The sequence below is a fragment of the Trachurus japonicus genome, chromosome 20, assembly GCF_045865225.1.
Source record: "Trachurus japonicus isolate A0001 chromosome 20, Traja_1.0".
Lineage (NCBI taxonomy): Eukaryota > Metazoa > Chordata > Actinopteri > Carangiformes > Carangidae > Trachurus > Trachurus japonicus.
Genome location: NC_140926.1, coordinates 16,002,153 through 16,072,444, shown reverse-complemented (window position 1 = coordinate 16,072,444; position 70,292 = coordinate 16,002,153). Strand labels below are relative to the sequence as shown.

General features: G+C 41.3%; 5 protein-coding genes and 1 long non-coding RNA gene across 9 annotated transcripts; 4 read left to right on the top strand and 2 right to left on the bottom strand.

Annotated features, from left to right (window-relative positions):
* The first annotated feature begins 35 nt into the window (after positions 1–35).
* LOC146966711 (uncharacterized) lies at positions 36–905 on the top strand. Its single transcript, XR_015034509.1, has 2 exons — positions 36–249; positions 407–905. It is a non-coding gene; the product is annotated as an uncharacterized LOC146966711 (long non-coding RNA).
* A 2,534-nt stretch (positions 906–3,439) lies between these two features.
* Positions 3,440–6,986, top strand: LOC146966710 (multiple C2 and transmembrane domain-containing protein 2-like). 3 transcript variants are annotated; one of them, XR_015034524.1, is made up of 2 exons: positions 3,440–3,659; positions 3,817–4,315. XR_015034524.1 is itself a non-coding variant. In XM_085763611.1 (2 exons), exons 1-2 carry the CDS (start codon positions 3,510–3,512, stop codon positions 6,620–6,622), a joined length of 432 nt encoding a protein of 143 aa, XP_085619737.1. In that variant the 5' UTR covers positions 3,467–3,509; the 3' UTR covers positions 6,623–6,986. The 3 variants fall into 3 exon arrangements, 2 of the variants coding, with proteins under 2 accessions (XP_085619737.1, XP_085619736.1); XM_085763611.1 differs by lacking the exon at positions 3,817–4,315 and adding an exon at positions 6,341–6,986 and having other exon boundaries at positions 3,467–3,659; XM_085763610.1 differs by lacking the exons at positions 3,440–3,659; positions 3,817–4,315 and adding exons at positions 6,008–6,208; positions 6,341–6,933.
* Positions 6,987–11,983: 4,997 nt separating this feature from the next.
* mnx1 (motor neuron and pancreas homeobox 1) lies at positions 11,984–14,573 on the top strand. The gene is made up of 3 exons (XM_085763453.1): positions 11,984–12,569; positions 13,344–13,504; positions 14,134–14,573. Exons 1-3 carry the CDS (start codon positions 12,068–12,070, stop codon positions 14,419–14,421), a joined length of 951 nt encoding a protein of 316 aa, XP_085619579.1. The 5' UTR covers positions 11,984–12,067; the 3' UTR covers positions 14,422–14,573.
* Positions 14,574–16,655: 2,082 nt separating this feature from the next.
* nom1 (nucleolar protein with MIF4G domain 1) lies at positions 16,656–23,771 on the bottom strand. Its single transcript, XM_085763614.1, has 11 exons — positions 22,580–23,771; positions 22,373–22,485; positions 21,748–21,943; positions 20,807–21,130; positions 20,590–20,700; positions 20,132–20,302; positions 19,449–19,570; positions 19,160–19,292; positions 18,102–18,233; positions 17,881–17,990; positions 16,656–17,463 (listed from the first exon to the last, which is right to left on the bottom strand). The coding sequence occupies exons 1-11, from the start codon at positions 23,528–23,530 to the stop codon at positions 17,286–17,288; spliced, it is 2,541 nt and encodes an 846-aa protein (XP_085619740.1). The 5' UTR covers positions 23,531–23,771; the 3' UTR covers positions 16,656–17,285.
* Positions 23,772–23,795: 24 nt separating this feature from the next.
* On the top strand, positions 23,796–57,227 carry lmbr1 (limb development membrane protein 1). Of its 2 annotated transcripts, XM_085763615.1 has the most exons (17): positions 23,796–24,077; positions 27,300–27,372; positions 28,357–28,396; positions 29,592–29,731; positions 31,320–31,423; positions 38,196–38,322; positions 38,666–38,734; positions 38,857–38,921; positions 39,263–39,335; positions 43,589–43,678; positions 44,731–44,807; positions 45,287–45,364; positions 49,400–49,473; positions 49,745–49,835; positions 50,510–50,576; positions 53,725–53,886; positions 54,415–57,227. In XM_085763615.1, exons 1-17 carry the CDS (start codon positions 24,015–24,017, stop codon positions 54,498–54,500), a joined length of 1,479 nt encoding a protein of 492 aa, XP_085619741.1. In that variant the 5' UTR covers positions 23,796–24,014; the 3' UTR covers positions 54,501–57,227. The 2 variants fall into 2 exon arrangements, with proteins under 2 accessions (XP_085619741.1, XP_085619742.1); XM_085763616.1 differs by lacking the exon at positions 29,592–29,731 and having other exon boundaries at positions 23,977–24,077.
* A 717-nt stretch (positions 57,228–57,944) lies between these two features.
* On the bottom strand, positions 57,945–65,519 carry rnf32 (ring finger protein 32). Its single transcript, XM_085763617.1, has 7 exons — positions 65,438–65,519; positions 64,633–64,873; positions 64,408–64,550; positions 62,894–63,051; positions 62,572–62,680; positions 59,058–59,225; positions 57,945–58,181 (listed from the first exon to the last, which is right to left on the bottom strand). The coding sequence occupies exons 1-7, from the start codon at positions 65,450–65,452 to the stop codon at positions 57,951–57,953; spliced, it is 1,065 nt and encodes a 354-aa protein (XP_085619743.1). The 5' UTR covers positions 65,453–65,519; the 3' UTR covers positions 57,945–57,950.
* Between the last annotated feature and the right edge of the window lie 4,773 nt (positions 65,520–70,292).

Below are 70,292 nucleotides of genomic sequence, written 5' to 3'. Positions count from 1 at the left end.
GAACCCAAAGATACGCCCTTGACTGCAAACATATTAAAACGGACTGACATTTCAACTAGGAGCATCTTTGTCTCTCTCGGGGTGAAGAAAGGACCAAAGATGAAGCTCGCTGTGTTTGCTTCTCTGCTGGTGGTTCTGACAGCTCAGGCTGTATCTGCAGACTGTGTTGGTAAAACCGTGGAAGTGTTGGTGGCAAATGGCCATGATCTCACAGGGGATGGACTAGGGTACCCTGATCCCTATGTTAAGGTGAGTCATCGCCCCGGAGTGCTCCTTTTCTTATTTCTGTGTGTTGTAAAACTAGCTCCATTTGGTCAGTTGTATATGAACATTATAGTGAATTTTGCACAGGGATCAATGGTGTTTGTGAGGGCATCATTAACATTTCTTTCCTTTGATTTAACAGGTGTCCATTGGAGACAAGACCCACAGAACCAGCACCATTAATGACAACGCCAACCCAATCTGGAATGAGGCGTTCAAGGTCAGAAGTGTCAGCGATAACCTGCTAATAATCGACGTCTCTGAGGAAGATAGTTTTCTTTTTGGTGGTGATGACCACCTAGGAAGCTGTGAGGAAAGACTAGGTACGGAAGAGGGCTGTGGCAGCGACCGTTATTGCACTATAGACTGCAGTTTGGTGTATGGTGGCGTCAGGGTCTTGTATAAATGTCTTTGAATGTGAGGTGAAGAAAAGACACATGAGTGGTGGCTCCTCAGATGAAGAAGATGATGTTTTAATAATCATTTATGTGAATGAAAATTGTGAGTTTTTGCTCTGTATAATGTTCAAACTGGAACTCTTCAATTGTTTTTTCTACATTATCACATTAACTTCACTAAAGGATAAAACGAAATGTTAAATGAAATGGCTAAGTGATCAATAAAATTAAGAAAACAAATAATCTTTGTGAAGTTTTGTATTCATGTTTGTTTAACACATCTAAGAGAAATTAAAGGCTTTAGGGAAACAGGGAGGATATCAATATGGTTCATGTTTCCTGAGTTGAACAGTGGAGCAAGGCAAGATCAATTACCTGAATAAGCTGCACTATTTTTTTGTTGCGGCTTTAGCAATTATCAGCTGTAGGCTACTACAACATTATGTAATAGAAATTAGTTAGAAAGAATGATGATACGATAAGGCTGTGGTTACTCTAAAAGCAAAATGTGTGTCTTTTCCCCACCATATAGACTCTAACATCTCTGTACCATTTGACTTTTCTCAAAGGGGGCACATTGAGTTCCCCTTGAAACTCAATCTGGGATTGTCAGAGTTTTCTCAGTTGACCACTACTCAGAATCAGCATTCAGCAGCAGCCAGGGTCTATTGAGAAATACAACCAAATATCACAAAAGTCAACATCCAAAGTCCATCCTATTACAGCCTGATCAAACCAGGACACAGATAACACCATTTGGCAGCTGCAATATGTTTCCCGTAAACTCCAGTTTTTGGTTGTCAGTCACTCAAAATCCATGTGAGTTAACAAGAAGGTTCTGCAGGAACATACAGTATACCATGATGATACTGGGAATTATACTTCCTGATCAAGTCATCCGGGGTGATTGCCAAAAGATACTCCATCTGTGCATTGGTAAAACAGAATATCCAGAGCTTAAAGCTGTGCATCTAGTGGTCATCCAACCACTGAGTTCATGCCTGCATGTTATGTGGATTGTAAAAATGTATATACAGACAGAAAACCATCACACCTGCAAGAAAACATGGGAGTAACACGAAGAAGCATCTGAATTGTGAGTGATGTGAAGTGTAAGTGCAGTAACCAGTATTTCATAACAGACTAAATTGCTGTGAAGTCTCCAGCTACAGCCAGCAGCTGTTTAGCCAAAACTCTGATTAATCCACTCTGCTCTTCTTGTTCATATCAGCACCAAATGGTAGAGAAACAATGTGAAGAAAGGAAAGAAGAGAAACAATGTTAGAGACTTGCTGATGATGAGCCTTGTGAAGCATTGCCAGGCAACAGAGACACACTGATTTCTTTCAATCTAAAGCAACACAGCTCATCTCTCCTTCCATCTGACTAGATTTCTAAATGCTATTCTTAATGTGGCACTGCTGATAGTCACCAAAACTGCAAAATGTTATTGCAAATCATGATGGTGGGATATGTGACTGCTCACACCAAGACCCTTGCTGTGGTGTGTGTTTTGTGAATCTTGCTTCATGTGATAGCTAAACCCAGGTCCATTATCTGGGTCACATTAACTGAACTGTGGGTGTTCATTTAGTTGTTTAAACCAGCACTAAGTAACTTTTCAACCTTCATAAAATATTTTCATAACTTTTGTGATGATACATTGACTTACAACAAGTTGAATGACACCTCTGTCGTGGCCTGAGGGGGTCTGTATCTCTTTCTCTGGCACTAAGCAGCTTTGAGGAGCATGGTAGGAACCCGGCTCTCACTTTACTTTCACTTTCACTTTTGTGAGTCACAACAAGGAGGGAACAGGCAAAACGGCACTTTAGCAATGGATTATGTTTGTGTTTTCACTTTGAAATGATCCACTGGAAACAAAAACTTAGTTTTGATGTCTTCTGTTAATTTTAATGCAGGATATTTACAGTGCTTCACGCTAGTGTTCATGGGAAATGGAGTCTTCCTTCAGGCAAAACACTACCGCTTTGGTCCACAGGCGCCGCCAAACTCAACCAAAACTGAAAGTTCTTTAGTACTGCTTTAATTTTGTAGAAAAAGGGCAAATAAATATCTCTTTCATCCAGTCATCCACAGTCCATGATTGCTTTTCATTAGCCCACTGTAACCTTGTTTTTTTCTGTTTAGGTGTTAATGATGGCCTTCGTTTGTCTTTTCTGTATGTAAATCCCATTCCCTTTAGGCAGTTTCTTACTGTTCGGTCACAGACGTTGACTCCAGTTTCCACCCATTTGTTCCTCATTTGTTATCTTATGATTTTCTGTTTTCAAAACATATTGCTTTAAGTTTTCTATCTTGACGCTACCAGTGTGATTCCATAATATTTTCCTCAGAATTTAGTGATTCCATACTTTTTTCCTCTTAATCTAAAAAAAAAAATGTGACTGACTACAACAATTTCTTTCTTGCTTTTTTTTGTGTGTGTTTCCTAAAGCCAGAAGGTTGGCAATTTGAATGAAAATTGTTTTGTGGCATGTCTGTGATTTTCCATTTTTCTACAAAATTAAACAACTAAATGAACACCATCCAAGAGTGGTGATTCCATACTTTTTGCAAGGGGTTGTATAAAGAGTTAAATCAGCCTTGTCCTTTTATCAAAGTTAATGATTTTGCACCCATACCCTGCGCTAGGACACATGTGGCCTTGTTTTGCTTTAAACAATCCTTATATGGGCATTGCAAAGATCTTAACCCCCACCCCCCACCACCACCAACAACATTTTTGAACCCAAAGATACGCCCTTGACTGCAAACATATTAAAACGGACTGACATTTCAACTAGGAGCATCTTTGTCTCTCTCGGGGTGAAGAAAGGACCAAAGATGAAGCTCGCTGTGTTTGCTTCTCTGCTGGTGGTTCTGACAGCTCAGGCTGTATCTGCAGACTGTGTTGGTAAAACCGTGGAAGTGTTGGTGGCAAATGGCCATGATCTCACAGGGGATGGACTAGGGTACCCTGATCCCTATGTTAAGGTGAGTCATCGCCCCGGAGTGCTCCTTTTCTTATTTCTGTGTGTTGTAAAACTAGCTCCATTTGGTCAGTTGTATATGAACATTATAGTGAATTTTGCACAGGGATCAATGGTGTTTGTGAGGGCATCATTAACATTTCTTTAATTTGATTTAACAGGTGTCCATTGGAGATAAGACCCACAGAACCAGCACCATTAAAGACAACGCCAACCCAGTCTGGAATGAGACGTTCAAGGTCAGAAGTGTCAGCGATAACCTGCTAACAATTGACGTCTGGGAGAAAGACAGTTTTCTTTTTGGTGGTGATGACCACCTAGGAAGCTGTGAGGAAAGACTAGGTACGGAAGAGGGCTGTGGCAGCGACCGTTATTGCACTATAAACTGCAGTTTGGTGTATGGTGGCGTCAGGGTCTTGTACAAATGTCCTTGAATGTGAGGTGAAGAAAAGACACATGAGTGGTGGCTCCTCAGATGAAGAAGATGATGTTTTAATAATCATTTATGTGAATGAAAATTGTGAGTTTTTGCTCTGTATAATGTTCAAACTGGAACTCTTCAATTGTTTTTTCTACATTATCACATTAACTTCACTAAAGGATAAAACGAAATGTTAAATGAAATGGCTAAGTGATCAATAAAATTAAGAAAACAAATAATCTTTGTGAAGTTTTGTATTCATGTTTGTTTAACACATCTAAGAGAAATTAAAGGCTTTAGGGAAACAGGGAGGATATCAATATGGTTCATGTTTCCTGAGTTGAACAGTGGAGCAAGGCAAGATCAATTACCTGAATAAGCTGCACTATTTTTTTGTTGCGGCTTTAGCAATTATCAGCTGTAGGCTACTACAACATTATGTAGCCTAATAGAAATTAGTTAGAAAGAATGATGATACGATAAGGATGTGGTTACTCAAAGCAAAATGTGTGTCTTTTCCCCACCATATAGACTCTAACATCTCTGTACCATTTGACTTTTCTCAAAGGGGGCACATTGAGTTCCCCTTGAAACTCAATCTGGGATTGTCAGAGTTTTCTCAGTTGACCACTACTCAGAATCAGCATTCAGCAGCAGCCAGGGTCTATTGAGAAATACAACCAAATATCACAAAAGTCAACATCCAAAGTCCATCCTATTACAGCCTGATCAAATCAGGACACAGATAACACCATTTGGCAGCTGCAATATGTTTCCCGTAAACTCCAGTTTTTGGTTGTCAGTCACTCAAAATCCACATGAGTTAACAAGAAGGTTCTGCAGGAACATATAGCCTACCATGATGATACTTCCTGATCCAGTCATCCAGGGGTATAGGCAACATTGTGAATAAAAAATACTTGATCCGTGCATTGGTAAAACAGATTATCCTAAAGCTGTGCATCTAGTGGTCATCCAACCATTGAGTTCATGCCTGCATGTTATGTGGATTGCAAAAATGTGTAAAAATATACAAACAGAAAACCATCATACATGCAAGAAAACATGGGAGTAACATGAAGAAGCATCTGAATTGTGAGTGAAGTGAGGTTTAAGTGCAGTAACTAGTATTTCATTTTAACAATATACTGAATTGCTGTGTAATGTGAACAGTAGCACTTGTTGGGATGAACCCAGAGACAGTTGTGACCCAACTCTGCAGCCACACAGCGTTTTAGCTCTCACCTCATATTTACTCTTTCCAGCTACAGCCGGCAGCTGTTCGACCAAAGTTCTGATAAATCCACTCTGCTCTTCTCGTTCAGCACCAAATGGTAGAGAAACAATGTTAGAGACTTGCTGATGATGAGCCTTGTGAAGCATTGACAGGCAATAGAGACACACTGGTTTTCTTCCAAAGCAACACAGCTCCTCATCTCTCCTTCTATCTGACTAGATTTCTATTACTACTAATGATATTGTTAATGTGGCGCTGCTGATAGTCAGGCTTACTGTTACCCTTTTCATTGCCCAGCTGCCTGAATCATCAATGTGCATTGTAAGAAAAAGCTCCACGGTTGCAAGTGGTGATATGAGAAACAAAGTAATAGGCATTAGTCCTGTCAGAATAAACAGGTTAACTACCAAACTTGATTAACAACCAAATAAAATGCAATAAGAATACTGGTGGAAAATGACTGAAATACCTTTTAGTACTGTTACAAATATGGGGATGCCAAAATAAAGAGTTAAATTAGTGCTGCCCTTTTATCACAGTTAATGATTTTTGCACTCAGCCCCCGCACTAGGACACATGCAGACTTGTTTTGCTTAAAAAAATCCTTAAATGGGCAGAGATCTGTGCCTCCCCGCACCAATATTTAATCCAAAGCCACGCCCTTGACTCATGCAAACATTAAAACACTGTCTGACATTTCAACTAGGAGAATTTTGTCTCTCTTGGGGTGAAGAAAGGACCAAAGATGAAGCTCGCTGTGTTTGCTTCCCTGCTGGTGGTTCTGACAGCTCAGGCTGTATCTGCAGGTTGTGCTGGTACAACTGTGGAAGTGTTGGTGGCAAATGGCCAAGATCTCACAGGAGACGGATGGGAGCACCCTGATCCCTATGTTAAGGTGAGTTGTCGCCTCTCCTTTTCTTTATTCGTTGTAAAACAATTGTATAAGATTATTAAATGGTGAATCTTGCACAGAGATCAATGGTGTTTATGAGGGCATCAATAACATTTCTTTAATTTGATTCAACAGGTGTCAATTGGAGATCAGATCAACACAACCAGGACCATTAGTAAAGACGCCAACCCAGTCTGGTGGGAGAAGTTCCAGTTCAAAAGTGCCAGCAGTAACCTGCTAAGGATCGACGTCTGGGAGGCAGACAGTGGTATTCGTGGTGGCGATGACCACCTGGGAACCTGCGTGGAAAAACTAAGTCAGGAACACAGCTATGACGAGGACAATTATAGCTCTATAGATTGTGTTGTGGTGCACGGCGGTCGCGTCAAAGTCTTTTACAAGTGCCTTGGAATGTAAGGTGAAGAAAAGACACTTTGTCTTTGAAATGATTGGTGGCTCAGATGAAGAAGGTGTTTTTTACACATCCATCACCATCATTCAGGTGAAAAAAAAGTCTTCACTAAATCATAAAAAATAAACACATCTAACAGAAATGAAAGGATTCAGAAACACCATTTTCTTGTTGTTGCTGCAGTTTTAGCAATTGTCAGCTGTAGTCTACAACATTATTATAGTAATAGAAATTAGTTAGAAAGAATGATGATATGATAAGGTTGTGGTTACTCCAAAAGCAAAAGTGTCTTTTAACATCTCTGTATCCTTTGAGAGAAACAGTGTCCCTTTTCTTAAAGGGGGCTTGTTTGGTGAGTTCCCCTTGAAACTCAATCTGGGATCGTCAGAGTTTACTTAGAATCAGCATTCAGCAGCAGCCAGGGTCTATTGAGAAATACAACCAAACATCACAAAAGTCAAATTCCAAAGTCCATCCTATTACAGCCTGATCAAACCAGGACACAAATAACACCATTTGGCAGCTGTAATAAGTTTTCTGTGAACTCCAGTTTTTTGGTTGTCAGTCATTCAAAATCCACGTGAGTTCACAAGAAGGTTCTGCAGGAACATAAACCATGATGTGGAAATTATACGTCCTGGTTAAGTCATCGTGTAATGTGGCACTGATAGTCACCAAAACTGCAAAATGTTTTTGCAAATCATGATGGTGGGATTTGTGACAGCCACAGTGAAGACCCAGGTCTTTTATCTGGGTCACATGAACTGAACCAGTCCTGCAGGGAGTGCCCGCAGCTGGTCCTATGTTTGTCTGAGGAACTTGAACGTCACATAATGCAGCCATCACCCATGACCCATGATTTGCCTCTTAAGAAAGAAAAGATCTTTTTTCTTTCTAGTTTTTATTTTTGGCCAATCAACAGAGAAGTCCGTCAAGACCGAGCTAGGATTACAGATGTAGTTTAAAAGGTAAAAACCTTCAGAAAACACACACAAAGATAAATGTATGCGATGAGTTCAGAAAAACAACTTCATCAATTTGACAGTGACTTTGATGGAAAAAAACAAACAAACTCACAATACATGAAAATACACAAATGTGCTGCCTGAACATGTTAATCAATTTATGCAGTGGAAAACTAACAATAGGCCCACAAGTCAGCATTCGTGTTTTTACAATACAATTTATTTTTATCTAAAAATATTTTGTCTTACAGATATGTTACTGGATTTTTCTCTTTTTACTTAAAAATTATGTTGTCATTAATGTTCTTATATTGTGAAAAAAATTATTACCTCCCTTTTTTTGTTGTCATTTTACACCCTGAGGTATTGAAAATGGTACTGAGAATTTGTATCAAACTTGAACTGTTAGCCTACAATGTGGTACAATGGTGATGTGCATTAGCAGGTTTTCCAGTGTGAAAGACCTAGAGCCTAAAATGACTGCATGTTTGGAATAGGTCACACCAGTGCAAACAGGAAGATTAGACTATACAAATTTGGATGTATAGTACATATCTTTCAAGCTATATTAAAATAATCAAATTAGTAAAATATATTAATTTTGGAATTGTTGAAATGATTAATACATGAAACATTTAAAAGGGTCAGCCTTTTTTTTCAGTGACCATCAAACATTGTGTTTACAGTGCCCTCTTATTACATTATGATGATATTGCGTGATGGCCAATTATTTTATTATTTATTTTCACTGACCTACACCCATATGCATCTTTTCTGAAAAACAATGTATTTTAGTTTCAACAAATCATCTTTATCAGTTTTGATACATACACAAGCAATTAGGTCTATGTAGAATAATATTTAATCTGACTACATGGCTCTACAAGAAAGCATAATAACGTGTCAAATACAAAGCTGCTGCTATGAAACAATGCATCTCTGACAGAGTGAGCAAGAAATGACTGATATCAGCTTCACACTCCATCTCCCCACCTCTCAGTCTAACACAGCATCATAAGTGAGAGTTTGCTTGTTGTAATGAGCAGAGAGCAAAACAAAACCTCCCAAGTCTGATCACTTGTCAAGACTGCACACAAGCTTTGTAGTCATTTTTTAAATTTATGAATTGGCCTATAAATATGAGTGTTACTGACTTTTTCCACTTTGGAACCGCAGCTTCTGTAGAATCAGTTTAGTGCCAGCTCTGTGGCATTTACAGGGACTTAAAGAATGGGATTTTTGCTCCTGTTAAAATGTGAATATAATAGAAACCGAACATGGGGCTTCTACAGTTTGTGAGTAAACATAATATGGCAAAGATAAATCTGGAACCTTGTTTATCCTATTTTATCATACAATTGTTTACTTTCCTGTAGGCCTATTGCTAATAGCCTATTATTACTATTCCCTCAAACTGATATTATAATATTATCATTTCTTATTTAGATTGTGTGTCTAACGCATATATATTACAACAGGCATATTCTTCCTCTAATTATTATTAGGATATATATCTTTTTACATTTGGTCAACAAGCTGATGAGTTACTCCACCGGGCTTCTGATTGGCTGAACGGATAAAGCCTCTAAAAGCATGAGCAGGACGCTCAGGCAAATGGTTTCATCAATAAGACGTGATGGGCCTATATATAATCCTGTGTGGGCTCATTGAAGGGGACGCAGGTAGACTCTCCGTTCAAAGTGTATTGATAACACGTCTGAGACAAATTATCAAATGTTATTGAATTTCATACAGTTTGAGATCTCAGCTTCTATAATTGTCTCCGTGGTATTGACATTGATATCAATTATTATGACAGAAAACAGGCATTCTGGGTGGAAATCGGATCAGAAAAAAAATGATTAGAGCCTTAAATGTTTTTAAAAGCAGAAGCGAGCGTCGCCTGCTCGTTGGGTTGAAGAAGGAGACAGTGCAGGTCCCTTTAAATCGCCTTTTCATGATGAACACATTTACCGAACGTAATTAATATATAAACTATCCCGATTTGTCACTTTGATTTGTATTTTAGTTAATTGTGAAAGTAATTACGGAGCAAATTAACAGCTTTCAGGAAAGACCAAGGTTTTAGGGTCCGGTTCCATCTTGGGCGCCTTATTAATTTTCTCTTCCCTAGATGTGATGAAAAGGAGCGATAAATCTGGGTGATCGGTGAGGGCCAATACTAAATGGCTCCATATTTCACCGCTGCTTTAATAGAAATATTCATGCGGGCCCCCTTAATGAAATTAAACCCGAGGTGCATGGGACAAGCACCAGCTCGGGCGCGTGGCGATCAGAAGCCCGGCTGCTTTAATAATAATAATAAAAATAATAATAACACTCACGATATTATATGCCTCATGAAAGGCATTTAAATAGTACGAAAAATACAAAATAAGACTTCCGCTTTGGCTGTTCTCCTTAATTTCCACAGATAAGGACGTTCATTCATCCATTCACATTAGGATATCATAATAATTTTTAAAATAGCTGCCACACTCCTTCTCATACTCTCATTTGTGTCTAAAGTGTTTTTTTTTGTCCATAGCCTACAATTGAGAGCAAAGGTTAAAGAAATAATCATATGCTGCATTTGTGTTGAAAGGACAAAAGGACAGGAGATCCCATCATACATCATTGTATTTCCTACCCCCAAAATAAGTTTGTATCTGTCTGAAGCACATTAAGTGAATTGACTCCCTCTGTCTCCCCCTTCTTTCTTTCTCTTTCTCTTTTTTTTCTTTCATACAGGCCCATATCTCCCCCCTAAACATCAATCTCCCCGTTATCATTCTGTAATTGGTCATGATCATCAAGGTTCACAATTAAATGGCGATCCTTTACTTGAAAACTACCCGGTGACTTGTTGATTTCCCCCGAGCAAATAAACGTCCCAGGAGCGCGGTTGGCTGATGAATTGACAAAAACTAATCAGCTTTATTGGTAGACAGGTTAAGGGCAACGGGGTGTCAATAATTCTCATTTTGACCTCCTCTTCCATTAACTTTAAGTGGCTTATTAGACCGAAGTCACCAGGAGCCACGGGCCTATTACATCTCTCTCCTCATCACACATCAAGGGTTTCAATTACATTTTCTTTTTTATATTTGCTGCTCGTTACTCTGATTGTGTCCAAATTTGACTTCTTTCGACGGTAAAAACCCGTTGTGATTTTGTATTATTATTTTCATTTATCTAATATGAAAAAAATCAACAAAATTCTCACTGGAGCAAAAATCTTCAGGCTTTCTGGAGGAGAAAAATCTCTTAAATTGACAAAAAATCCATAGAAGAAAAAGTCTGAAAACAAAAGCAGGTTTGCTGATAACATCGTGTTGGAGGCAGCGAGGGTGTCACCTCATTCATTTGCTTCTATACAGCTCCATTATAACATGTCAGCTGTGCGCGCGTGTCACCAGAAGGAAGGCTTTTACTGAAATTTCCCTGTTGGCCTCTCAGGGTGCCTCGCTCCAGATGATCATTTTAGCCCACGGTGTCTTTCTGGTTTTTTCTCTCTCTCTCTCTTTTTTTTAACAGCTCATATATTTTTGTTCAATATGCCATTTAAATTCAACAAGTGAAGATAAGGTGTAACCTTATTCCCACCACCTTGCCACTGAAAATTTAGTTTCTGCGCTTGAAACTAAAATCTACCTCACATCCATCGTGTTTTTATATGAATATTATATGTATGTGAATGCTTTTTAGTTTTTAAAGTTTGAGAAAATAGCTAAACCCACCTCCTATCCTCAGATGAACCATGATGCACACAGAAACAAGACAGGTCAAAGCTGTGACAGCAAGAAAAATAATAATCTGGAGTAAATAATTATTGGATTTTCATTTAGAAAACATCAGATTAAAGATAAATAGATAGATCTACCATGACATCATTATATATCATGAATTATGTTGGATGTTTGTGTTCATAAAAATGCTAGACTGAGGAGAAGAAGGTGTTATGTGTATGCTATATACAGTAAGGCAGTCTCCAGAAATGAACGGCACTTACTCATATAAAAAAGAATGATCCATCCTTTATAATTGGCTTCTTTTGAAACTTTTACTTGTTAATGAACTGCATATTTTTGTAAACAGCAAAATGTAACACCCAGTCTATAGCTGATAAAAAAAAAAGAAATCTGACTTTTGTTTTATAACGTTTGCGTCATTTTCCTATAATAGTAATATTTTATGAAAGCAATAAGGCAACCAACACGATGCTTTACGGTGATTAGAGCAGAGAGGCGTTGTTGGGTCTGATACAAAGCTTGGGACAGCCCCCTGCCAGACCGCTGCACCAATCGCCTCCATCTGACAGGGATTAAGTGTGACACGGAGCTCCTCTCTCACACTCCGGACCACATCATAACTTTTGAGAGGTGGGAAAACGGCGCTGACTTCTCCTCCGTTTAAGCAGCAGAAGCAGCAGCAGCAGCAGCAGCAGCAGCAGCACAGGCGACAGGGACTTGCACCGGGGACCCGATGGAGAAGTCCAAAAACTTTCGCATTGACGCGCTTTTAGCAGTCGATACACCCAAGGTGCAGACATCCCCGCTCGCGCTTGTGACTTCTCTGTCCTCCTCCTCCTCCTCCACCTCCATCCCGTCGTCTGGGAGCGTGGCAGCCCTGGAGTTGACCACCAGCGCCGAGTCTTTACGCGCAGAGACGCCGTCCCCGCCGAGGATTTCCACCTGCGGTTTGATTCCTAAACCGGGTTTCCTCAACAGTCCGCACAGCATGGTGGGATTACATCCGCAGAGCACCGCAGGGATCCCCGCACAGGCTCTCTACGGCCATCCCATGTACACCTACTCCGCTGCTGCCCTCGCAGGCCAACACCCTGCCCTGTCCTACTCCTATCCACACGGCTCCCATCATCACCACACTGACCCCATCAAACTGACAGCCAGCACCTTCCAGCTGGACCACTGGCTCCGGGTCTCAACAGCCGGGATGATGCTGCCCAAAATGTCTGACTTCAATTGTGAGTAGCTCTTTCCTTATATAGCCTGACATCTTCTGTCCTTGTTTACTTTAATACGACTAAATATGTCTACACCGATCGATCGTTATTTGTAGACCGAGGATGATCTTAAATATTTTCTTTAAGCAAAAAGTCTACTTTATGTGTTGGGATTTTGCTGTTAAACAAAAACAAGAAATAGCCCTGGAAATAACCGAGGCCCAAATGATGCTGTGTAAACGCAGCTGCACGCGAATAGAGACTGACGTGGTATTGTTTTTATTCTCTTTAAAATAAAGCCAGTTTTGGAGATTTCGAATTAAGATACTCTCAGATATTTAGCTGGATGGAAAAGGCTGTGGCAGAGGGATGTTTTTTCTGAGAGGAACTAAAATTGACAGATAATGGACAGTGGGAAAGTAGCAGAGGAGTGTGAAACCCACAGTCGACATGCTGTTTGCTCACCAGATACTGCCTTTTTGTTTCTGCTCGTTTTAACAGATTTGTTCAAAATGGAGTGGCAAATAGCTTCTCTATGGACATATTCATATGTGGACGACCTTGTTGCTTAAACAGGGAGCTCAGAGATGTGTAAAGTTAGATTTTATAGCGCCAGAGAGATGGTATTTGTGTTCTGTGTTTGAAGATTGCCTCAGTTTCTCCTGCAACAGTAACGTTTCTGAATATTATTATTTTAATTAAAAATCCGTCATAAACTGTCTGCTGGCTGCGGATACTGGTTGTCTGCAGATGCAGTGAAAAGTGCATGAAATTGATGTTGTTTTCATCCTGCAGCTCAGGCGCAGTCCAACTTGCTTGGCAAGTGCAGAAGACCCAGAACTGCATTCACAAGTCAGCAGCTGCTGGAGCTGGAGCATCAGTTCAAACTGAATAAGTATCTGTCACGACCGAAGCGCTTTGAAGTGGCCACGTCCCTCATGCTGACAGAAACACAGGTAAATGACATCGACACACAGCGTTAACTGATTTACCCATTATTATAATCATATTTTATCATTTCGCTTTTTTCTTTTAAATTTTAGTTGTTATATGAAAATTGTTATTAAAAAGTATCTATATAATAATATGTCAGAAATTACTGTGAAATCCATCTTCTCATCACTTGTGTTTGAATTTTCCCACCACATAAGACGTTTCTAAATTGCAATGGAAAATGGCAGATGTTATTCCATTCATCATGTCATGTTTTTAATTAATTAAATGGATTTTTAAAAGCTCAGTACTAGAATATTTTATACATGTTTCAGTGTATAATTATAACAGCTTAGACTTCCATGCCAGGTGACCGGTGACCTTTACGCAATCTTTACGCACAGTTACGCACAGTTTTCCTTCTTTTTATGTTATCCTTTTTGTCATTTTGGGGGCATTTTATGTTTATTTCTAAAAGGTGAGAGGTAATGGAGACAGAGGTTGTGCAGTAGGCTATAATTGCTCCACCTGAGAAAAACCGGGGACGCTGTTGTCTCAGTAGCCATATTGGGTTCTCTCTTTCTCTCTCTCCTCCCTGACGGCGCCTGTATGCGCAAATCAATTCAACTAAATGTTTATTTTATTCCTCCAGGTCAAAATCTGGTTTCAGAACAGGCGGATGAAGTGGAAGAGAAGCAAGAAGGCCAAAGAGCAGGCCGCCCAGGAGGCCGAGAAGCAAAAAGGCTCCAAGAACGGCCAGGAGAAATCTGACGGACTCGAACAGTCGGATTATCACAGCAAGACAGACTCAAAAAATGGCAGAATAAGAGACTTCAGGGACAGTGACGACGACGAAGGCGACAATTTCCTGTACAATTCGTCAGATTGCTCCTCAGACGACGAGAGGAATCACACCAGTGATATAAGTCCGCAGCCCTGAGGCGGAGGGAGATCTCCATTTATAATGACTGTGGGGGATTTTCGCAATAAAATGCCGTTGCATGTAATCCAACCTCTAATCACCTACATGGAATAAATGAGCATTTTTTTTGTTGTGAAAAGAAGAAAAAATTAGGTCAAGAATAAATGACCTTCATGTCATAGTCTACTAAACACCACACACACTCTCACACACACACACACCACTGTAGGAACACCCTTCAGCACCCGGCTATAGTGACACTGTGACATTGCATGGTTTATATGCAAAACGCTGTAAACTGGCTCAGGACTTTGCAAACCTCTCCCTGCAGTGATGGTTAGTTTTCCTCAGTAATTAGTCTCTCAATAATATCCTACAACAACACACAGTCAATAATCTGCTGTCATTTGTCCTTACTTTGTTCTTTGTGGTATTATTCTTCCGTGGTGTGCCATATCACGCTGAAAAAAAATGTATGTTTATTTTTCTATACTGTATTTATAGTAATGGTCATACCAGTGCATGCTAAATTATCGTTTAGCGTCTCTCTCGGTGCAAACAATGTGAAATAAAAATGTTTTTATATAAAAACCCACTGTGTGTTTTTTCTTTTTCTTGAAATCTAGTAGCCCACGTTGATTTACGACGCAGCCAGGCGCAGAGTTTGAGGCTGGCCGCGGACAGAGCCTTGTGTTTTTCTCCTTGCTCTGACAGGTGGGGTCATGGGAATTACTGTTAATAGCGCTGTCGGATCTGTGCAAACGTGCAGTGAGAGCAAACAGCAAGCAGGCAGGCAGACGGAGGAAACATTTCACACCACACAGGCAATGGGCTCGTATTAATAAACCTTTTAAACGGCGTGTCAAGCGACAGCTGCAGGCACCATTTTCAAGGCTGGAAACGTTTCAAACTAACTTAACAACTCCAAATATACTGAATTATTATTTTACATTTATTTATTAATGTTACTTTAGCAAATGAGGAACTAAGCCATCTCTGTCAAAACATCAGCATAGACTGCTAGATTTTATTTTGAAGGGTATTTGAATGACCTTTATTGGGGGGACCGCTGAAATTGAACACAAGATGTCAGACCCTGTATGTGTAATTATAACTAATAAAGAGCTAATACATGAAATTAATTATTATAAAAAAATATAAGACATCTCTAAACTGCAATCATGATTTTGGGCTTGGCCCAGAGTAGACTTCCTAAAATGGAAACCAAACATGGCATCAGCATGACTTGGCTAATACACAAAAGGGCACCTTATCAGCTGCTATATTGATATCCAATATGATTTTGTTTCCAGCCTCGTCTTTTATTTTTACAATCTTGTGTCCACCAATGTGACTGAGCTACTGGGACAATTTAATATCTCACCTGTACCTGTGCTTACACTATGCATCGGTTATACTCTCCAGAAAACACAGTCCACAGAGCGGTCTCACTTGTTATCATTGTTCCTGCCGTCATCAGCGTTAAACTATAGCAGGGGTTGACTGATTATGGGCCATTTGTAACAGGATTACCGAGGGATCTGCTGGTTATCTTCAGCTGTTTGCTTTTGGCTTTAGCAGACGAAAATCAAAGTTCAGGCGAGGGTCAAGCCCAAACAGAGTGCAGCAGGTAAAGCTGGTGGCAACTCTGTGGCTCACGGCTGCAAGACAATGGCCAGTGTATGGGCTGCACAGTGAGCCTATTGATCCCACTATCTCCATTTTTTGACTGACTAATTCTCCCGGTGTTCTCCATTTCTCACTGAAAACCACTAACGCATGTGTGTCATTGTGTTGATGGAGGGGTGTGCTCTTTGTCATCAAAACACTGAATCATACCTGTAATTTAAACACCCCTCCCTTGAATTTGAACTTATTGTGCAGTTTGTGTATACGCGTTGAGGCCATTTCCTCTGGTTGACCTTGGTGGCCCATTCCTGACCTCAGCCATAGATTGATACAGTCCTCACCATTGGAGCTAATTAATAGGAGCAAGTATCAAATGTAACAGAATGACTCTGCTATGCTAACCATGCAGGGAGATACTGCTGTCAGCGTGCAAACAGAAAAGGCTACACTCTTGGCCCCGGGTCACTTCATCGGGGCGTGTAAACACTGAATGAACGACACCACCTATTCTCACTGCTGTTGTCCGTGTCACACTCACAGCAGCAAAAGGGGAAATATCAACACAATTGATAAGAGAAGATGCAAATATTCACTAATCAGTCGCTTTTAAGGGTAAAAAAAGATTGTATTATAATGTGCTGTATTTTGTCTGAGAGTGTAAATAGACTCAGCAAAGCCCAGAAGAATGAATCCAGGTGTGTGAACCCTGTGAGATTAACGCTTGCTGTACACTGCCTCCACCAGGGCAGGCTCAGAAATAAATCATTAAAGCATGAAAGAAGAAGAAATGAGGAAATGAAGAAGATAAGAAGATCTTTCTCTCTACAACTACGTCAAAGCTTTCGGCAAAACGTCTGCAATTTATTGAGACTTTTATGAGCAATGTTCATGTCCAGTGCCGGCATGTAAAACAAAGCTGCTTTATTACTTTTTTGATATTCCATCCCTGTTTCCTTAACAATTACGGACAATATAAAATATCCAATGCATTGCTATCAAATTATCATTAAGGATAACACAAATCTCAAGTAATTTAAAGCACAATATTAAATCGGTTTAAAAGCGTCTTAATTACCATCTATATAAAAAAACACACAAAAAATATGTACAAAATATTCATTTAATATCAAAATCCTATTTTTTCTTCTTTAAAGTAAACTGGAGCTTTCTGTTCTTTGTATTACGAGGTATTTCACTCCAACTTGCCTTCCTCTGTTGCACATTTCTGTTTGAAAGCACGTCTGTTGTGTGTTTTACAGTTTGAGCTTGGCCTCTTTGGCCTCCATGGCTCTGGTGGCGACCTGGGCTCGCTCCGACAGCATCGCTGCTTGCTCAGCTGGTCCCTGTGACTGGGCATTCTTCAGCAGAAAGTGGCTGATGAAAAGCTTCAAGCCCTCCCGCAGCATTCCTAGTTTGGGAATTCCTGAAATCCTGGCAGACGGGGAAAACAATGAGGGACATTGATTTTTTAGACGAAGGTCCAAGAGGTAAGGAGCAGAGGTTTTACAAGATGTGGGCTAGCAGAGGTTAACACAGCTCAAATAGACTCTGTAGGTGGCTATTTCCATCTCCATCATATTCACTGAAATATATCAACTACTGGATGGACTGCCATGAAATTTCATATGAATGTTCATAGTCCCCAGATGATGAATGCTAATGTTTTGGTCATCCTCATACTCGTTCTGGTGCCACTTTGAGGTTCACATTTGTGTGTCTTTGTTTGTCTCCATTCACTCTATATAAAGCCACACAGTGCTGAATACACTCTCAGTTCTGTTTCTGTTTAGTTAGTGTGTTTACATCTCTAAACCTCTAAGATCTAAGTAAATTCACAATCAAACTTACCTTCCAAATATATCTGCTAGGTCCTCTGTGTCAGTTTCTTTTAATAGTTTAGTCAACACCTGACGCAGGAAGCGCACTGTGGGCTTATCCAGTTCCCCAAACTCTATTACCTGCACAGAAAAAAAAAAGAAAAAAAGGTGAATGATTTTATAAAATGAATGAATCTTTGATCAAATCCATGAATAGAAAACAGTTTAAGACTGAGGCTACATGTTTCTTACTTTAAGGATGGAGAGTGGCAGACACTTTCTCTGAAGGAAGCGGGCGACCAGGTGAACCAGGTTACTGAAGGTGCTGCTGGGAAGGTTGGACAGCTCCCTGAACTTGTCCCATAGGCTAAACTGGAAAGTCATCTAGGAAAACACAGGACATCAAATTGAAAGACTGAGCACAGCACAGCAGTAGAAACTACAAACACCAGGAGCCTTCTCCCCTGCACAGGTAAATCCTCTCATCCTGATCCAGTTTACATGTGAAAAGCAAACATTCCCACCAGCCCCTTCTCCAAGCTCTTTGATGAGGACAATGGTCATCAGTTTCTGATATGGAGCCGTGGTCTACATGGCAGCGAGGTAGGAAGTGTGGTCTCGCCCCCATTGTTTGTAGTCACAGTTTGAGTCAAATAATACGAGAGAGAGGTGAGAGGTGTGAGAGACTCCCGCACTGCAGAGGTGAACTGCAGGCCACGGCAGGTCACACACAGTTTAAGAAACTGGGTGGTCACACACACACACACATCTCGTTTTAGAGTGCATCTTATCTACATCTACATGTACAACTTCTGGACAGTGACATTTCCACTCTCCCTGCTCTGGGTCTACACAAAATTATGGATCATAAATTGTCATTTTAAAAGGAGCAGTCAACATTTATATTTATATAACAAATGATAAAAATACTGCACTTAAAATAATCTTGAGAACTAAAGAAAAAACCTGACCATTAACAATAATACCTTTCATTACAATTAGGCTATAATAATATTCCAACTCTCCGATTTTTTTTACATAAACAAAGATATGTACAATTATGTAAGTATATATTACTTTATTTTTACTGCTTTCGAGGTAACAACATATTGTGTTTACTTATGAAAATATTTATCTAGGGAAACTGTTCCCTGCAATAACCTGATTGTGTTTGTGGTGGTAGTTCATTAAGCTTTTGTTTAAGTGAAGCACACTTATTTAATAATGTAAAGAACAGGAGATTTACAGCATGTTGGGTTTATTCATGTGCTTGTATGTGAATTAAGTGAGCGTATTTTAGTGTTTGATACCTGGAAGCGGCGGTCGTGGGAGCAGAATTTCTCTCCCAGGACGGCGTAGAAGGCATTAAAGGTTTTCTCCTGCAGACAGCAGTCCATCAGAACATGGACGATCTCTCTCTCCTGCTTATCCTTCAGTCCCATCCTTAACACACACAACACACACACAAAAAAAAGCTTTGAAACGCCAACCTTTTAAGATAGGTCACGTGGAAATGAGGTTGCTACAATCTAATTCTTTCTATTTTCGGTCAAACAGTTTAACACAGAGACAAAGACTTGAACTGTAACTGTAACAAACCTCAGCAGTTTCTCAAACGCATCCAGGTAATCTTCACTGGTCATAACAACACAGAAGATGTTTGTTCTGACTTCGGTGTTCATCCGCTGTTTCCTGGCCAGCTCTAAGACTTTGGCACTGAACTGAGACAAAATAAAACAGTGACAACAGTTATGTTAGAAATGTTACTATGGCAAAACACACAATTGCATAATGTTTGAATTTTTGTTAGTGATGCTGAAACAATACTTTTTTTGATACCTTATTTTGAAAAATATGAAAATATTTTTTTCCACATTGAATTTAAATTAAACCTGTCTACACAAGTAGAAGAATTCAATACAAGTATAAATAAAATACTCTATTTTTTTGATGATTTGAAGGAAACTTTGTAAACAAGGAACAACTAAAGAAGATCAATCAGACAGAGGAAACCCTAGGACAAAAAAACACTATATACTGACCACTTTAAAGCAGAGTGATACACTGTAGCCTACTGATTGTACTAACAATGACAATCGTCATTCATTTGTGGGTAAAAATGATTTTCTGAGTTAGCAAATATTTGATATTAAATAGTTTACATTTTTAAACCAATTTCACATGTGGCAACAATTTTGTTTTGCTGATTGGAAATTAATAAACTCTGAAACTGAATCATTTAAATAAACACTGTGCAGTGCTGCAACCCTGGTATCTTCTACCTTTCCTTCAGCTGTGCCCTGCTTTGTGGTCGCGTTCCCTGCTTCGTTGATCATGGGCGCTCCGCTCCACGAGGAGCCGACGATCCACCAGCGGCCGACTTGATCTGCAGCCAGGAGGTTCTCCAGAGAGACCCTCAACTTCATGTCGCTGCCCGCTGCACTGCGGTGGATCTGAGTCACACACATTCACCGGCAATTAGTCTCAAGTGCACTTAGTAGATAAACACCAGTTTTTAAAAAATGCGACACCTGCAATCCTGAAGCATGGTGAGGCTGAAAGCATTAGCAACACTCTGGACTCTGAGTCCTCTCTATCTGTATAGTTGGTCCTATGGAGCCACCTGGTGGTACAGGTGGAAACTACGATGGAAATAGTACAGGCATGAAAAACATTTGAAATCTAAATCTATTTCCGCTATTACGCATCCAAATATGGGTATGTTGTGAAAATCACTCACCAGTGTCCTCTGCAACTTCCTCAGTTTCTCCACAGGCTCTGGATCATAGCCTGGGATCTTCCGCATATCATTGTTCTTCAAAGCCAGCATGGTCTCCAACATGAAACGCACCTGAGGACAAGTTCACACATGATTTAATGTGAGGTAGAACATCACTGCAAAACTGTAGTCTATAATAACTAAGTATTAAAATGTCTTGATGAGATGACCTCCCTACCCTGGTTTGATCCTGAAACTTCGACCCCAAATCGCTGGCCTTGCGTTGGGCTTCAGAGATGAGCTCCTTCAGAGCCAGAGCGTCGTCCTTCCTCAGAGCGAAGCCCACATTTCTCAGCACAAACAGAACTAATTCAATGTCTTTTTCCGTGAACGTCCCCACTAAAAGCTTCAGGATGTCGAAGATGAGGACCGAGTGCACCACCTGGAAGTTGTAGAGGTGAGCAACCATGGCCACCAGGTTGTCGCACTCTTTGCTTTCACTTGGGTTCTTGTACAGCTCGTCAAACTTTCGCACGACCGTCTCGAGAAAATTGGCCCCCACCTGGAAAACGATGAAATGCACATACGTTACAGACGTGTGATTCATTGAACTGTTTGTTACCGGAAAGTAAATATCCGGATGATGACGTGTAATGCATATGAGTGTAATAAAAACCCATAACGGTTGCAACTAATTACAAAAACACACTTCTGCCAATTGGATTGTAAATCAGTGTGCCGACAGAGTTAAGTCAAACCTAATGCATTTCAGTCTAGCAATGTTGCTGTAAAAGTATTGTCACTAAGCAACATATCATTGTGCTTTAGATTCCTCTAACTGGGTCGCACTTTGGAAAATGTCAGCCAACTCTTGACAGTGGCTGATTTCACTGATAGTCCAACTACACCACAAGCAACGGAACCAAGGTGTTAGATATCACTTTGCAATTCATTAAAAAGGGCATTAGGTTACAACTGAGATGTGCAAAAGCGGCTAATCCCTTTATAAAAAAAAGGGCTCCAATGAATAATCGAAAAGCTTATATCAATTCCAAGGCAGTGGTTGCTGTTTATTTCCGCTGCGGTTAAACTGCTGTCACGTCTGCCAGCGGAGCAGACAGCGAAATCGAGGTCTTCTAAACAAACCTACACAAACGTTAAGTGCTGAAGTGTCTTTACCTCCAACCCGACGGTGTGATGGAGGACGCTGACCAGCAGGACGTGCTCCATCAGCAGCCTGTCAGGCATCAGGCTCGGGGTGACGCAGGCCGCCAGCAGCACCTCCGTCAGGGTGTCGTTCATGTCCTTCCTGCTGCAGCTCATGTACAGCTCCTCCAGCTGACCACTGATGGACGCCATGTTGGGCTCACTCAGCCTGAAGAAGATGGTGACTTATGTGAGAAATATCCCTTCAAAAGAACTTCACTGGTGATCCAAACAACACTTTTAGAGGTCACGATTAATTAAAATATCAGTAGATGACGATAATGTTTAGTTGGATCCTCACATCTCCTGAGATCCACTATTGGTACAAATAAATATACATTTTGTATACCGGTATATTTGTTCATGTTTCATAGCAGTTCTTCATTGCTTTCAGCTTTAACAAGAATATTTTGTATAGTATTTTTTATACCTTCTATTTGGTGCTCTATCAACTCATTTGAAACCCTATTACTGAGATCAATGTTTTCAAATACGCTACTGTACTATAAAATCAGGTCACTGTGTTTAATCTATAGTTCCTAAATATCTAATGTGTCCTGGAAATGTTTCCAATGTGGTGTTGTGATCAGACTTTTACCTGTTCAACAAGCCTTTCACATTCCTCTTCAGTTTTTGAAGCTCGGCTTTGCGTTTGTCATCTCCAACATTGCGCAGGTGAGGCGGCACATATTTCCCAGTTGCAGAAGAAACCTGGATAATGGAAGATTTGAACTAGGATTAGGTCAGTTACACAGATGCCTATGCTACGATAGGAATTACACATGTTTAAAAATTGTAAACTCACAGTTTCTGACTTGGATTCTGGTGTCTTTGTATCTGGACTGTCGTTATCTTCTTCTTCTTTTTGTTCTTCCTCCTCCTCCTCCTTCATTTCACCTTCATTTTCATCACTCTCATCCATCTCCTCTTGCTCATCCTCCATTGTCTCCTCTTCATCAATCATTTCATCATCATCATCATCGTCATCATCATCCTTATCGTCACATGAATCCATATCTTCATCACTTCCTTCACTTAATGATTTATCTCCAGTTTCTCCATCCTCCTCTGACTCACTGTCATCAAGCTTTTTAAACTTCTCTTTGGCCATGTCCATGTCATCATCGTCATCATACAGACCTGCAGCTGACGACCCAGAGTCAAGCACGCCAAGGATGTAATCCAGTCCATCAGCCACAAAGGACTGTGGCAGAGTTTTTTTGTTTTTCCTTTTGTTTAATCCCAGGTTGCGCTCCAGCTTCTTTATTTCTCTGTCTTCTTGTTCATTCGCCTCCATTAGAGCCATTTTTCTCGATTCTTGTAGTTTGTTGACTTTCTTACCTTTCTTGGCAGATGATGCTTTTTTAGAATTACCTGGTTTTTCTGCACTATCAGCAGCAGACTGGTCTGAATGAGTTTTTGACACCTCTCTCTTTGCTTTCACAGTTTTCTGCTTCTTCTGTCCCTGTGGCTGTTTCTCAGCTTGTGTCGCCGAGTTGTCCCCCTCATCTGTGGGTAAACTCAGACCCTTGTTACCCTCATAGTAACTTTTCATTTTGGCTTTTTTCATCTTTCGCTTTTCTTTGCGTAGCTCTTTTCTACTTTTCTTTTTCACATATTTCAGCCCGTGGTCATGCTCTGCTTCGTCTGCGCCACTTTTGCTTTTAACGAACTCATCCACCGCCACCATGTATTTCTGTAACACCTCGTTTCCCTTCTTCTTTTTGCTGTCTTTCTGCTTCCATTTCCCCTTCATCTCTACAAATTCAGCTTGATATTGACCGGTAAGGTGAATAACGTAAACCTCAGCCTGCTAGCCCTCTGTCAAAACACACGGCAGGTGAGTTTGGCTAACAGGCTAACGTAGTTTGTGGTTTGTAACAACCAAAAGAAGCAAATAATCAAAGATATCTGCTATTTTAGACAGATAAATACCTGCACATGTTTCTCCATGAGGACCATATTATTGACTTGACCCACAAACACGCGACCATTTACTTCCGGGGTACGCCAGAGCGCTGACGCCTGGTAATGACGTCATTTATTTTGGGGCGTTTTTTTTTTTTTTTATCCGAGCGGGTTTCCTTCGATGTAAACTGTCTTTTAACCAGTCAGAGCAATATTTGCAGAACCGGGGGGGATCACGGCATGAGTTGTTGCTGTTGTCGTTGATGCCAGTTGTACGAACTAGCATGTAGTGAGTCTGTAGTTTTTTTTTTTTTGTATTTGCAATATGAAGAATGGAAGAAGACGATGTTTCCATCAGAGAGCAGAATTTCCACAGCCAAGTCCGAGAGTACATTGTAAGTAACGCACGGCTAACCGAGGCTAGCTGGCTAACAACGTCCTCTATTGCACAGCAACGTCAACGGCAGCTAGCGTTAGCATCAACTGTCACTTTGACTCGGCAGAATTTATTTATTAAAACCTACTTCATGTTTTACTACATTTATAATTGTGATATTAAATTTACGGCCGGGTTAGCAGCAGTACATCTTGTTTAAAAAAAAAAAAGGCTAATCGCGCTAATTAAAGTTAGCTAACGTTAACGCTAGCTACCAGTAACTATCCGTGTACAGTAGTTTGACAAGATCCACGTATTGTTTAAAGATAGTTGTGCAGACTTTTAATAAATACAGCTGCGAGTTACAAGGACGACCTTAAACTGGGGCATGAACACACTGTCCCAGTTCTCCAAGTACTCAGTAACACAGTGCTCCTCAATTTAAAGGATGAGACCTTTGTTTTTGTGCATCATACCTTTTAAATTATTCTTGATTGATTTCAGTTGAAATTGTTTCAGATGTTTCAGTTGATATTTTCCTCAAGCTTGATTTAAGATCATGTCGTCTCATGAAAATTAACTTAACATTTTAGGACCTTGTGTGAAGCACAATTTAAATTCCACATTGCACATTGCTGCTTAAGTGAAATACCATTATTACCAGAAACAGGTAATTTGGCTGGATGGTTGTGTGATGGGAAGAGACATTTTTACAGATTTCATTCATCAGACATTGCAGTTTGCAGTGCAATAGTTTATGTGAGAAGTCAGAGACACCTTTTAACTGCAGCTTTACCTTTAGTGTTATATAAGTCCTTGTTGGTTCGTCACTTGTTAAAGCATCTTGCAGTTAACATAATTAAACAACTGGTTATCTTTATATGCCATGGACTTTTTGACAAGGTGTCTTGATGTTTAGCCACGATGTGAGGAAAATGAAACAATTAAACATGGGAACAAGGGGTAGACTTCCTCTGGACGTGATCTTCTTGATTATCCCTGGCAGACACATTTTAAAATATAGAAACCTATCAAATGTCTCCCTAGCAGGCAGGCTTAACATCTGAGGTTTATATTTCACATTTTATCCTAAGCATCTCTCTTCACCCAGCTCTCAGTATCCCATATCAATATTCTTCACCTAAGATCACTTCGCATGATGTTCTTATGTCACTGTCATTTAACCTTAATGTCTATGATGAGTCAGCTCATAGATTGATTTATGCTTGCACAAGTGGATTGATTTGTATTATGTTTAAAGTTGACAAAAAGGACAGTGGCAAGATGGTTTGCTCTTGTTGCATTTTGGGAAACTCTGTCATGCACAAAAAATCCCCTAAATTATTAAAGAATACCGTGCCTATGTTAACACAGGTTACTGTGACTAATCAGGTTAAAGCTGAGAAGTATGTGGATTGGTTACATGTGGTCTGGTCTGTAATTACATTTTCTCCTGTCACCTCCAAACACACAGCCTTTCTATCACTTCACTGCTCATAGCCATTGCTTTTTTTGTGCACATGCAAAACCTTTGGTAAACTTTGCTGGTCATTTACACAATCTACCATTTAGGTTTCTTCAGCAGAAATCCAGCTCAAGCTGCAAATGGAAGCCACATTTCTTGTTTACACAGTTGAAATTACTGCTGAAATTGGCTAATGAGAGTAAAACAGTGCATGAAACGCACTGATCAATACATGCTTGCAAGAATATTCAAGTGGATCGACCTGAAGGTCTCCATGTAATTAGTGTATTTCACCTCAAGCTTGAGTTCATGTGTCATGAAAGTGTGAAATTCTGTTCCTTAGTTGGTTGCGGGTGCTTTCAAATTGCTTACAAGTAGTCTGACCTGTTCTTACCTGTGCTGTTTCTGTTTCTGAGGGGAAAACGGAGTAATATCTAGACCAGCGGCGGTGGCGTTGACCAGTGTGTTTGAAATGCACTGTTATCTTCCCCCTGACTGTTGTGTCTTTGTGTCTGTGCCACTTTATCAGCCCCGTGCACCTGATTATGTGTTGTTCTGGGTCTGCTCCTTTGTGGATAAAGTTTTTGCTCGAGCCAATGTCATTACAGTTTGTAACTTTGAAATTTATATCTCTTTGTTTTTGAAGGTGACTGCAAGTGATAAGAAAAAAGAAATTGCAGTTTTTGCTGCAGCTACACAATAATACCGCCAAGATTGACTGGGGAGCATTCGAGTTGTTTTTCAAAATGCTGGATTCTTCTGTCTGAAATGTGCACGGTGTCGGTGTTGCCCGGTGTCTGGCTGAGTCATCTCATAATCCCAGCTTGGCCATGATGAGTTGTGCAATGTTGACAGGGTGCAAAGTGCTGAAGAGGGAGCTTCTAACATTAGTTACGTCCCAGTCACTGTCACAGTAGAAGGGGAGAATGTGGAATGGGATCTTTCTGTAAGACCATCCCGCTAGTTTTGAGCCTGAGGTTACCTAATAAATTCCCTGCATTCGTTTATTATTATTTCTGGAACACTTTCCTTCTGGCGATGGCCTGATTAGTGCCGTCAGATGTTGGAAAATAGTGATTCTATATTTAATGTTTTTATTTATAGCAAAAAAAAGACATTGTTTAACTGTACTGCTTCTGACTATCTGCTGTTTTGTGCAATAATGAGAGAAACGTTTCTGATTTTGCACATTTAAACAAATCTATACCTCTCCTAGTTATTTTATTTTATTTTAAAAATGCAAAGAGACAAAATATTCTTTTCCACCACAGTTGGACATGGAGACATTTTTCAGGCTCAGGTTGGCAAGTGTGTTCACGGTGCAAATCTGATCTGCTTTCCATAGTGGACACTATACATTGCTTGAAAAGACTTGCTATGCTGTTTATGGTGTGGAATATGCATTATAGATAGTAGGCTACTACTTTTACACTCAAATGTCATGTCTCCTGCTGCCATTCAGACTGTTGGTCATGGGAAAACACTGAGGTGTTGACCTGGATCCATGATTTTATATTAGTTCTACTGTCGTTAATCACATGAAACCATTACATCACATCTATTCTGTTTGAAGTTGTTGCAATTTTTTACCTCATTGTGGGCTGAGTTAAATTCTTGTGGACATATAATGTTTCTATATTTAGTGTAAAACATCTTTGCTGTAAAAAACAATTTCTAGGACTCAGGGAGCAGCCTGTAGTCTATTACACTGTCATAACTGCCTGCGCTGATTCATCAATAAATCCTGCACTAAGATTCTTATGTCGTCCTTTTCAGATTTGTTTCCTCCTGTTTGCCGTCCTCTACATCGTGTCCTACTGCATCATAACCAGATACAAGAGGAAAAGTGGTGAGTGTTCTCCTACAGTATGACCTCTCACCCCACGGGAACAGGAACCTTCACGTGCCTCGGCGAGATGGTCGCACATCTGGAAGCATCACTAGTGTGTCCATGGCGGAACCGTTTGCACAGATAACGTCGTAGAAGTCGCCTCAGTTTATGCTTGGTTCACGCACAGAGCCTTTCATTGTGTTTAGAGTGAAAGGAAGGAAATCCATGCCAGAAAGGTGTCCAGCTCTTTGTGTTATGTGTGAGAGACAACACCCAGGCCTGTACAGTAATCTGCTGCTGAGCTCTGTATCAGTGTAAACTCTGACACCCTTGAATTCCTTTTCAAGGCTGTGGCAGCATGAATACAATCGCTGTATGATAACAACAACACCACAGCTGATATTACCTGTCCTTCATGAATACAAGACAAGAGACCTGACATATATTTAGTTCTTCATGCAGCTTCTGAGCTTTTGAATCGAGTTGTGAAGGAGAAAACAGAGGGAAACAAGCAGGCCTGGCCAGGCACTATGAACTGTATCCCATTTTCCCAGGACAAATATAGTATGTCCAGGTCACCTGGGCTTCCCTCGTCTCATTTTGAAAGTAGACCACTTTGCACCACAAATTCCTTCTGGAGTTTTCTACAGTAGAAATCTAGGCTGCTGTTCTTCTGACACCTTGCTTTGCTGTAGTTCTCGGCTGTTTTTTTGTGTCATTTTTTTTATGACAGATTCTTCAAAGAGTCAGTCACTTAATGTAAAATTAGCAATGACAGATATACATATACAGGGACATCTCATATCTTGACCTGCTTAACCAGTAGTGGTTGGTATTGGTGTGGAAAAGCCGTAGAACTCGTCCTCTACTGACACATCAGTATGTCCTCAATAACCAAATCAATGGTTGTGTTCTTCTGTATAATTAATGTATAAAAATGTGAATCTTAAAATGCTTATTAACACACTGCTTGTGACTGACGTGGTTCGTTTTCCTTTACAGATGACCATGAGGATGAAGATGCTGTCGTCAACAGAATATCGTGAGTGAAACCAAATTCAGAACTTTATTTTTTTAAAGGACAAACACTGTACTTAATAGCTTGCTAACTACATACTTTACTCTTTGCAACAACTATGTTGTTTTTATTATTATTATTTTATTTAAGTGGATTTGTCAGCAAATAGAGGTAACGGAAGTTTACCAGCTGCTTGAAGAAAGAAAAAAAGATGAACTGCAAAAATGATTTGAATGAATGTTATTGATTTGAAACTGATTTGAGTTTATTTCGATCAGCAACACATCAGAAAAAGAACAAAAAAAAACAAAACACATATTGTGAGGGTGTCTGCTTTTCTGTGACTTTTATCATGTTGAAGTAGAAAACTTTGTTGTTGTTTGTTGGTTGTTAGAAAACCAAGACAGACATTTATAACAGTTTCCTGATACTGTATCAACCAAACATTTAATTACTTTTAATAAATGGTTGCAGCCCTGTTACTAAAAAATATTTACATAAATTGACTGACTGAATTCATTGACTACCATCTCTCAATATGTAAAGTTAGGTCAGTATCATGTATCTCAGTTTAGAGTCACTCATCCGATGTTTGTTGCAGCCACATTGAATCCTTGAAGCCTTTCTGAGGACAATGGTCCTCAAGGCGAAGCCAAAACAATAGAAAGCATTTCAGATTAACGAGTTTCTTTAGTGATATGGTGAAGTGGTGACTTTGTGCTGCCTCACTGAGGACCGCTGAGCAGATGGTCACTCCCACGGGCCCAATCTGGAAGCCCACCGCCCCGCAAACTCAACCAAATTGCGTCCTGCAGAAGCAGAAGCCAGCCGTCGTCTTTTGTTCCAGGGGTGGAAAAATGATTGAAAGAGCCGACTGACAATGAGCCCACTGGCAGTTAAATCCACTGCTCTTTAAGTGGTCACTAAATAAGTTAATTCCTCACTTGCTTTTGCTTATTAATTCCTGTCACACTGTAAACCCAGTGACTCCTTTATAATGTGTAATCCAAAATTAATCCTCCAGTAACCAAGTAACCAAGCTTGTAACATATAATCGGATTTTAAAAACGAAAAATGGTGTTATTACCTTGTTGTGATTCTGCATGTGTTAGTTTTGATCTCGACTAGCCCTAACACTTGTGTGTATGTGTGTGTGTGTGTGTCTGTGTGTGTCTGGGCTTTTGTCTGCTTTTGTGCGTGTGTTTGATTCCATTTGCAGATTATACTTGTGCACCTTCACCCTGGCAGTGTCGGGTGGTGCCGTCTTCCTACTGCCTTTCTCAATCATTAGTAATGAGATCCTCCTCTCCTTCCCCAAAAACTATTACATTCAGTGGCTCAATGGCTCCCTCATTCACGGTCAGTAGATCACTCACTTCATGTGTCTTTTAGTTTAATGAACTCATTTTCTCTCCCGTCCCTGCTCCTCATATTATGGTTATTTTTGGCTTATGTGCATTAACATGTATGGAAATCATTGGAATCTGAATTTCAGACTGTCAGAATCAGTAGACGTGCTCATTAACATGATGTGCAAATTGGGATGGACTAGTGTCCGCATAAACATTGGTTTAAGAAATAGTTGAATTTTAGAGTTGAGCTAACACTAACCCATGTCAGATTGTTTTTCATCATGCATGTGAGCTCCTAATACAATATGATTTTTTTTGGGGGGGGGGGGGTTTAACAACTTATAAATATAGAACAAAGTATAAGTTCATTCAAAGAAGCATTCATGTTTTAGCTATAGGTTTCACTTACTAATGAAATTGGATTAAAAGAATACATTAATGAATATAAGTGTCTCTACTGTTGTCACTGTTGCTCATTATCAGGCTTTAAAAAGAGTCGTAACAAATTCAAGAATGGTATTGAAGCAATTAGTTTTTTTGTTTAGTTTTTTTGTCAAAAAAATCCCAAACAAAACATCATAGGTAATATTGACATATGAAATGGGAAGAAAACACAAGTAGACCCTTTGAATTACTTTCATGTATTTATAGATTTATCCAACAATTTGAACCAAAAGCACACAAATCATCGTTTTGTTCTTGTCCATATAAAAAATATTCAGACTATAACGGTGTGGGCTGGAGGAAGTATGTGAACCCTTCAGCTAATGACATCAGCAAAAGCTTACAAGAGTCAGGAGTTATCAAACCTGGAGTCCAGTCAATAAAACAAGATTGGAGGTTTGGGTTAGAGACACTTTGGCTTCTAAAAAAGGATTTGTTTGAACAATAGTTGACTTAGATGAAGACAGAGTCATTAGTTATCAGTCCACAGTCAGATAAATCGTCTATAAATGGGGATGATTCAGTAAAGATAACTCCAAAAGCACAACACAAGTCTTATGGCGGTGAAAAATTAATATGGTTAAATGTGTAGTATTGTGTCATCCTTTTGTGTGTTTTTTATATATATTTAGACATTTCCCTCATTTTAAAAAAAAATGATTAAGGCCAGTGATGCATACACATAATAAAAAAAGTACTTTGGCTTCATCTTTGATAAATGCGGATAGACTAATCACAGGTGCTAGTAGAGGAAAGAACCCTTTATATTAAACCCTATATCGTTATGTTAAAAGTTAATCACGTTTATTTGTAGTATCAACACAGAGATCATTTGATTTATTTAGGTTAACTGTCAGCCTCAAGTCAGTGTAAGGCATTAGGCTATTTTCAAGGCTGTTGGGTGTTCCAACCTCCACCAGGGGGCATTAGAGTCCACGATATTACCAAGGAGACTCTTGTGTTGGCTCCTCGCCTCACAGCTACTGTACAATCATACTCATGAGAATGCACACGGAGTCTGGGAGAATGTGTTTGTGGATCCTGAGCCTGAAAACTAGAAATAAAACTGATGAACTGACCACGAACTGATATATGGTTTGTGTGTATGACTGTATATACGTACACTAGTCTAATATGTTTGGTTTCTGCAGGTCTGTGGAACCTGGTGTCACTGTTCTCCAACCTCTGCCTCTTTGTCCTGATGCCCTTTGCTTATTTCTTCCTGGAGTCTGAGGGATTTGCCGGCTCCAAAAAGGTACACTGCCCGAGGCATTAGTGTAAATACTAACTACTAATGTATTTATATGTAACTTTGTTTGTTTTCTGTGTGTGATTACTAATGAATCTGATACTCCAAGACCGTGAGCCAGATGTGCAACATTTAAAAACTGAGGCCTGAAAAGGAAAATGTGGATCCCTGTTCTTCTTTTTTTTTGTTGTTGTCTTTTTCCCCCACTGAAATATTTGTACACTTCACTATTAACGCACAAGCGTCCCCGTCGACAGGCAAAGCAGCAGCAGGTGCCTCGTCCTTGTCCTCTGCCTGACTCAAGCCACTGACCGTAACTGCCACCGCAGAAAGCTCATTAACCATGAAAGTCTGAATCTGGTCTTCGCCTAGCGCCACATCCTGACAAACCCTTCCAATAAGGCCATAGGCTGCAAACGCTTCAACACTGCTGCATCGGCCCCACTGATTTAAAGCCTGATTCCTTGTCACCCCCCTCCCCGGCCCCCCTCTAAAATAAAACTTCAAAAGGACAGGCTAATAATCGAGTTGTAAGGCTCAGCGAACTTCCTCGTTTAATTGATTACCCCCCCCCCACCCCCCCACCACCCCAAAAAAAAAGAGGCTGGGGGCTCGTGTTCCAAAAGTCAATAAAGTCGCAGCAACATGACAGCACAATAGAGCCTCGCAAAATGGAGGGGGAAAGATTTACTTTTAATACACCTCTATCCTGTGTCACAGTTTGAAACCTCTCTGGTTTATGTCCCTCCTGGCAAAAGCACATAAAAATTAGTCTGTACTGTAGTGTATAGCCAGTCCTTTTCTTCCTCTGCCCCACTAATTTGTTTCGCTCGGATTTCTTCAACAGAGGGCAGGCCCTGATGTGCAGGCAGCAGGATGAGGGCCTCTTTCACGTTTCTCCCCTTTTTTTGTCCCTTTTTAGTTTTTTTTTGTGAGACTGTTTCTTGCTACTGATCTTCCATAAATTCGCTTAGAGGAAGCACTGTTCAATGTTGAGCTGCACGTCCAGGTATATATAGTATATTGTGTGTGCTAAGGAAGGGGTGGAGGTGACGCTCCTGTTGCACCTACAAAAAAAAAAAAAGAAAAAAAACCTGAGCTGCCTGCAGAGTCAATCATGGGGCCGACAGCAAGGGGAATGTAAAACACAGATCCCAGTTTTTATAATGTGATATTATCCCTTTCCCCAATAACAGCATTAGACCGCAATGTCATAAGGTTTTATGTGGCATTATAACCTCCTGGGCTAATGTTATGGCACTACGAGCTCCCTTTGACTGCGGAAATGAAGTGAATGATGAATTTCATTACTAACTAGTAGTGAAAGTTGTAAGTCAGCCTTTTCATGTGGCTGTGTTTACTTTTGACGATGTACTAAAAGACGCCACCAGAATAAAGATGGAAATGTGGATGCTTTTTTTTTCTTCTTCCCTAATGTTAACTGTTCAGCTCTTCAGAGGCTCTGTCACCTTGGTGATTAATAGTTTAACAAATTGTCCAAATTGTGGATGAATCAGAGTGACTTAGGGTCTTGATGTCAGATGTTATGATCCAGCTTTATTTGCTGCTGTAAAATGTCTCCCATTTTACTGCTGGGTTCTGAAATGTTTGCTGAAGAGCTGCATCACAGGCCACTAAAGGTCTTTCCTTGTGTTAGTTGATCATGTTAAGAAACCCCCACGTGCCGTTATGTATTTGTGCAAGTGGCAGAATTTAAAATGACTTGCTTCCTGTTGCTGCGGTGTTTGCAGTGCACTGGGATGGATTAAAAACGTGTTCACTTTGAGGCTTTAATATGTGCCACTATAGCATTTCTGTCACTTATGTGTCCTGCCCTCTCCACACCACCAGTAGATGGCATTATATTGATGAGAGCCATCTGTGATGTCCTTATTGAGATGATCGGCATGCTCTGACAAACTCAGCGAAGACAAACAAAACCTTTGTTCAGACTTCTATTTATACCCAGGCACTAAAAATTGGCTTAATAATTGCAGACAACAAGAAGCTATATTTACTTAAAACCATTCAGATCAAGGTGGAAAAAGTTTTCGACTGTCAACTTCCTGGTCTATTTCTAGCGTTGTCCTGTCTAACTTTCTTGGTGCTGACGCTCAGATGGTTATTACGTCTGGTTAAATGTGTTGGAAAAGCAGCATGAAGAAAAAGCATTCATGATTTTCTGATAAGTTTTCACGAAGAAACCGTCTTAATTGTGGAAAGCGTGCTTTGCTGTGAATAGTCTCTGGGTCCTAGCCCACAGTATTGAAATGTGTTTGATCCTGAAACGAGTTGGAACGAGTCTGACCCCCTGACTGACCCAGCAAAGGGCCAACAGGTTTCATCTGGTAGTTAAAGAAACTCCTCATCAATCTCATCCTAAGCCCTAACCCGCCGATGATGAGAAGTGTGTTTATTGTGGAGGGAGAGGAGGGGAAGGTGGGGTGGGGGGAAGGAGGTGGGGGGGGTGGAGGAAGAAAATGTCTCGCCAAGCAAACCCGCGTGGTGTTACTAAGATACTCCTCTTTGTTGGAGCTCCACAATGGGGGCCTGGATATTTATTTCAAATCTCCTGCACATGCAGACATTTTTCCCAGGCCTTCTTTCGGGCAGGGCCAGCCGGAGAATATAAAGTGGTGTTTACATACCTTCCTTTAAGGTCACAATGTCTCCCTAAAGCTGCCTGTTACAATGTCGGTTACCATGGCAACATATTAGTTCGAGCTGGGAATTTCAAAAAGAACAAGCGAGTTGCTCAGGATTTTTTTTCCCCCTCTCGTGACTCAGTTTTTCTAAACTAAGCGATAAGTTCTGAAACTTAACTGACTCTCTACCTGATTATTTTGTAGATTTTTTTTTTTTTTGTGAATTAAGATGTCTTCCATTCAGTGTGTGGACTGAGTTACTCAACCTAACAGAAGTGCAGAGTGTTGTATTGATAGGTGTAATTTGCGCCAACTCAGGACCTGCTGCCATCGCTGTAGGATTGTAAAAATTAAACTGGAAACCAGCCTGGCCTTTTCTAAGAGTGTATCACAATATTACTAAAGTACAACTTCCATGACATTGCTTGCCACCCGCCACCCCCCCCTCCTCCTCCAAGGCACCAGTTTGAACAATACGACGTGATGCCGATCATTTTCCATGCTCTGGAGTCATTGGGGCTTTATTAAGAAGTCTTATTAAGAGTCTTTAGAAGTTCATTCTGCAGCTTTACAGGGGAGTGTCCCTCTCCTCTGCTTTCTGTCTCTGACACGGTCACTGCGCTGTGGCCGACTGGTTGAAGGATACACTAATAAGGTCCTGGGCATCTGGCATGTCTTTAGCAAAGAGGGCAGTCGTTTTTTCTTTTTTTTTTTGGTGGGGGGCAGATAAAAAAAAAAAAAAAAAAGACCCTGCCCCCTCCCTCACTTATTACACTCTTGGCCCTTGTTCCACACGTCCCTGACAGTGAGCAGAAGGATGGTCCGCGGGATGATCTCTGCCACCGCCCGCTGACCTGCTAAGGATTGATGGCAGCAACTAGGAAGCTCCCGCACCACCTAATTCTCCTCCTTTGTCTGATCCCCCCCTCCACCCCTCCCTTCAACATCCAACAGAGCCCTGGCCTGCACCTTCCTTCCCAACTATCATCCCTCACTCTTTCTCACACTTGTCCACTATTGCATTGGGCTTCCAGAGGTGAACTCTTCTGCTGGATTCACCAGCTGAAGAAGCGCTACATCAAAGACAGTGGCAGATTGTGCTTCAGCCTTTCTGCAGCACCAGGCTATGGCGAAAAAGCTTGTGAACTGTATCCAAGCCCTCTGCAGCTTTGTGTAATTGGGCGGATTTGGAGGTTGATGTACTTGGCTGCTCGTGTGTCTCTCTCTCTCTCTGTCTCTGTCTGTCTCTTCTGTCTGTGCAGGCATATGTGAGCTCATGCATGTTTGTTTGGTTGTGCATGCGAAAAAGCGCTTACTTTTCCTCACTGGCCACTACATGTAATTCTTGGAAGTCTCTCCAGTCTTGTACAACATAGCTGCAGTTAACCAGCCCCTCACTCGATGTCAGTGTGAGGATCGGGGGATGCTGAATATTTCAAAGCTGCTATATTTAGAGGTAGTTACACATTTAGAATGGCAAGAATAGAAACTTTCAGCAGGCGCTCCGAATGCCAAGGCACAGGTCTTTTTCTTTTTCTTTTTTTCCCCCTCCCTTCCTTCACCAGTTGACAGTTTTTTTCTTTGATAATGATGATGGCCTGGTTGGATTTGCCTATTTTTATACCATATTTATTTCAAAGCACACGCGTCCCTTCCGTAACGAGGAACAAAAGACTCAGTTTTCTCTTGTGTGAATATCTTAAGGATGGACAGAACTTTCGGTGCGCGATGTCAGGCATGTGGTCGGATCAATGAAACCAATCAGGCCTCTCGGTTCGACGTCCTCCTTCTCTCGTACAGTCAAATCATGTCTGACACTGTGGATTGTTCTTCCAGCGAGGCAGGAACTGGGGATGATAGTAAGGGAGGTGACAAGCATTGCTTTTGCCCTAAATGATCTGAATGGGTAATGATTTGAGTCTTATAAATGATTGAGAGACCTATCTAAAGGGAATACACCTTCAGCATGACATGGCCAGCTTGTTAAGGTGGACCGGTGCGCTTGAGCAGACGCACGTCCCGCCCGCGGCCTCTGCTCGTCCTGATGCATCCTTAAGAGAGCGCGTGTGGGACGTGGCTGAAGTCCCTGAAAGCATTCCTCTCTCACCTCTCCTACCTCAGGGGAACGAGATGCGCTCAGACGTTGACTCCTTTCCTCCACCAGTCTCTCTCTCTCTCTACAGTATCTCTGTTGTTCTCTTCCTTCGTTTTTTCTCTCTATCGCTCTCCCTCTTTCTGTATTCAGCGGTGTTGAGTGTTTTCCCCACTGCCCAGTTGAGTCGTGTTGTGAGAGGGTTGATTGCTGCATCCATCCAGTGTACTCTGAGTATGCCAGTGTGTACTGAACGAAAGAGGCAGGAGGCAGTCAGCAAAATTCATGCCCACGTCAGATCTGAGGTTTTATTTTTAGTATATTGATCCTTGTTGTTGATGGAATAATGGCATGTATACCTACTGGGTTCCCTTAAGATATGTAATCACTATAATAGATGTATTAATGTTAGGCTATATTTTATTCATTGCATTAGATATTATCAGTTTGTTTCGAGTTGACTAAAGTTTCTTTAAGGCCCACTCACTCACTCCCTTAAACGTTACCTGTCGAGAGGCTGCAGTGTCCACCTCGGCCACACTGGGGCACTCCAGACCCTGCCCACTTTTCCTCTCTGGTGTGCTAGAAAATTCTCCACTCACTCACTGAGGCTTTTTCAGAATACCACCATAATATGAGGCGCGAGGCACGTACGGCGTAGACGGCAGCATATAGAGCGAAAGGATGCTACAGGGAAATTTCAGCCTGTGACAATGAATGAATTGATTGGTCCATGATGGTGAAATCAGCAGATGAATAACAGACCTATATCAACATTCAAAGCGTGGTCTGAATGGGTCAGTGTGGATATAATAAACTGACCAAATATATCTGTGACCTGTGATTGCAGTTGAGTGACCTAAATTGTAATATTTATATAGAATATAATCAACTTTTATTGTCCCTTAGGGGAAATTTGTTGTGGACTCGAGTGCATGGTAAAAGCTGCCTTAGACAATAAATATACATAAAATACATATGACAGTTTGAGACGTACATGTACACACACACTCATGACACATCCAGTAAAAGATTAAAAATGAAAACATATAGACTATATATATAATATTTTGCACAAACTGTGTTGAAAAAACAACTTGTCTGATCTAATCTGCAAAATTAAAACCATTTCCATTCTATAAAGTGGCTTCATGACTAACAGGGGCAACTTTCAAAGAGAGACCCCCTTCATGTACCTGTTGGCAAATACTGAACAGCAACCGCACAGTCATTATGTTAGCTGGTAACAAATTGCTCATATGTACCTAATTTAAGCAGCACTCTGCGAGCAGAGAGCCCCTTGTTATCCCATGCCTGGTCGCCTACCTGACATGTGTATGAGAACGCCTATCTATCTTACAGTGCTAGACGGCTCGGCTCTCCAGCAGGGCGGGAAATGGAAACTGTGTGAACAGGTAGAGGAGGACTTTATTGCCCACTCAGCAGTTTGTGACCCGGAAAACCCAAATTACCCCAAAACCCTCTTGTCTGCCCGACTTGGGACGCGAATGTGGTGCTAAGGGAGCTGCTAATCAGGCCCAGATGGGAGGCCTGCTCTTGATCGCAGACAGTAGCTGACCTAGCCCAGGCTTCATGCGCCTTACAGCCCCCCCCCCTCCTCCCCCTCCTCTTTTTAATTTCACCTCTGCCACCACCAGCACCGTTAGTCCCACTTTACAGACTTCAATATGTGTGTATAAAAGAGCTGTTTTACACAGAAATCCGTGGGAGCGTTTATGTCATGTTTGTGTGCTGTGAATGGAAATGATGCTTTTTAGTATGAGCGAGGCAGGATGGAGTGAGGAGGGGGGTGGAGGGGTGAGGGTCTCGTAAAAAGGAATCTGGTTTGGTGTTTTAAAAATTGGATATAAAATGTAGGAAATGCCACGTTCCAGCTCAGCGCAATGAACATCAGTTTGATTAATGAGTCATTTGATGAAACCGTGTTACTATAAACATCTTTCTGTCTATTATGATAACTGAATTGAGCCATCTCTAAATAGGTATTTTCTTTTTATGTGCTCTTTTTTTTTACTATCAGGGCATTAGGGCACGTATCCTTGAGACCTTTGTGATGCTCTTCCTGCTGGCTTTGCTCATCCTGGGCATTGTGTGGGTGGCGTCAGCCCTCATTGACAACGATGCTGCCAGTATGGAGTCCCTCTACGGTACGGTGTTAAACGATTCTGTGTCATTTGTGCCTGTAAATCCTTTTTTTTTTGGTGGTATTTTTTTAAGGAATAATTTGGCGATTTACAAACTCCTTTATTTGCCCCTGGCAGAGCATTTGCTGTTAAGTTTTATTCCCCTCTCATGACTGTGCATTACCAATAAAGTTTGAACTACAAATTGATTAGCTTATTTTGGCATAAAGACTGTCTGACCAGCATATTTATGTCTTTTATTTTTATTCTATTAGATAGAAATATAATTTTAAACAAGACTTATTTCTTTCTTGAATTGTCCCTTTATAGTGTATGTTTGACTAAATGAATGCTTTCTTTTCTGTAGATCTTTGGGAATTCTACTTACCGTACCTCTACTCCTGTATATCTCTGATGGGAGGACTGCTTTTATTAAGTGAGTTATTTAAGTTCACACACAGAAGCACAGGGTCAGAGCTGCTCTGGTCTGCAGCTACTAGATCACTTTATTATCATTAAACACTCAGCTGATCATACTATTTTCTGTCTACTGTGTAGTGTGCACTCCTGTGGGATTGTCCAGGATGTTCACGGTCATGGGCCAGTTGCTAGTGAAGCCAACAGTAAGTAATCATTTGGATTAAATATTAAAATATACGTGGTTGTGGCTCGTTAATGGTTCGGTCAATAGGAAGATGTTTTTTGACTGGTTTTGATTCCCGTTTTCCTCTTAAAAAGAGGGTACTCTTTGAAAACCCGATGAACTTGAACAGATCAGCTCAGACTTGAACCCACTTAGCTCCTCCTCTCTGAACGATGTCTGTCTCGGTCGGCCATTTACATTCACGACAGAGGACTACAAATACATCACCAACTCATCTTCCCATCTGCCATCTCTCCAGTCCCACTTTGGGCCTAATTATAACCCATTTCATCTCTTCCTACTCTGCTCCCTCCCCTTCAGATCCTGGAGGACCTGGATGAGCAGATTTACTGCATCCATTTGCAGGAGGAAGCCCTTCAGAGGAGATTAAACGGTATGTCTGTGGGAGACGTGTTGGCACATTATAGGGGAGGGGAGGGGTTGACTGCCCTATTGGGTGTGATGGAGCATGCCTCACTGGAATCAATTAGGATTGAAAATTCAACCATGCGTGTGCACACACTCACACATGCACACGCGGACGATCACAAAAGTCCACACACACATTGACACCAGTCTCTCCCTAACACTGTCATAACTTTGTGCTTAAGGGCAAAGCAGCCACCATGGCGAGGACCATATTTTATGTTTGGGAAGTTTTTAAGGATCCATTTAAGACACTCCAGTGCCACTGTCAGTGCTGGCGAAATGATTGCCTCATTTCATGTCAGGATTAGAATTGTAGCCCGGGTAATAGGATGGAAATTAAATCTTTTACAAGAAGTTTTGGCTTTGTCCTGTGGACATTAAAGAGCAGCGACTTTTCACTGACTTCTGAAAAGAAACCAGGAGCCCTGTGCTGTTCTCTGGACTCGGGCACAAAGGGGAAGGTTTAAATAGTTTAAGGACGGCAAAGATGTTATTCTTTTAGCCTGCAGTCCCTTTTCATGTCCACATCTCTGTGTTGCCAAATTCCTTGTTTGACGTTGAATAATCTGAAAAAGCAGGAAGTATTTGGGCCACGTTCCAAAACCTACTTTAATATTAACTCAAGCACGCAACCAAGTGTACAGATGCGCGTAAATGAAGGGGATGAGCGTCCTTTCAAACCAGGGAGGTAAGGGAGATCGCTCCGTGATAACACTTGTTTTCGAATGCTACACCGGCCACGTCCATAGACTGCCACCTAAGCGTATGGTTCCTTGGGGCTCATTCCACACTGCAATGCTTTGAACTAAATGATAGAATAATTGTAATCTGTTCCTTATCATCCCTAAGACTGTTTGATCTTTACAAGTCACTGTGTGGCAAAAAAAAACAGTGGTCAACATCTCCATGTGCGCACCGAGACCAAGCTACAGTTCTTTTTTTTTTTCGTCAAAGAGGTGGGAATTTAAGGCAGAGGAGGATGTTGACATGAATGTTTTTTTATGCGCACACTGTATCTACATGCACACACTCAACGTCCGCGCACGCACATAGGTGAAACTGAAGGCTAAAGTGGTTTTCCTTTGATGTGCCGAGAGTGCTCAGGAGAAGGCAGTTCAGGAACAGTTCACAGGACACACTCCAGAGGTGAGCAATGGCGGCTTCTTGCTTCACCTGTGTTCTCTCTGCATCTAGCTCCTCCAACAGATTATCCTCTCACCCAGTTTGTGTTTGTAGATGTGCACTGTTGAGCCACATCAGTTGATGCATCTGTTTATTTATATGTCTGATGGCCCTTTTATTGTACCGTTTACATGCAATTACCCATTCATAATGACACTGTTAATGCTTTAAGTCTTGCACATCGGGAAGGTAGTGCTTTAAATCGGCTGACTGGACATGTGTGTCTGTTTTCTTTGTCAAGGGCATGAAGAACCTAATAAGTGAAATGTTTGGAGACATGCTCCCTTGATCTTCCAGATAAGCTGCTAACACTCAATTTACAAGAAACAGTTTTGATATTTTCCTGACACAATTGCGCAGCCTTTTTCTTTACCGCTTTGTAAATGCCTTCAGACTATGTTTAGAAGAACGGTTCCCGTCAGAAAAGTCAATTGGATTTGATTTGGTTATTGGATCTGAAACAATTATCCACTTAAATGATGAGTTGATCGACATAAAATGAATTTGCAGAAAAGATTCCAGACGCTAGGGTGCAAACCACAAGCAGACTGTGATGAGATGATAATGTGAAGGGAATTCATTTGGTTCATTTCTGCCCACAGCTTTAAAGGGATAGTTCAACATTTTGGCACAATGGTCCATTGCCATAATCCCTATAGTTTTAGGAGTAGGTTCGTTACCTTTAATTGTCGGTGTAAACTATTTTTAGAACAGCTGAGCCGAGCCGCGAGCTGCTCAGAGCTAAGCTACGGAGGATATTGGGATTTCTTGGTTTCCCTCATCAAACTCATCAAATACACAATCCAACAACTCCAAAACGCTCTCGTGGACAAGTTGTGACCTGCACATTGTTATAGAGGTAAATTCATGCAAAACAGATGATGCACGTTCCTGTCAGGGGCAGTTTTTCGGCAAGCAGTCTCTGAATTTGCTTCGAAAACGTGGTGAATGTGCAGGTCACAACTTGTCCATGAGAGCGTTTTGGAGTTGTTGGATTGTGTATTTGATGAGTTTGATGAGGGAAACCAAGAAATCCCATTAGCCTCCGTAGCGTAGCTCTGAGCAGGTCGCGGCTCTGCTCCCCCGCTCTAAAAATAGCTTGCACCGACAAATAAAGGTAACGAACCAACTCCTAAAACTATAGGGATTATGGCAATGGGCCAGTTTGCCAAAATGTTGAACTATCCCTTTAAGATGAGATACCTGAGGTCACTCTAGCTTTAGATCGTAACTCAGTAAAGCATCTTTACTCGTTATGTATATATTTTGAGGAAATCAGGCTGTGACACCTACTGCCTTTAAGCTGTGCCCAGTAAATGACCATTTTATTTGTAATTTCAACAGGTAACTTGTCTGAGCCGGTTTCCTTCAAGTACAATCTAAGAACAAGAGCCCACAAATCCACTGCAGCACATGCAATGTGGCACACATGCTTGTCCACGCTGCCCTTTCAAGACCCTGATCTGCTGAAATCAGAGCAACAGAGCGCCTGTCCAGATGCTATGCGGCACAATGACCTTGCCAGTGCCTCTGTTGTCTCAGCATGGTGTTTAGCATATTTGTAGATGACGTAATTTTTCGGCTGTGGTGAAGGTTGGAGAGGATACGTTGAATTACTCCGGGCCTTCCTGGCTGCCAGAAACCTCACTCAGCATCTCTGCCTCGCTGTAACTCAGACTTTTACTTGATGCTGCCAGCAGAAGGAGAAGGATATATTTAACTTCAGTTTGGAATGATGTCATTGAAGATACTGCAGCTGAGTTTCTCACCGTTTCACCCCCCCTCCCGCCCCCCCTCTGCTTGGAACAAGTGTTGATATTGTTCTTTGTCTTTTATTCAGATCTGCTATTTCTCACCGCTGTTAAGAATATACTTTTAATTTGATCAATGATTTATCTGTGCGCGGCGACGCGTAAGGCTGTGTTTGGATATGTTGTGCACTTAGGTGATAGATTAGCTCACTTGCGGCTGAGCACATCAGGCTACCCCGAGGCGCTCCAGCGTTCAGTTCGTCTCCGGAGAAAAAGAGCTGTTGAACTGTCCGTGACATTTCCTGTTGTGTTGTGACTGCGTTTGCTCGGAGGGTTCAAACTTTCCCCTGCTTAGATCCCGGGACAGGTATCAGCGAGGGCACAGACAAGACTGTTACCGCTCTCTGCCCCGTCTATCTCCCCTCTCCTGCCTACTTAAACCCATCCAGACAGGGCGTGTCATAATGACAGAGGGAAGAAAAAGGTTTGATCAAAGTGATTGGTCCCTCTCTCTTGTAACAAAGATGAAAGATGGTATTTTTATTGCACGCTAGTAACACTGTAACACTGAACTAATTGGTCTTGATCTGCCAATCACCCCAGGGGATGCAAATGGATACTCTTCCACTTTGGCTCTGAGGGGCCTCTACGCCAGTGCGTCAAGTTGGAAGGAAAACAGAGTAAAATAGATAAATTAGCCTTAAATGAGCTGGCCTTGTGGTTTTCCTGGAGAATCCCTTGCTGTCTTCTCCAACCCACTCAACCAGTTGTGGCATGTGCTAGACAGCTCCTGACACAAGAGATTATTTTTACTTGTTTGAGATCACATTGTTATGTTCTGCGCAGAATTACTTGTTTTGATGGGGTTGCTTAATCAAAGTCAAACCCCATATGCAGATGCAAGTGAGTGAGAAGATAACATCCTCGTAATAAGGAGACCAGCTGCTGTTTTTTTTTTCTGACTGGAAATACTTTATTGCAACACAAGAGTTTCTTCAGTGGTTCTGCGAGGTTCACACTTTAGTATGTTATCTGAGCAGGTAGTGGACTGCTTTGATAATCAATTATTTGTTTTGGCTCTATGTCCATTCAATCAGGTTTGGGTTCCTCAGATAAGACTGTTTTAAAATTTGAATATCTTCTGGTTTTGAACTGTTTTCATGCACTTAACTTCAACTAAAACTGGCCCATTCATCCGTGATGAAAGTAATTGTTAGTTATGGCCCGAGATAACGTCCGATCGTGGGACAAATTGAATTCATGTTAGTGATTTTTCTCTCTGCAGGATCATCCACATACGCTTTCACCCGGGGAAGCTTTACTCACCAGCTCAACAAAGAGTTGGACAATATAAGAAATCAGAGAAATAAATTGGGTAAGTGTTTGTATTCTGTGACACGTCTGATATATTTTGTCTTAAAACCTTGAACTACCACAGAACTATATGCCAAAGAAATTAGCTTTTTACATATTGCTGACAGGCAGCCGCTTTCTCTCCGTCTGCCTTAATTTCTTAATTTGGACTTGGACCAGAACAGCCTGATAATTTTCCATCCATTTTAGGATATTATAAATGAGGCTCGAGCCTTTTGGGGAGCAGGGTGGGGGGAGGAAAGCACAAAGGCACTTAGGATATTGGACAAGATGCAAACTTTATATTGTAGCAAGCCTTTTAGTGATGTCATTAATTTAGAAGGATGGTGCATATAAAGTGCACTTGGCAAACTTCTCGGGCAGGCAGGGTGGGTGCACTTTGAGAATAAGGAGGACTAACAAGGTTGGAAATAGAGAAAGAAAGTCAATATGGTAGGACTAGAGGGCAGTCAGATGCATATTGTAAGAGGACTGTGGATGTCCATAATAGAAGATATAGTGCGTGCAGTCTACAGGCTGTCATCAGAGTCTACAGATGTGACTGATGATCTGTAGAAATAAGATGAAGATGGAAGAGATAAACTTTAAATGTTTCATCTGGCTTGGAAGAGTGAGACTTATTAGCCAGCCGCTACGTGCAAACACACACATACACACACACACACACATTCTGACCAAGATATAATTCATTTTGCTGCATTTCTTTTTATCTGGGATTTATTATTGCTTCCACTAATTAAGGCAATAATGAGTGTGGCTAATTAAAGAGGTTATGAAGTCTATCTTACCTGGTGGGGGGTGGGGGGGGGGCTGCAGTAAGAGGAGAGACACACTCATGATATGTTTTACCAAACCAAGCTGTAAATAAAGCCAGAGGGTGTGAGATTTTAGTAGCTGTCTTTGATGAATACGTTAATTAACCAGCGGTGGAAAGTGGTTTGTAATGAAGGAGATTAGCTCATCAATGATTTCTCGCTATTAAAGCGTTGGCTGTGTGTATATTTCTGAAGACAAACAACCTCGCACTTTGTCTCACGCTCGTTTCCCTCTCAGAGAGAAGAAAGAAGGCATCAGGTTGGGAGAAGAACTTGCTGTATCCCATAGTGATGCTGATCCTGCTCACAGGAACGGTGAGTGCTGAGACTGACCTATCATTAAGCCCCAACTGTTTACTCATGGCGTACACAGCCTGGCTGGTGGCCATCGGGACTAACACTGCACCTCAAACCCCGTCCTCTTCCAGTTTTCCCACAGTGTCTGGGTGGGGAAACCACTTTTGTTTAATAGCTGTTTAAGACAATGCTGAATAGCCACCTGTGCAACAACTGTGATTTTCAATAGATTATATGTGTGGGAATACTATTTACGCCGCCCGATAGCGTTAGATAAGGAAGAAAGGCCATGTGAGGCGCATGGCACGTGCATCAAACGACCCCGACGACAAGGTTTTGAGGAGCGTAATGTTGGAACGGTTAACAATCACAAGATAGTTATTATGCATTGCCATACTTAAGGCCCCCACAACCCAATTATATCATGACACCGGATACTTTTTTATAATTACACCATGTGTAAACAAATCTTTATCTTCCTTTCTTTCTGTCTGCAGACAATCTCGGTTCTTATGGTGGCACTGAATATCCTCTACCTTCTTGTGGATGAGACTGCCATGCCCAAGGGATCCACAGTAAGCCTACTGTCTAACAGCACACACACACACACACACACACACTACAGACCTGCCATGTTCCCGGCGGAGACAAAAGTCAAATTCCGGATATGCTCAGGTGCATGCTGAAATAAAAGGCCCCGACCAGATGTTAATCAGGCCCAAACCTTGTGCCTCTGGTTTTGTTTTGGAAGCTCATTGAAAGTCATTTCACAGCAGTGTGCAGATTCACTGAGCTAGCTACGTGTCTCAAGTCAACAGTGGGTGAATAAGCTGCTTTTCCTCCCCTTCTGCAACAAAAAAAAAGGCAGACAGGGCCAGGTGAAGGGCTCTGACTGTGAAGCAGACTAACTGCGTGTGGAACGGCTCTCAGAGATTCACATCTCCGCCTAACATGCAATGTGTTTTAAGCTCTCCTTATCTCCCCTCATCTGCAGTGACAGAGGTGCGTGTGCGTGCTTGTGCCTGCACGCGCGCATGTGTATGTGTGTGTGTGCGTCTGTGGTTGCATTCTTGTCTGAAGGGGGGCAACATAATGTATCCTATTTCTCCCTCATTTAATTTCGCGTCTTGCGGGCAACTGACAGAGCTGCCCTCAACATTCCAATTATTTTATTGAGCAGAGATGTTTTCTTTGGCATGACGCGTCGCAGAAAATCCCCCAAATTACACTTGTCATGCAGGTTGAAGCTGTCCTCCCTGACAGTGTGGCCCCACTAAATGGTTTATGCGTTTGTTGAGCTGGATGGAGGCCACTCCTCTGATCTCCCAGCGCTATAAGGAAAAGGAAGGGGTGGTGTGTGTGTGTGGAGGGGAGGGAGGGGGGTCTCGTCCTCCAAAATAATCGATATTGATATGGTATCCATCTATCCACCTGTTAACTCTGCCACCCCCCCCAGCTGTCAAACTCCTTCCCTGTAGCGTAGAAATTCCCTCAAAGTTACCTGCATGCTGTCTGGAAGGAGATAAGGGCCGGGGAGGGAAAGGAAGGGATATAAAGAAACGGAGAGCGCGGCTGGTTTGAGGTCTGGATGAGGTTCTGTCGGAGCAAAGAGAATCAGACTGTGGGAAAGTCAAATGAGGCCCTGATGTGCCGATTGTTATGGGAGGGGGGGGGAGCACAATGGAAGTGCCCTGTCAATGTTTGTCTTCCTTTCTAGCTAAGCATCCCTCTGTAGTCCTTAGCATACTGAGCAGTGCCCCGCTCAACTTTACAGAGCAGGGGGACGATGATGGGGAGCAGCGAGAGAAGAAGAGGAAGAGCAGGGAGGAGAAGCAGGTGGACGGAGAAGGAGGGAATGCAAAGATGCTGTAGAAACAACAAGGGGGAGGAGGAGGAGGAGGAGGAGGGGAACCAGAGCTGCCTCTGTCAAAGGACACGGTGTTTTACAGCTTGATGAACAAGCACTAAGAGGGACCAATAAAATTGTTACTGCAGCCCCTCCTGTTTGGCAGCCACCACACTTGACACTGTATTTTGTAAAATGGACAATTAGCTACAACTGGACTGCAATTTTCACCTCACTAAAGTTGCCCTTCAGACTTTCCCTCACATAACCACCTCAACTAGGACTTCTTGACTTTTGTCTGATGACCCTTTGTTCCACGTCCGTTGAATATCTAAGACAAAAATAATTGTATTTGTATGTATGTGTACAAGCAGGATGACCGAATCCATTCTAACCATGGCAGACTGTATCAGCTTTAATCCCACTGCACTGGGGACATCTCTGGATCGTCATCAATTCGCTCACTGGCAATAAAAAAACTAATTATAGGAAATTCATTCTTGAAATAAAAAAAGAGTTAAACAAGATGGTCTTAAAGTGAGAGTGAATGTTCCAGTGGTACTACAGTTGTTGCACTCTTTGCCAATAAATGTCCAGTTAAGAAATTGGAAAAAAAAATGGCGATGACATTTTTATAGCAGGATAAAGTAAAATTAAATACATAAAAGTCATAACTTAACTTGTAGCTTTAGTTATAAATGACTCAAGAAACAGCCACAATATGGTGATATTGGAGAAAACAGTATGGGAGAATATGCCCTTGGAATCTCTCTCTCTCATATATTTGAGAAATAGAGAGGGCAAATCAGTCAGTTTTAAATATATGGGTTTGTTGGGTGAGAGATGTGAGAGATGATTGGGCCTACAGTTACAAAACAAGACGGCACGCTGGAATGATATCTTGATCAAGACCATAGTCCAGTTGAAAGTAAGCGTTACATTTACATGTTGTTTTTTTTGACGGTTTTACTCCTATCATATGTGAGAACTCGAGGAATTATGTGGTTGGCAAGTAGATAAGGATTTGTAAGAATCATGGGTGGGACAGTGTTAGGACTTTGAACAAGGAAGATGAAAAGTATGAGGATAAGCTCTTGGGTGGAATATACTGTACATACCCAGAAATGTGTTGTTTAATATGTTTTGTCTATTAAAATCAAGTGAGTCGAGAAAAGGAACCGTCTCTTACAGGAGATCAGACGGCCACAACATGACATGTAGCTGTGTCATGTGTGTGTGAGTGAGGTGCTGACAGTCTTGCCAATATGCAGGTATTGCACAAATATGATGTGTCTTGCTGACTGAGCTGTGGCAGGCGGTACAGACGAATACCCCCCCCCCCCCCCCTTACCCCCACCCCCACCCACACACACACACACACACACACACACACACACACACCCCTCCGTCTCTTTGACACACAAAAACACACACTACATCACCCTTCCTGCTACTGGAATGAAAAGAAGTAAAGAGTTGAAAGGAGGCTTACTGTGAAAGCTAGCTGTCCTTAGTGTGCGCATACACGCATATGCAAGCGCGCGCACGCACGCACACACACACACACACGCGCGCGGTCTTAATGCATGCTCGCCCGCCCTCCATTAATAAATGACATCAGATGCTGTCTGCTAATTCCCTGTGTAAGAGAGAAAGAGCACTGCACTATGGCTCTGCAGTAAGCTCTCAGGGATGACAGTTGCATAAAAGGCATGAAACAACCTGCCAGGCTTTCCTTTTTCTTCAGGCTCTTTTTTTTACAAAACAAATCAAGATAAGGACTCTCGAGGTGGGTAAGGAGAAATAAAATGCAATTAAAAACATACAAATATTACATTTAATATACAGACTCTGAAGTTATATATATATATATATATATAAAATGTTGGTATTGCAAGAGTGGTTAAATTTGTGCATAAACATGTTAACATTGATGTTATATGTTGCATGTTATTCAGTAGTATTGTACTACAGCTGTATCTGCATATGGTCTATATACATGTATGCAGCAGAAAATATAACAGAGCTGTAAATGCATGTCATTTCTAACTGGTGCATGTTGATAGTGACAGTGAGTGAGTTTTGATCAGGACGTACGTATGGACATAAGGTTGCAGTAGTGTTGGTGTCCTGCACCGCACAGTCATCAACCTCTAGTGCCCTCTCCAACAAAAGCAAATGCCTTATGAGTTGACATGAAAGATGCCCGATATGTGCAGTGTATGTAGATGAATGTCTTTCTCCTGTTCCACTTTCAAAAGGGGTTTTAGGGGTTGAGGGTGAGAGTGTATGTGTGTGTGTTTGGGGGAGGAGGAGGAGGAGGAAGAGAAGGGGGGTGGTGGGTTGTCTGGTGTGTTTGCTGAAGTATTTGTTTTGTTGTTTTTATGTTTTTGGCGTGCGTTCAGCCTGTACACTCTTCTTACCGTAAGCAATGTGGCGTTTTTGTTTGAACACCTGTTCACATATTGTATGATCGACAGTGATTTGAAAAGAGCCTCTTTCATCTTGTTCCATTCATTACTTTGCCAATTTGATTCTGTCTTTCTCAAGTGGGGAAATTCTTCATGCGCTGTGTACTTACTATGAAGGATTTCTGTAATTGCATGTGTGTGCAACTGCCTGCAGTGCTGTCGTTTCCCATTTTGTTTTTTTGTTGTTGATTTTTTTTTCTTTTTTTCTTTAAATGTGCGATGTGTTTATATAAGATCGGTGTGTGATGACGTTGAGTAACCCATTTGTCCCCGTCTGTATCTCCATCATCCAGGACCGAGGCATCGGGAACACCTCTCTCTCCACATTTGGCGTGGCTCAGGCGGCGCTGGAGATCATCCTCATGTTGTATCCTTTAAGTGACCCCACCACCACCTCCCCCTTTGTCTGTGGCCGGAGTAACATGCTCCATGGCTAAGAGCAACATTGTCCGGCCTGCTTTGTTTATCTAGGACATAGTTCAGCCGGACACCTTCCGGAAGACATGTTCTGCTGTTTCGTCACCTTTTATCGCAGGTGAAAAGGTGCAGACTTGGATTAACTTAAAAAGACAACTCAGGGAAGCTGCTTTGCCTCCAGCAGAGACCTGTTTTTGCTCCTTGATTGATTTTCCCAACAGCTACTTGATGGTGTCTTCTGTCGTTGGCTTCTATAGCCTGCGGATCTTTGAGGGTCTCACTCCCAGGCAGGATGACACAACCATGACAACGGTAAAGATGGGATGGATGGACAGGGGTGAGGGGGGAAAGGGTGCTGAGATTGCTCCCAGTGTGCTGATGTGTTTGGGACCCCCTGCGTTTCATCTCTCTCCCTCATTTTCCACCTCCGCTCTCCCGCCTCCCTCTCTCACTCCGAAGTCCCACTGCTCACTAATGTTCTCCTCAAGGCCCCTCAATGGCTTTAGTTGATCTGTCCAATATTTGTTTGTGGGTTGCGCAAACACTGGCAAAGTGCAAGTTCCTTTCTTGTACATCAGAGGAAGAGTGGAGTTTGTGTGTGTGTGGTTGGGGGGCGGTGGAGGAGGAGGAGGATGAGGATGTGTGCTCTGTTTGGCCCATAGTGCCACCTATTCACTTGGTAATGAGTTTGGGAGTGGTGAGGCTTGTTAACTAGCCATGACGCTCCAGTGAAAGGACTTGAAAGGACAATGGAGAGAACCTGGTAATGAGCAACTTCAGAGGTACTAATTGTACAATATGTGGAACCAATTTAACATCAAGTGGCGTGCGTGCATATGTGTGGCCATGTCACGGCCGAAACTGATGGTGCAAATGCTGTTTTTTTTCTTCCTCCAGTGCTTCTCTTTAGTTTCCATCTTGAAAACTTGTGCGAGTATGTGCCCCGTGAGATTTCATTTTAGATTTTCTGTTTTCATTTTTTTTAGATCATCGGTTGCTGTGTGTCAATCTTGGTCCTGAGTTCAGCCCTGCCAGTGATGTCCAGAACGCTAGGTGAGTACAGGAATGTGTGGGCATGCTAATTTGCGTATTCACACCTAGCACGCATCAATGAAATGGTGAAAGAATAGAATGACATTTTGGGAAGTTATTTTGTTGTTTAGAGTTTGAGGAGTTTGATAACAAGCTACAGACATTTATCTTATCTTAGCCTAGTTTAGCTTAGCTGAACAAAAAATAAGCCAAGATCAAGCTAAACTAAACTTAACTAAAATTGCCATGTTCATTCAAGAATTAATCCTACATATAAGAACCTTCCAAAACTGCAACTTGTTATTTATACATTTCAGTTTTTGCGCAGATTAAACAAGATGTTAATTATCGAGTTTGAGAGAAGCTGATAGGTGGACTTTTTTTTAAACCTTTGCACCGTGCAAGGATAGCCGTTTTCTATTTCCACGTTTCATGCTAAACTAAGCTGTCAGTGGTTGTGGCTTCATGTTTAGTAGAAGTGAGGAAAATCCTATTTCTCAAAATGTAAAAACAAATTCTTTCACGTGTGTGTAGATTGAACGGAATTTTCAGAGGTGTCATCATGACCTTGCTACAACCAACTAGAAAAAATAAATGCTCCTCCCCCACAGCCGCATTCAGTGCCATCACCAAACCAGACCATTAAGGTTAGCAAGTTGAATTCTCCTATAGTTTCCCATAGTGACGTTAGAAAAGGAGTGCGGGGAGAAGGGGGAAAAATGACAGGAGCAGCACCATCACAATGGTACTAATAAACATGCAGAGTGCAGAGCACAGCTGTTCAAATAGCACTACTCTGTGTGTGTATGTGTGTGTGAGAGAGACCAACAGAGTGGGAGAATGGGACGGAGCAAGCATACAGTGACTCATTGGGAGCTTTACAAAATATCAACAGGTTCTGCTTTGTGACACTGAATAGATGAAAAGGAATAAATGCATGAGACAGAGCTGAAGAAAAAAAAAGCCTCCCAGCAAAGAAAAAAAAAGACATGGAGAGTTGAGTGTGACGAAGTGAGATGTTAAGAGACAAGAAAAGGTTTTGTGTGTTGATGTGAGGTGTTTTTTGTGTGCGTCTCTGTCAGTGTGGGAAGAATGCACTGTACGAAAGAATAAGGAACTGTATTCCTACTACAAAACAGTTTGCTGAATCCTGTCTGTTTTAACAATACAGTGGGAAATAATGTAAGAAATTTCAGAGGCAGTTCACACGCAGGTAATGGTTGTTTTACGTTGTTTACAGGTAGATTGTTACACTTGGGAGAGAAAGAGAAAATCAACTGACTGCGCTGATTGAGCTTGGATTTTGTATGGTTTATAGGGCAAAGCAGTGGTTTAATGTAGTTTTAAATGTTTTGTGTGTTATTTTGCTTTTTGTTGGACAATCATTGGCTGTAGTAGAAGAGATACTGACAAGAAACCATGGGAGATGCCACAGTTGTTTCTGGCTGGTTGCTTAAACCACCAAGATCAACATCTTGTTCATTTGTCTTCGGTGTGTATGACATCATTAAAGGAGCCTCCTTTTCTTAAAAACTGTTCAGCAAAGATGATCACATACAGGGACGAAAAAAGTTCATCCTGAATGCACAACCAGTTGCATGCCAATGTCTCCATCTCTGCCACTGTATCCTGACATTTCAAATGCCAATAATCTTTTTACCCCCTATTAGATTTTCACAAATTACCAAACCGAGATCAAAACCTCTGGCATTAGAAATGAATTTAGCCAGACCACAGTGGCAAGCTGTATCGACTCAGGTCTCCATCATCTCTCTCCCTGTCTCTTCACAGGCAATTTTGTTAAAGGTCCTTGATGCTTGCAAACTGCTTACTGCGGCTGTAAATACATCTCTCAAGACACCAAATCGATTGGCCAATCTAATTGACGACAGAGGTTGTGAAGATGTTACAGGAGCAGTAGAATGTCCAGAGACCAGGGTCTCTTCAGTCTCACACATCCCAATATCATTTCTACACACTGAGGACTGAGGGGGGGGGTGACTGCGGTGCATGCATGGATTTAACATATTGATGCATCCATTTCCTCGGTCAATGTTGGATGTAAAATTAACATCAAGACCAAGAGTACCACTAGAAGCATTGAATATAATTGCACACAACAGCTTAATTATCTCCCTACAATACGGTTGTTATTGGACGGTGCAGCTAGCTCATCTTGTGGTGGGGCGCAGAAACGTGGATTGGCAGGACTAAGTGGATAAGCAGGGAAACAATGGGGCGCTGGTGGCTTTCCAGCAGCATGTGAGCAGCTGTGACAGATGGTTTGGAATCGGTGTAGCAGTGTGGAGCTAAGAGGAGTCTACAGGAGAAACAGCTCCTTTATCTCTGTCTGAAAGTCCTGGGAGAGAGATGTCCACCTGCACCTTTGCTGCTATACTTAGTCACCCATTCTGTCTTCTCTCAGAGGGAACAGCCCTTACAATACAGCACAGCTAACTAAGACACAGTCAAAGGATGGAGATGAGCACACAACTTTGCCGTGTTTGTTTAAGAAAGAATAGATTTGTTTCTTTCAATAAAATCTGGAATTTGTCAGCATATTTATTTTTAAAGTCTAGAAAGAAAAAGCTTGATGTTAAACATACTGGACATTGAGAGAGTAACCTATACAATCTTGGGGAAAATCTTTCAAAAAATCACAGACACAAGATTGTCTGTCCATAGTTTGACTTTGTGGCTGCCTCAGGTGAATTGTCCACAATTGAGTTTGATTTTGTGGAAGACTTGGGGGTGGATCTCTCAATTTGGCCATATGGGATCACAAATAGAAAAATCGACACGATTTACATGGGTTTTATACCCAAAAACCAAAATAAGTATCCTTAAAATCAGTAACAAAAAGCCTACCAACCTATGTTTAGTATTACTCACTTTTGCAGAGGAGAATTTTGCTCAAGAATACAATACACACTTTGTCATGCAGGAACTTCCCTTCTTGCATTTTCTTGGGGTTTTGTGTTTTGTCTGGAATTTGTTATAATTTAGACCCCAGGGGAATAATAATCAGCCATCACACCTTTTTTTTTTTTTTAGAAAGAGTCATGTCAGGTCATACTGAGCTGGTTACTGCATTGTCACAGTTCTGTATCAGTAGTGACCTGTTGATTTGCTGTCCACCCTGTCACTTATTGTGTCACTCTCTTCACAGGTATCACCAGGTTTGATCTCTTGGGAGACTTTGGGAGATTTAATTGGCTTGGGAACCTTTACATTGTCCTTTCATACAACATGCTGTTTGCTGTCGTGACAACACTTTGTTTGGTGAGAAAATTCACCTCAGCAGTACGGGAGGAGCTCCTAAAGGCTTTAGGTAAATTTATCTGTTTATCTTTTTGTTATTTATGTGTCCCGAGGCTTCTCATCATCTTTTGTTATACTACATTATCAAGCAATGTTTAACAAAGAATATTCCCACTGATATGGTGGAAGTTGTGTAGATTAGAAAGAGGAATCTTATTCAGAAGACTTTGACTACTCAATTTCATCCTAATTTGGAATCCACAAAGGTTTGGGTCTGAAACACCGCCAGCAGAAACCTATGCTGTGGCTTTGGAGGGAGATAGTGTTTTTTTCTCTCAGACAGCACAACCTGAAGTGACAAAATGGAAGAAATTGCAGCAAGATCCAATATGCTGCGGGACTGACATGTGACAGAGGATGGGGCTAGTCTCAAAGGCTTGTGGTGACAGGGCCTGGATGTTTGATACATAGGGTGGGATAGGGTTAGAAAATGTCAGACAGAAGGACTGAGGGGGAAAAAAGCACATCAATACTTCTGTCTAAGTGAAAGTCTGAGGCTTTTTAATGAGATTTCTCTCCCTTATCTCCTCCTGCCCAGGTCTGGATAAATTGCAACTGTCAAACAGCCCCACAGACCCTGAATCTGGGAAGCTCTCGGCCAACGGGCATCAGAAAACTCTGTGAAAGGGACGACAGATCAACACACATGCACACACAGACACACACATACACACACACACACCTTAGCATAGCCAAAGGGAGATTTCAACAGTACTGCCTGACTGCTGAAAGGTGAAAGGGATTGGAAGGAACTTAATAAACCCAGGCAGTGTCTGACGGATGCTGCAAATGGAGGCTGAGAGCAATTTAGCTTCGTGACATTCCATCCTCTGCGTCTCGGATGGAAGCTGGGACAGAGCCAGGGATGCGACTGAGGAGTGAAATAGACTGGCATCACTGCAGTGACCTTGATGTTGACCTCAACTGCGACTGTGACTTTAAACCACCCATCTCTTGCTTCAGGACACCCCCCCCCCCCAGCATTGCTACTTGGTATTCTTCTACAACCTCCTCAAGCTGCACTAGACAAAAGCAAGAGGGTACGGCAGGTGAAACAATGCACCTTCTGTCTTATTTTAAGTCTTACATCTAACTAAAAGGCAGTGGGTTCTTTTTCCATCACTCTGCTCTTCCGCTGTGTTCAGCATAGTAAATAAGCCTCCACAGTTCCGTTAGACTCATTTTCTAATGTCAGTATGTCCATGGTAATCGATGTCAGTGAGCACTTGCAGTTTATGGTCTTTAATAGTTGGTCGCTGATTGCTGTGTAAACTGGTTCAGGCATGATAAGGCGACAGTGTCATTTTTAATTTATCACAATAAGAAAACAACAAAAGTGCTTTGTGAAGCATGAGAGAAGTCACTTATTCACATACATCACAGCCAGTACATGAAACTGCACAGAATCAATACAGTTCACATTGTATGCATTGGCACTGTAGTTACTGATGGGCCTCAGATTTTAGCACTCATGCTGTCATTTGTCTTTTTTTTTTCTCTCCTTTTTTTGGCTTTACTCAAGTGCGCTTTAACTTTATTGATGATGTCATTAGTTTGTACGAAGTAGGGTAAGAACTTTTTTTTAGGTGCTCTAGATTTGACTTGAGCTAATCTACAAATGAGAAGCTATATGGGATTTTTATCCACTTCACTCCCAGTGAGCAAGATGCTTTAGTGCATTTGGAGCTGAGCCTGTGGTTATATTTCCTAACATTTTATTATGCACATAGTAAGAAAATGTTGTCATATTTTTTTGCTGATCCCCCAAAAAATTATTTTAAATTCAGAGGGCACAGAAAGATTCATCAGATTTGTCATTTTTTGCAAATGTTGTTTTTACATGTACATATTATAGTGTGTTTCATACCTCTATTGCATTATGTAAATACTGGGCTCTCAGTGAGCCCGCTGAGGGGCTGACTCACTAAGCAATCTGTATTTTGTTGTTTGGACATATATTTTTTTTAATAAACACCTAAATCAAAGGCAAACCTGTAACAGTCTTCACATACAGAGTGCATGAGTGAAAAATGAGTGCAGATGGTAGCAAGACTTGGTGACTCAGGCCCCATTTACATGTCGTCGTATTGCTGCATAATCCTTTGAACTGTGATGTTCTTCGTCTCCAGAACCACCTTAAATGCCTTATACGACAAGTATCTCACAGGCTTAATGTTAAGGTTGTTTCTTGTTCTGTGTAGTCCGTCTCTGTACATGTTCATAAGTGTTCATGTACATTTTTTGTCTCTTGACAGTTCCACTGTGACCCCCTGTACTCTGCTGAGTTTTTAGTCTAAAGCCAGCTAGATATAAACTTTTTTTTTGCCATGAATGTTGTCACAGACTCGGTCATTACCCATTAAACTTGAGCACTTGCTAGGATCAGACTGAAATTATGTTTTTATGATGTTATAGATGTCATGTGTTTTTATGGTGACTAATATGACATGATGACAAAAAAAGGAAGTAAGTATTTTTATTTATATATGCATTCAAACTTTTGTTTCTCAGGACAGGGAATGTTTTACATCAAAGCTGTCTACCATTGGTTGTTGCTATATTACAAAGACTGGATCTAAGAAAAGATTTGCAATTCTCAAACGACTCATAGTCATCGAACTGAACCTGAACAGCTCATACCATCCTAAACCTAAAGCAGGACCTTGTTTCTGATCTGAAAGACATCAGCGTAAGAGTCCAGGTTACCCAAATTCTTTACGAGCAGAAACGTTGGTAGTTTTCTAGTATGTTGAATGCTATCTCATGCTCACATTGCTATGCTCAGCTGTTTTATTGACATTAGGAGCCTGCTGATCATTAGATACTGTGAAAAATCAAGATGGCACAAGGTGATTTGGTAAAGCAAAAAGGATATATATGAATGGAAGGGTTGTATTACTTGATCTGGCTGAGCTACAATCACTAAAACAGCTCAATGGACTTAAAAAAAAAACTCCATTATAGTTGTGCTTCCATCCACTCAGCTGCAGGCTGTGGTAACACTGGACTCTGGCAGGGAGGCATCACACCCCCAGTAACACACCACAATCATGCTCCTCGCAGTACCTTCTGAGGTGAGAGCTGACGGGTCCGTTTTCTATTCAAGCGAGCTTTTCTGGTTGCCTTCTTGGTACATCTGTGTTGTGTGTGTGGGGGTTCAAAAGTTGAGACTTGGCCTGTACTGTAAGTGAAGCAGCTTTTATTTTTCTGTCTGTATGTCAGTCGGTCTCTGCATGTAATTTTTGGTACATGTCTTGTGAATGTATTTTTTACAATTTCTCAGTTTGCTAAATTTATGTTGTTATTTTTGATGTTTTTTGTGTTTGCAAATAAAAGTAGAAAATGCTTCAATATCTTTTCATGTATCATTTTATGATATAGGCTGTGGTAATAAATGTCATAAATTAATATTTAAAATTTTTGGGAAAGTGCTCTTGCTGAGACTTAGATAAGAAGGACATCACCATTTCCTTGTTTTGCACTTGGCACAGAGCTATATGACTTTCATTTAGCCTAGCATTAAGTCTGGAAGCAGGGGGAGCAACTAGCTTTGTGCTGTCCAGAGTTTAAACAAATAAGACCATCAGCAGCACTAAAACTCACAAAAAATTATATCTCACTTAATAACTCATACACAGCGTAAAAATGACAGCTTGTGGGTTTATGGGGAGTTGCATTATTTAACTATTGTTTAGCAACAATGCCTGACCACAGTGACCATTCCTGAGTCTATGGTGGAGAGAGTCGCTGCACCAAGCTGCTGAGTTAGAGGAAATATTTACACAACACCCAGTAAAAGCACATATTTTTCATTTTTGCAGTTCCTAATGTGAAGCTTTAAAACAGGGTTGCTTTTACTTGGAGAGAGCCAAACTAGTTGTTTTCCCTTGCTTTCCATCTTAATGCTAAGCTAAGCTAATTGTCTCGCAGATCCAGTTTAATCTAATACTACTAGTATTTCCCCCTACCAAATTCTTTCCTAAAAATGCAATATTTTTTTTATTCCAAGCACATGGGTAGTTGGGCTTGTAGATCCTACATGATGATATAATATAAATAAAATCTGTACCTGGTCTAGAGAGGTTTTTTGTGGTAGACAGATCTGCACAAGGGGCACGAGGGTCTGCTGTCTGCAGTAAAGGTCTCAAAGGCTTCCAAACAGAGCAGGTGGAAGAGGTGAGAACACGAGAGGAGCACGGTTCGTCTGTGCTGCTGATGGTTGGATCTGCTGGTGTCTGCTGGAGGGTTCAGGCTGCGCAGTGCAGTCAGGCAGATGGGGCAGTCCCAGACACCTCTCTGGATTACCTTTCAGAGTTTGAAACAACAACAACAACAAGGTTTTTTAACTACCTTCAGTACATTTTTACAACTCCCATCCCCATTTCCATTAAATACAACTATCAGGTAGTAATAAAAGACCACCTAACTTCAAAGGACTCTGAAGCAAATCTGTTGGCAGCTGACAGGTTTGATCCAACAGGAGGTGATAACACGTTTACCAGTGATCCTTATAAAAACAAAGCAACACACGCACAGCTTCACCAGTGATTAACCAAAGACAGCTACCTGTGTTTGGGGGCCAACATGCCCTGTTGTTAAATGTTTCGTATCGAGCTGCACTCTGCTTTATAGAGTTTGCACCCGTGAAAAAAGGTGCAAGGTATGTGTTGAAAGCACATTCACTGTTTGATACTCCATGTCAAGGCTGAGCCACTCCTGCCTTGTAGTCACCCTTTTCACACCAGAAAAAAAAAAAAAAAAAAAGACATCTTCTTTGCACACACCCCACCCCCTCAGTGGAAAATGGCACTGGCTGCTATGAAAGCCAACAATGGAGCCTTATGGAACAGCAAATCTTAATGTCTTTTCAGTTCCTCCGCGGCAGTCCAGGCGATGAAAAGCCTGCCGTGCATTATCAGGCTGGCTCGTGTTTTTTGTAAACACAGAGGATTATTTGCCTTCCCACTGCCATTCATTTGGTAAAGTGAATGATAACCTCAGGAGAGACGTGTACTTTCTATATAGCAGCTGTGATGCTGTCGCCCCCATGCAAGCGTTAACATGTCAAGGAAAAGGCAAGGCAGGGTGAAGAAGAATCAGACTGGGATTAGATATTTTCACAGGGCCATGTTCAATGATACAAACGGCTTCTGGTTCAGCGGAGTGTGTCTGGTTCCTGACCTGGCTCTGTATTCGGTCCCAGTCGTTCTCCTGTGGCTCAGAGACGCTCTTTCTCTCCAGCTGCTGGAACACTCGTCTGCTTGATGACAGGGAGCGGTCGATATCACTCAGAAAAGCCTCCGTGTCAGTGTGACAGTATCGGACAAAGCTGTCATTCAACTCCTGCAACTAATTAGAAAAACCATTTTATTGGCACAAAGGAGGCATGTTTCATTCAGATACACAATAGAGTCGTGTTTTCAGCGAAGGCTAATTGTGTGTGTGTATTGTAATGGCTGAGGCACGCTGACAGGGTGCAGTTGTTAAACAGCCAGATCAATACAGTCACGTCTCCCACTAACATAGAGAATTAATGGAAACCAGTAAAAAAAGGAAGACAGTGCTGGGAAACATGGAAACACACATATCTCTGACACTTTTTCTGTTTCACACACGCTCACATAAACATGTTCTCTCGCTGTCTTGTACACAGTGAAAACTAATGAATTAACTACTAATCACTCCAAATAAAGTGTTATGGAGTTACCAATTTCTTTCCGATGAAATAACCTCTAATTAGTGTCTATATAATTTTACTGCGACTTTGCTGGACCGATGCAGTCGGCAGCCACTCTTCTACACATTAGCAGTCTAGACACGTCTTACATGGATATTCAGATTTTACTACTTTTTACAGCAATAATTGTCAGACTGAAAAAGCACTTAGAGGATTAGACAGTTGACAGAATAAATGAAATATAATAAATCCAAATATTTTAAACATTTTTGTGACTTTGTTTCTGCTGTATGGTCAAATTTTATGAGAAAGGATTGTTTTGAGGAACTTGATCTCAGTTTTTCTACAGCTCATTTTAGAGTGTGAATCTTCTGTATCCCATAGTAGACAAAGTACAGAGTGCATGAAAACTATTTAAATCTCCCATTGACCATGTTGAAGATGCCTTTGAGTGTCTGTCATCTCATAATTCATCTGTCTTCTCCCATTTACAATAGCTGTTGCTAAGCAACAATTAATGCCTTCACATGCATATTACTGCTTACACCAAAATATATTCAATAGTAAATGAAAGGGCTATTTATACACTGTAAGTTTCAAAGGCACTTTGCAATTGACCAAACACCACACATTTCTGCATACAGAGTAAGCAACAATAATCAAAATATAACTTAACCATCTCCATGGCAACTGAGGAAACTCTAACCACTGATGAAGGCCATGAAATGTGACTAAAAGTTCCAGAGAAACTAACAAAGTCAGCAGGCCCTGCGATAGAAATGTTTTTACTCATTCAGTAAGTGAATGTGATGACAGACTATAAATTAACGTATGGCTGCAACTGATTGATTAAAACCACTGATTATTTATTGGAATTAATCATTTTGTCGATAAAATGTCGTAACTGAAAAACTGCTTTGGAAATTTTGCTTGAAAAATGAATTGAACAATTAAATAATTGTAATTGCAGTTCACTATTAATGTGATAATACATCGGGGAAAGATAATGTAATATGTAGCATTTTCCTTGGTACCTGTTTGCATAAATAAACTTGTTTTCTCTGTTTCTGACACACACGCCCACATGCACATGCACGCACACACACACACACACACACACAAACACACACACACACACAAACACACACACCATCCTTTAGCCTGCCACAGTGACATGAGAATTGCTTTACAGCCAGGCTTTTATCACTAATTAAACAACTGTTAACCATTCGGATGGAGGCTTTTATGAGCCTGGCTGACTTTTCGACAGTCAAGGCAAACAGTACAGCCTCTGGTGAACTTTGCCTTGCTCCACAGTTGATGGGGACAGAAGAGGACACAGAAGGGGAAGAGGAGGTGGAGCGCAGAGGCGTTATCTCACGGCAATCCATCTAGATGTCGGTAGTGTCCCCCGTAATGTGTTGACTCAGGGTCGGACCTCCGAAGCGAGTAAAAATTGAAAGCTGGGCATCGGTATCAGCTGATAAGAGTTCTGAAACTGACCTGATACGTTTTTTTTTTTTTTTTCCACCACAGGGAACACCTGGGGCTACATGGTACAAAGATGCTTTATTGCCTCTTGCTATCACAAGGAAAGCTTAGAGAATGGGTTTCTCCGTCTCACACAGGTTCCAGCCCAGCACTAACACGCCTGTTTGCATTACAGTCAGCTAAGCAAATAAGTCTTCCCCTAGAAAATCAAGTCAATCAGACCTTTCAGCACTGTGTTGCACAGCTCACAGCTCTTGAAGATCATCCTCGGTGTGACAAAAGATATGAGACAATCTCATGACCACCCACGACCACTGAGTCACACAACTTGGATGTAAAGTGTCTGACAGCTCCTGTGACTCCATCCACGAGCATGTGGACCTGGACATGGCCTAATGTGTTAGAACAGAGTTAATTGGCTCAGTAAACGCTGTGTCTTTCTTTATGTGACATGTTAAGGCATGGTTTATATGCAGGATGATAGAGACTGACAGGGGGATGGGTAGGACACTTCGACCCTTGCAACACATTATAAGTGTGGCCCCTCATGCATATGTCACTTTTGCTTTATCAGCCTCTTTGAAGCACAGGAGCACTCTGCATGATTACAACACCCCAAACACAAATAAATATGCCTGTTCTTGAAGTTGCTGGACACACAGAACATGTGTTGGAGCTATGATTATTTCAAAGTCGTGCCATTGGAGGAATATGTATAAGAAATGACTCTGCAACTTTGAAAAACGGATATCTCATTAAGATAAAAATGATCAGTGACATCTTTGGTCATCCAAGGCCTCAGCCGGGGGAGGTTCACTAGGTGGCAATGTTCCCTTTTCCTGGGAGCTACCGTGAAGACAACACAAGCCTGAGAGTCAAAAGACCCCTTCCACTGGCAGCTCTGAAGACCATCGGTCAGACACTTTTAAATATCCCCTCCAGTGAGTGCAGTGGTTGCGTTACTTGTAGCTTTGAAATGGGACAAGAGAACAAAGCCTGAAATGACAACCTGCATCAGTTATCCAAACACCCTGGCCAGCTTCACCTCTTCACCCTTTCTTGTCTAACTCAGTCACAGCGCTACACACACTGATCGATGAAGGAATACCAGACCCAAACATGCGCAGGAGACATCATGCTTTTTGTGTTGACCCCAGAATTCCCAGACTGTTTGACTAAAACACAAAACTCTCTCCACATTAGTGAACAAACAGCGTATGATTCACAAAGCATCAAAGGAGCTCAAGAGGGTGAGAGCAGGTGAAGGTGTGTGTTTGTGTGTGTGTGGGTTAGCAGTGAGGGTCAGCGAGTCCCTGAGACCCATGTCTCAACCCTCAAGATGTGATGTTCGTCACAGCCTTTATCCAACCAGCTAAACGGTCAGAGAATGTCAGAGTGATATGTAAGAGGACAATGAGACGTGAGGAAGGCGATGTGACCTTGTGCATGTTCATCATGGTAAAAGAAGCATGATGAATCTCTGAGATCCTGACACTATCACTTCAGAGATGAGAAGTCCAAACTCACCTTGGCCTCAAAGAATTTGCGTTGCAGCCGTTCGTCTTTTGGGCAAACTGTTTTCCTCACATGTCTGTACCACTTTCGAGCAACATAGCCTCGCCAGTATGCTTGAATTCTATGCACACACAAAACACATCCACAACAAAGAACCAACAATTAGATAGTCTTACAGCCAACATAAAACAATGCTGCAGTGTTATACAAATAACTTGATGAGATAGTTTGATGTAAAATTCTTAGTCTGAGGTTCTGCGTTGATACCTTCATTTGAAGATACCAAAACTAATTTTTGATGTTTGATTTTGCATTTCTTGTTTCGTGCATTCACCTGGTAGCACAACAGTGTCTGAAGAGGTGAGCTGCATCGTGTATCACCCGTGTTTCATACTGCTCACTCCTGCACATGGGGCAGCACTTCCTCCCAGAAAACCTCTCAAAGGCCTGCAGACATGCTCTGTGGAAAACGTGCGAGCAAGACAGCATCACCTGAAAAGGGACACACATAGATGTTAATTATTTTATATTACACACTAGTAGAATCACTCCTGCTGTAAATCAAGAAGCAGTGACTAAACTACCCACAAGAGTTGAGATTGCATGGGTTGAGGTTGAGGATGTGTATTGAGAAAGGCTTTCATTCAGTATATCATATACAGTATGTGGTGTGTGTATGTGAGCTTTAAGCTAAATCTGTGTGTGTTCATGCACATATGTGAATCTGCCTTTAAGTGTTATTTGCCAAGGGGATAGAGGGAGTCAGCATGACCCCCAGTGGGTCGGCTGGGACCTGGACTATAGTCTCCTACCTGTGAGAGGGGCTTTTTTATCGTCTGAAAGGAGACGGCCACAGCTATGGGGCTCTGCACACAAACCAGTTTACTCAGATCTCCAGAGGGCAGAGGAAAGGCATATTGATTTCCTATTGTTTTTGGCCTGACCAACACACTCCATCACCAGTGAAAGGGCCCCCTGCAGTGTACAATTTCCAAGAGCTCCACAAGCCATTAGACCAGGGAGAAATCTCATTTCTCGTAACATTTTAAGGGCACAAGCTGCAGTTTAAGGCCAGACATACAATAAAGAAATACAATAAAAAATGCAACAGAAAGCAGAGGAACTTCAACCTCGTAGAGACAATTTATTGTTGGGATTAAAATTATATGAGCAGATTAGAGAAACACAGATTCCTGCTCAAACAACTGGTTCAGAGCATTGCTGTTGTAAGCATTTTTCATTGTCATATTAATGCTTGAATGCGACAACAAGTCTGTAGCACAGTGGCATTGTTACAATATGAAGGCTTCCAGGAAAATGCCAAATCAACAAAGATTCCCTCTTGTCACTTTCCCTTGTTAGCAGGCTCTAATTAACTTTTTTTTTTCCCTGAGTCAAACTAATATTTACACGTGCATCTATGGCAACTGTGCTTTGTGAGGCCGCCTATTCTAGTCCCACATTCTTGAGGAGATTGGCATCTTAAAAGGGGATCGGAAAGGTGTAAAAGACTGAATGACCCTCACAGTTACACACTGATTGCTACATCATCACGTCACACTTGAGTTCCAAGGCAGTATGGGTAAATTTGTACAGTTGTCTACACAGATTAGAACATACAGGAACTGCAGGCAGGGGGCTTTGTGTGTATGTTTGTGTGCTCATGTGTATGCGGAAACACAGGTTTCCCTGAGGACAGACGCAGAACATTGGAAACAAGTTTAAGAGAAAGAAAGAAAGAAAGAAAGAAAGAAAGAAAGAAAGAAAGAAAAAAGAAAGAAAGAAAGAAAGAAAGAAAGAAATAGCTCTCACTGAGTATTAACAGAAGCAACTGTGTTGGAGGAATACCTGAGGTTGAAGGCGAAACTCCTCCCTGCATATTGCACAGGGTTGAGCTGAACCCTGCTGTTGGATAGACCTCGCTTTGACCTGCATCCATTCATCCTCTGTCAGTCTCTCTGCTGGGGAAGCCACCAAACCCAGTTTCTGAGCTAAAACATAGAGGGAATATAGTGGTAGGATTTTCATGGATGAAAGTATTTAACTGCAAGACGGATTAAAAGGTTGTGCTACCTAATGTTAAAGGAGGTGGAGCAGGATCAAGCATGTATTCTGTCTCATCTCCTCCATCCGGACTCTGTGACCCCGTCCCCTCCACTTCTCCTCTGCCTTGTGGATTTCTAGGTGTGTTTCTTTTGCAGCATGGTAATGAGTGTGATAATAACAAATCTGGAAGCAACAGAGTCCGTTTGATATGGTCTTGAAAGGCAACGGAGGTCATCACCAACTTGTTGCCTGCTTTGGACTTCAAGCTCTGTAAAAGACATTCATCACTGTGTTTATATAAAATTAAATCAAATTCATAACATGGGCGATGTACCAAATGTAGATATTTATCTCAGAACAAGGTAGGTAAACAGCGATAAAATAACCACATATTCTAGAAACATACTGTCAGGACAAAGCTTCAGGGGTAAATTACTGCATGGCCAAATGGAAATGCTATAATTAGTCAAGATTATTCACTAATGCTGCAATTCATTATGTCAGAGAAAGCTTGGATATAATCTTCCTCTGGTTTCCCAAAAAAGGGGAAGTCTAATTCATTCTACACTTGAATAAAACGATATTTTGGTTATTATTGAACTGGACCGCGTGGGGCTCAGTTAACGCAGGTGTTCGCTATCTAATTAATTAAACTAGCAGGTGAAAAACAGACGACGTAAACTTAATTTTGCAACACAACACCGAAAGAGTTTAAAGATTAAGAAGAAGACAGCGATGGGAAGATATACGTCGTATATAGTTTTTATATTTTAGCACATTTTCATTACTGAACAAATAACAAAGTGGCGTGTAGAGGAGTTTAGGTCCAAACCTTCCGCATTGCCATCCTGTCGACAGTGTTTGAGTGGTTACCAGGTAACCTGTCCCCGCCCGTTACGTCACCATCGCGGAGCCTCATCGCTGCCTCTGATTGGCTGATATAAGCACTCTGGCTTAGCTGATTGGTTATTGTTTCTAAGCCAAATTCACTGTGATTGAACTGTGTGATGAGTTTGCACCCTGAAACACTGTAAATGGGTAATTTTGCATTCATCAAAGCATGAAAATTATTATTTTTCACTTGATGTGTCCTTAATGGTGGTGAAGTGTGGAGAACATACATTTTAACAGATCAAGAAATGAAAGAATAATCTCAAAAACTCAGTATTCATAATTGAAATCAACAGGAAAACAAGAAATGAGAGTACAACAACAATACTCCATCCCTCCTCCATGACTTTTTCCCAGATGTTGTGGTGCAATTTAGATGTTTTCTACCTTAGTCTAGTAGGTACTTCCATATTATGTTACTTTATTGTTACATCATTAGATTTGAGAGAAATATTGTTTTTTACACCACTTTATCTGACAATTCATTTGAAACAATAATCAAATAATGTTGCATACAATAGGAATATGTCCATTGTTGTGCATAATCAGTGCTTTTAATTGTGATGTTAAAGATACCTGTAGCTCACTTGTACCTATACCATAACTTCTACACTATTTCATGCATGGATTAGCCTACAACACTGCTGATAGTTTAACATTTACAAGGTTTTCTATGCCCTTCTATCACCATGCAAAGATAATTTTGCTCTTTGAAAACTACATGCTGTGTCTCAGTCTCACTAATGATTATTTTATTGTCAGGAAGGTGTCAGTGAACAGTTGGAACCTGACCAAAGGAGGTTAGTCTATGTGTCTAGGTGACTCACCGAGCTGTCGTCAGAGCAGGCGTTGAACAAAGCTAAGCTGCTCATACCTGTGCTGTGAGCTAAGGGATCCCTCACAGGTCACCTTTACATGGAAAACCATACACACACACAAACACACAGCCCAAACCGTCTCTTCTTGTGAGCCCGATGAAAAGTTTGCTTTATTTCACACACACAGTGCAGGGGTGTGTGACTTTTAAAATGCTTTGCAGTCTTGATTGACTTTGATGTGCTCAGTCAGAATCAGTGAAAACAGATGGCAGAGGAGAGGGCTAACGGTGAGGGCTGTCAATCCAGGGAGTCCTCTAAGAAAACAAAGTGAAGACCTGGCTCTGGGAGAGGAGGAAACCCCTGAGCTTCTCAAGAGGCTGCTGCATTCTTGAGATTAGGGCAAGAAAAACGCAGACCACTGCTGTTAATGCCCCAGACAAAAGCGTGGAACAATTTATTAGTTAAGAATTCAAGCTCAGAGCTCAATCAAAGGCCTGTCGTCCACAATGCCAGACTTGGGGCTTTGGTTTGTTGTTTTAAGTAAATAATCATGCTTAAAAGATATGGCAAAGATGGGGCTCAAGTCCCCCATAAAGCCTGCATTCTTCCAACTGTCATCAGAATGGATTTCAGTGTGCGCTTTTATTTTCAACAGGGACACTGTTTGTCTTTTTCTTTATGAATACCATTTTAAAGAGCTTTTTATTTAACTTTCTTCCCCCTGGACCTCTTTACCTGATCTGTGGTATTTTTGAAAAGAAAACTCACCATGACATGCAAAGAGCTGATGACTTAAGCAACAGGTTAAAAAAAAAGAAAAAAGAAAACCTTTGCTGAGGAACTGCATTGAAGATTTACACCAACAACAGGTTGTAAAGGAAAATCCTTCAGTAGCCTCATGCATATGCTGTGGTACTGAAACAGAGCTACCAAGACTTTACCTGTGGAAAATATCATGTGAAACAAAACATGACACCAATCAATACCTGTGTAAATAAAACACTTTCATGATACCGAGTCAGTTCATACTCATAAAACAGGTCTGTGTCCATACATCATACACTGTGATATATATTGCTTTGTTGTCAAATGAGTAATTGCCGTGAGATATAGATGAGAGAGGGCAGCCCATAATGGTTAATTAACAATTATGTCAGCCAGTGAGATGACCAGAAGACCAATCACTTTGATAGGAGACAGTGGAGGGGGACAGAAATCAAATTATTTTATGACCTGATCCATAATGCTTCCCTAACATGACTTTAATCACTCTATGGTGGATAGGAGTCCCCCATGGCTATCTGGGAGCGAACCAGTCAGGAGAAGAGGACAGCAAGTCTTTACTATTTGCTGTTATCTCCTGCGTCATTGCTGAGTAAGTAAGCTATAAAAGAACACAGCCATCATTACAGCCGTTTGGTTGCTTTTCAGAGAGATGGAGCTCCTAATGATTAGACATGTCCTTTGTAAATGAAATACAGATCACCCCAGGCTTTTGGTTTTACTTCATTTACTAAGTGCTACATTACCTCATACTTTGGACCTAACAATGGATTTCCTATAAATCTCCGGGTATTTGAAATGATGAAGGGGCTCACATATCACGAAATGTGCCAGTGCTTATTAGCACTTGAGAAGTTATTGATCGGGCATTTTGATTAATGTCCAGGTCTACGGTGGCATTCAGAGGCCTGTGGTGGCCCTACTGTGCAACTGGCTGGGACTTCTCCCTCTCAATTACCTTCAGTTTGTGCTGACTGCCAGCCTGAGCCCTGGCCAGACGACAGCCACTGCAGTGTCCCGATGCCAGGAATAAAACAAACTCGCCATCTATTTCCCAATTCTTCTCCTGACTTCAGACATATTGAAAACAAGTGGGCGGCCATAAAGGGTTTACTCATTGGATATAGTGTGGTGCATGGGTCAGCACCCGCATGAGGGAAAACTGTTAGATAATTAGCAGTTTATAACAATAATGTTGGCAGTTTTACAATGAAAAAATAATCATTTTTTAAACAATGACAAAAGCAAAGCTTCCCATGGCAACAACCATCAATTTCAATGGCTATAAACTGCCAGTCCCATCATGGTTCCCAGTACCTAGCTAATTAATTGAGCTCCATGACTTAGCTTAAAACATGTCCTCTGTTGACCTGTGACTACAGTGTTTTGGTGCTTTGTAAAATATGCCTTTAATACAAACAACACTGCTACATGCTATGCTAAAGAATAACTGCCTTGTCCAAGGAAAAAAAGACAGCATCCTCACCCATATTTCATTTAAAATACACTGTCGGTCAGAAATACCATTGTTCTTGTACAGCGTGGCGCTAGCTAGTGTGAGTGTGTGATGTGATTTAACACTGGTGTTTTATTTTAAACCTATTTGGCTCTTAGCTTAAATACTTTGACAAGCAAGAAATATATCCTCTATTGTCCATAATGTGGAAACGCTATCTTGGAGAATGAGTTTGGCTGGGGTTTCTGGAGCGCAAACTTAAGTAGCTAGCTACTGCACTACACAGAGGATGCCTGCTATTATGAAACTGCCTCTTTTTTTCAAAAAAAAAAAAAAAAAACATATAATAAGTTAACGAATGAACTGCTTAACAAACTCCTTACCCTAAGTGGTTGTATTTCAATAAGCAAATTCGCCATTAAAGGTGTGTAATGGGCAAGGTTTATTGGCAAAATCTGAATATAGCTACTATCCATGAATATATTTGTACAAGTGTATAATCTCTATAAAATAGAATTTGTTTGGTTTTCGTAGCCTTATAATTATTCTTTTATAGCAGGGTCTTGCTTTAGAGAGCCCGTAAAAATAAGGGATCACAAGCAAGAAAAGGGTGAGGAATGACTACAATAATCCTTCACATAACAAGAGAATTTCAGTTTAGGCTACTTTTGGCTGAGCTGAACATGCAGTGATGATCTCAATGTAATGTCACTGCAGTGGGAACCAATAATTTCTGGCATGGTTGTGCGGCCATCTTTCTCAGTAATGGACAATAATTGAGCAGAATCCATCACTATAGCTGGAAATAGACCTCCATAATGGCCATAAATTGTGCCCTGTGAAGGCATGAGCACTGAAAATCCAGCCACCCCCGCTGTGTCTGAGAGGCATGGCAACTTCTACACATTCCCTTTCATCCTTACATTTTGACTCCATGCTGGTTACCTACAATGCATATCCAGTCGAGTCAAATCATACCTTTTAGTACAGAGTGCAGTCACTTGACCTTTATAGGGCGTTAAAGGCAGAATGTATGGCAGAATTTCTGATAAATAAAAGATGCTTGAAAACTTGACATCTGATTTGTCTGATGTCATTTGGTGATCAAGCAGTGCTGCAGTATTAAACACATTTTTTATTATTTCTAAGATCGACACATTAAAAAGTTAAGTCCTTGGACTGGAAAGACGGAGCAGTGTTCGTCAACATATTCCATCAATCTTCTCAAAGAGAGGCCACTGTAAACACAATTAACTTATTTCATTTTTTAAAAGGAGCACCTGAATTAAATAAGCAGGGCTGCCGGAGACTACCCTCCAAACTCCGCTATAAATCAGTAGCAGCAGCTTTTTCATCTGATTGAACGAGTGCACAGCCTCAAGTTTGCCTGTGCTGTGGGGAATGTGTTTGTGGTGAGTCTCATAAATGCCAAGTTCTTTGGGCAATAAGAATAAATATCACAACCACTCTCTAGAATTACCACATAATTGGGGACTTTCCGCGTCTGCACAGGACCCTGCTGTCTCCTCCTCCTACCTTACATGTAGTACGACAGATGAGTCCATATTTAGGCTACAGGGGGTGGGGAGAGCCATATTTAGCACGTCAACACAGACAATTTAAGACAGTAAAAACCAAAAGGTGCCTTATCATGTATATTTACATTTTCTATTTTTCAGTTTTCACACATGCATCATTTTTCAGCATCATGTTAAAGGGTATTTGTGTCTCCAACTATA

What these genes read in the sequence shown, in the direction of transcription:
- LOC146966710 (XM_085763611.1), top strand. Translation starts at nt 3,510, where the DNA reads ATGAAGCTCGCTGTGTTTGCTTCTCTGCTGGTGGTTCTGACAGCTCAG. An exon ending in ACCCTGATCCCTATGTTAAG is followed by an intron (nt 3,660 to 6,340) that starts GTGAGTCATCGC and finishes TTGATTCAACAG; the next exon opens with GTGTCAATTGGAGATCAGAT.
- mnx1 (XM_085763453.1), top strand. Translation starts at nt 12,068, where the DNA reads ATGGAGAAGTCCAAAAACTTTCGCATTGACGCGCTTTTAGCAGTCGAT. An exon ending in CAAAATGTCTGACTTCAATT is followed by an intron (nt 12,570 to 13,343) that starts GTGAGTAGCTCT and finishes TTCATCCTGCAG; the next exon opens with CTCAGGCGCAGTCCAACTTG. An exon ending in TCATGCTGACAGAAACACAG is followed by an intron (nt 13,505 to 14,133) that starts GTAAATGACATC and finishes TTATTCCTCCAG; the next exon opens with GTCAAAATCTGGTTTCAGAA.
- nom1 (XM_085763614.1), bottom strand. Translation starts at nt 23,530, where the DNA reads ATGAAGGGGAAATGGAAGCAGAAAGACAGCAAAAAGAAGAAGGGAAAC. An exon ending in GGAAGTTGCAGAGGACACTG is followed by an intron (nt 20,303 to 20,589) that starts GTGAGTGATTTT and finishes TGTGTGACTCAG; the next exon opens with ATCCACCGCAGTGCAGCGGG. An exon ending in CCCACGACCGCCGCTTCCAG is followed by an intron (nt 18,234 to 19,159) that starts GTATCAAACACT and finishes GTGTTTTCCTAG; the next exon opens with ATGACTTTCCAGTTTAGCCT.
- lmbr1 (XM_085763615.1), top strand. Translation starts at nt 24,015, where the DNA reads ATGGAAGAAGACGATGTTTCCATCAGAGAGCAGAATTTCCACAGCCAA. An exon ending in CCATGCCCAAGGGATCCACA is followed by an intron (nt 45,365 to 49,399) that starts GTAAGCCTACTG and finishes TCCATCATCCAG; the next exon opens with GACCGAGGCATCGGGAACAC. An exon ending in AGTGATGTCCAGAACGCTAG is followed by an intron (nt 50,577 to 53,724) that starts GTGAGTACAGGA and finishes CTCTCTTCACAG; the next exon opens with GTATCACCAGGTTTGATCTC.
- rnf32 (XM_085763617.1), bottom strand. An exon ending in TCCACCTCCTTTAACATTAG is followed by an intron (nt 64,551 to 64,632) that starts GTAGCACAACCT and finishes TCTATGTTTTAG; the next exon opens with CTCAGAAACTGGGTTTGGTG. An exon ending in GCAAATTCTTTGAGGCCAAG is followed by an intron (nt 59,226 to 62,571) that starts GTGAGTTTGGAC and finishes TTTTCTAATTAG; the next exon opens with TTGCAGGAGTTGAATGACAG.